The sequence below is a fragment of the Pseudoliparis swirei genome, chromosome 10 (genome assembly GCF_029220125.1).
Source record: "Pseudoliparis swirei isolate HS2019 ecotype Mariana Trench chromosome 10, NWPU_hadal_v1, whole genome shotgun sequence".
NCBI classification, from domain to species: domain Eukaryota; kingdom Metazoa; phylum Chordata; class Actinopteri; order Perciformes; family Liparidae; genus Pseudoliparis; species Pseudoliparis swirei.
Window position 1 is genome coordinate 15,899,395 of NC_079397.1, and position 71,727 is coordinate 15,971,121.

At 42.3% G+C, this 71,727-nt stretch overlaps 2 protein-coding genes and 1 long non-coding RNA gene across 4 annotated transcripts; all 3 read right to left on the reverse strand.

Annotated features, from left to right (window-relative positions):
* Nucleotides 1–3,130: 3,130 nt before the first annotated feature.
* LOC130200337 (zinc finger protein 287-like) lies at nt 3,131–33,696 on the reverse strand. Of its 2 annotated transcripts, none has more exons than XM_056424547.1 (2): nt 33,634–33,696; nt 3,131–5,798 (listed from the first exon to the last, which is right to left on the reverse strand). In XM_056424547.1, the coding sequence occupies exon 2, from the start codon at nt 4,968–4,970 to the stop codon at nt 3,429–3,431; it is 1,542 nt and encodes a 513-aa protein (XP_056280522.1). In that variant the 5' UTR covers nt 4,971–5,798; nt 33,634–33,696; the 3' UTR covers nt 3,131–3,428. The 2 variants fall into 2 exon arrangements, with proteins under 2 accessions (XP_056280522.1, XP_056280521.1); XM_056424546.1 differs by lacking the exon at nt 33,634–33,696 and adding an exon at nt 7,991–8,390 and having other exon boundaries at nt 3,131–4,939.
* LOC130200902 (zinc finger protein 354C-like) lies at nt 30,691–55,421 on the reverse strand. The gene is made up of 3 exons (XM_056425477.1): nt 55,116–55,421; nt 48,636–49,164; nt 30,691–32,408 (listed from the first exon to the last, which is right to left on the reverse strand). The coding sequence occupies exons 1-3, from the start codon at nt 55,303–55,305 to the stop codon at nt 31,196–31,198; spliced, it is 1,932 nt and encodes a 643-aa protein (XP_056281452.1). The 5' UTR covers nt 55,306–55,421; the 3' UTR covers nt 30,691–31,195.
* A 671-nt stretch (nt 55,422–56,092) lies between these two features.
* On the reverse strand, nt 56,093–58,740 carry LOC130200355 (uncharacterized). The gene is made up of 3 exons (XR_008832994.1): nt 57,618–58,740; nt 57,356–57,512; nt 56,093–57,215 (listed from the first exon to the last, which is right to left on the reverse strand). It is a non-coding gene; the product is annotated as an uncharacterized LOC130200355 (long non-coding RNA).
* Between the last annotated feature and the right edge of the window lie 12,987 nt (nt 58,741–71,727).

Here is a 71,727-nt window from a genome sequence, read left to right on the forward strand (position 1 = left end):
ATTGTGCTTTTATTTTGAAGGTCATTTTTTTTGCAGCGGACTGCGATCTGTTCACGCTCGAGAGGCGAACCCTTGCGTTGCTTTGCTAAATGTCCTCGCGTGAGTTCAGTCGCCGGACTATACGTCACGTTCTCTTCACTCGCGCGAGAAGCGCCGGAGAGGGGGCGTGGCTTATCGTGGCATATAACAGCTCCTTACCACCGTCCACCACGGAAGAAATACACACTCTTCGTTCTGTTGAGGAAGTCCCACACACGTCGGACCATCAAGCCCTCGAGTCTGGGTTAGGCTAATAATATTAATATTACATATTATATTATCCGTAGCCGCATGCAGCTTCTCCAGGAGCTGCTTGTGGATGACGGCCGCTTCCAGACGATCGATATCCTCCGTAGGTTCTGATTCAACGGTATGACGTCAGTGACGTCACGCGGAGCATTTCAACAGTCTCACCAACTTTTACCGTCCGAGTTTAAAAAATCAGCCCGAATGAGGCGCATTTTTCGCGTCCTGTCATTCACGCGCCCGGCGGACATCCAGACGCGCGTGCGTGTGTGACCACATTGACTTTGTATTAACAAACATCCCCAGTTCCCCTATTGTGAATTCCTCCATCAGGTCTATGTCAGTGGTCACTAAGGTTGAAGTGAGTGCTGCTTCATGTTCAGTATTTATAATATAGTCAGAAGTCAATGTTGAACATGTGAATCTTTTTTAATTACCCTTGTTTAATTTATTTCGAGTTTGTGTATAAAAGCTGCTCCTCAAGACTCTGACTTGTAGAGCAGCTTTATGTGTCATAGGTTCAGTGAGTGAGACATGAATTACATCTTTTGAGGCTTTTTAAAACCACCCGTCTCAACTGTGACAAAGCTTTTAACAAAGTTAATGGAATAATGTTTGTTTGATCTTTGATAAAGTAATGTGGGTTAAAATAAATATAATGAAATTAAATAGATTTATTTTATAATATTAAATACATTTGCATATATAGTTATACATTTATATAAGTACACCTAAATAAACAAAAAACAAATGCAAAGACAGTTATTTAACAATATGTTGTGGAGTAGTTCGAGTGATACCGTGTTCGTGACGGCCCTTTGAGGGCAGCCATGAGGCTGATGTGGCCCCCGGTGAAAATGAGTTTGACACCCCTGGTTTACATGATGGTATAATTCGAATCATGCTTTAGTCGGACTATGCTATCTTTTGGGGGATCTGCTGTTATCCCAATATACATGGCAGTGAGTAATTCGAATCATTGGCCGAAAGCATGTCATATCCGATACGATAGGCGGCGCTGTTTTCATTACAACTCGTGGTGATGCAGCCATTTCCGCTTGACCTCTTCACCACCACCAACAACAACATTTCGAGAAAGATGGCGAACAGAGAGCGAGGCGAAGCTACATCCCTCTACTATTCTTCCATGGTGTTAATAGGAGTACAGCGAATGCAAATGGCGCTATTGGCTGAGTTGATAACGGAGAGAAGACGCCATCGCCGAAGGTACACAGAGAATTTAATTTATCGTCTCTTTACACTTTCCGGGTCACGACATGGGAGGGAGGGCGGCGGGATCTCGAGCATGCGCAAAGACGCAAAGTCCAGTTCCGAATCGAATTCAGAGTTACATGCCGCGAGAGTCGAATTATCAACTGGATCGGACCGAGCTATCCAGGGGTGTTAATCGGACCGAAGTCGGACCGCACATAGTCCGACTAAGGTGTTTACATGAAACGGATAATTCGATTTCAGTCCGACTAAGCCAATAATTCGATTGCATGTAACCGCACTGATTGTGAACATTAAAAAAATTAAATAGCTGAATTTTATGAAAATATGAAGATACTGTAAGCTTTTTAAAGTTTTCTCCATAGGATCTGATGCACCAAAAATAACATTAAAGTATTTAAAGATATAACCATTTGAAACATTTGAAATATGAAAAGTCTTTCCCCTCTATAGGGTACGGAATAAATAGAATACAAAAGTTTAATAGAGAAGACAAGAACAATAGTTTGACTGCTGAAGCATTCCAACTAATTATGGAAATAGATAGGAAACCAACACAATATGTTAAAGATACAAATTGTTGTCTTTTGTCCTCTAGAAATCAACTATAAAAATGAATGAAGATTTTGACCTTTTCATGACCTTGACCTTGACCTTTGACACGATCGATCCGAAAATCTAATCAAATGGTCCCCGGATAATAACCAATCATCCCACCAAATTTCATGCGATTGGGTTTAATACTTTTTGAGTTATGCGAAGAACACGCATACAAATAAATACACAAGCGATCAAAACATAACCTTACGCATTTTAAATGCGAAGGTAAAGCGTACCACATGTGGACCGCCAGTGTAGAGATCTTGAAATACTATGAAATGAAAAATATACTCCAACACTATGGAAGAAGAAACTGGTTTGACACACGTGCCCAGAAAACATTAAATATTAATACATACAGTATGTATAATATTTAATGGCTTGATGTTTCAAAGTGTTATGTTTATGATCTGAATGCCGTCGTCATGCATGTATCCAGGGTTCTGGATCAGACAGCGGTGAAGGGAGTAAGAACAGGGTGTGTTGTTCTACACTGTGACACTTCAATTACAAGCTTGTTGTCATAGTAACCCTCTCTGGCACAGTCGTAAAATACAGCATCAGTATAGAGTCTACACAGTATACTGATGCTGTATTTTCCAAATGTTGAAACATTTATTTGTATGCGTGTTACCCGCATAACTCAGAAAGTATTAAACCGAATCGCATGACATTTGGTGGGATGATTGGTTATTATCCGGGGACCATTTGATTAGATTTTGGGATCGATCGGGTCAAAGGTCATGAAAAGGTCAAAATCTTCTTTTTACCATAGCGGTCAATTTTTATCCAATTGGCATGCAACCAATGCCAAAATGTACATAATTCAATGCCCAATATTGTGATATGCGAAGGTATGCGCTCTACCGAGTGCCCATTCTAGTTCCAAACTTGCTTTGTTGAACCGAAAAGCCTCACTTGTGATCTCATCCTGAAAATGATCCAGCTAACTACGTTAGCCAGGTACGAGAAACAGGGCCCAGTAGTGCTTCAGGTCAAATGATCACACATATTCAGTTCAGTAATTTTTTTAAATAATCGACAGACACACACACCTGCGTAACCCTCGACTGTGATGTCACAGACTTTGAACTCATAAAACACTCAGTGTTCACTCATATTGGGTCAAGACTGGCAGAGAAAACTTCTTCAACCTTATCATGAACAACAACAACGTAGCTGAATGAACTTATTTATTCAACCCTCCGGTTTTTAAGTATTTAACCATGTCTCATTTATTTCTGATGATCTTATCAATAGTGATTTTCTTAAATCACAGAGAAGAGAATTCTTTAAAGAAAAATGTACCACTAATTTGTTTTTCCAGTGTGGACAGTTGAGTGTAGTTTCAGATTGCTTGCTAGTCTGAATGTTTTACCACAAACTGAACAACTGAATAGTTTCTCTCCAGTGTGGACAGTTGAGTGTAGTTTCAGACTCTGCGCTTGTCTGAATGTTTTACCACAAACTGAACAACTGAATAGTTTCTCTCCAGTGTGGACAGTTGAGTGTTCTTTCAGATTGTGCGCTAGTCTGAATGTTTTACCACAAACTGAACAACTGAATAGTTTCTCTCCAGTGTGGACAGTTGAGTGTAGTTTCAGACTGTGCGCTTGTCTGAATGTTTTACCACAAATTGAACAACTGAATAGTTTCTCTCCAGTGTGGACAGTTGAGTGTAGTTTCAGACTGTTCGCTAGTCTGAATGTTTTACCACAAACTGAACAACTGAATAGTTTCTCTCCAGTGTGGACAGTTGAGTGTAGTTTCAGACTGTTCGCTAGTCTGAATGTTTTACCACAAACTGAACAACTGAATAGTTTCTCTCCAGTGTGGACAGTTGAGTGTCGTTTCAGATTGTGCGCTTGTCTGAATGTTTTACCACAAACTGAACAACTGAATAGTTTCTCTCCTGTTTTGACTCCAGAGTGTCTCTTGTGGCCAAAGCTTCCAGAGGAGCTAATTGATGTTTTTCCAGTATTACAGTCCACGTCACTTTCAAGGACTGCATTGTTTTGCAAAGGGTTTAAATGTGACAGAGGTTTCTGAGTCTCCTTCCAATCATCACTGTTATCAGTCTCACATTCAGAGGATTGGGAAGTCTGATCAGCAGTCGGTTGTAAAGGACTATCTGGATCTGATCTGGATCCGTCTTCCTCACCATCTCTTTCTGTTTTCAAATGTTTTTTTTTTTTAGTGGACTTTGAGAACTGAGCAAATGGGAACTTGATACCAGCCTCCTCCAGCGCTTGAAGCTGCACTCCTTCCTGACTGATCCCAAGTTCCTCCTGTTCCTCTTTAATATGTGGGGGCCCTGGGTCCTCCTGGTCCTCCAGTTCCTCTTTAATGTGTGGGGGCTCTGGGTCCTCCTGGTCTTCTTTAATGTGTGGGGGCCCTGGGTCCTCCTGGTCCTCCAGTTCCTCTTTAATGTGTGGGGGCTCTGGGTCCTCCAAGTCTTCTTTAATGTGTGGGGGCTCTGGGTCCTCCTGGTCTTCTTTAATGTGTGGGGGCCCTGGGTCCTCCTGGTCCTCCAGTTCCTCTTTAATGTGTGGGGGCTCTGGGTCCTCCTGGTCTTCTTTAATGTGTGGGGGCTCTGGGTCCTCCAAGTCTTCTTTAATGTGTGGGGGCTCTGGGTCTTCCTGGTCTTCTTTAATGTGTGGGGGCTCTGGGTCCTCCAAGTCTTCTTTAATGTGTGGGGGCTCTGGGTCCTCCTGGTCTTCTTTAATGTGTGGGGGCTCTGGGTCTTCCTGGTCCAGACTGGAGCTCCAGTCATGCTGCTCAGAGGGAACCTCTGGTTTAGTCACCAACAGCTGCTGGACGTCTGTGCAGAATAATACAATACATGTATACATCTTAAGAATCTCATATTGAACTGTAATATTCAAGAGGTTTATCAATGAGTGAGGACAGGTTTCTTTTGGGAGAACCTGAACAAAATAAAATCAGAAGTGAAATCAATAAGTCATGACACAGAAAAAGGAAGAAAAACGGTCATCTGAAAAGTACACCATGTACCTCTGAGGTGTAGTAGCCTACAGTAAAAAGTACAATATGTACCTTTGTGATGTATCATAATAAAAAGTATGAACGTGTTTACATACTGCAGTACAGTACCTGTAACTCTACCTCAGTACATGATGTGAATACTTCCTCCAGAATTGTTTCCGACAGTTTAAAGTTATAAAGAAACATCTTTCCTACCCGTTCTACTCACACCCAGCACCTTGTCACAGGAGGCCTCTGGAACTGTCAGTCAGCCAACCGCAAGGCCCATTTCATCTCTGGCTTCGTTATGGAGCAGTCACTTGACTTCTTGGCTCTCACTGAGACCTGGATCACACGTCTCCTCTGCCTTCTCCTTCAGCCACACACCCAGACCCTCTGGTCGGGGTGGAGCTACAGGTTTACTCATCTCACCCAAATGGTGTTTCTCTCTCTACCCGCTTCCACTTTTTATCCCACTGACTTTTGAGTTCCATGCTGTGATGGTTACTCATCCGGTTCAACTACACATTGTTGTTCTCTACCGTCCCCCTGGTTCTTTGCGAGATTTCTTGGAAGAGCTAGACGTCCTCGTGTCGAACTTCTCGGAACACGGCCCCCCGCTCATCCTTCTGGGTGACTTGAACATCCAGACAGAGAAGTCATGTGACCTGTTACTCTTACTGTCTTCCTTTAACCTCACTCAGTCCCTCCCCTCCTACTCACAAAGCCAGCAACCACCATGACTACATTTTCACTAGAAGCTGCTCTACCTCTAACCTCACTGTGACCCCTCTCCATGTCTCTGACCACTTCTTCATCTCTTACTCTCTCACTCTGGTACTGATAACCCACCCATATCTACAGACTCTGTCCCTCCTCTCTGGCCTCCTCTGTCCTATCTGCTCTCCCCTCAACTGACTCCGTCTCACTCATGCAGCCTAACTCTGCCACAGACACTCTCCTCTCTTCCCCGTCTTCATCTCTTGATTCTCTTTGTCCTTTTAAGACACGACCGGTTCGCAACAATCCTCTCCGGCTCCATGGTCGTCTGACTCGGTGCTCGCCGAGAGAGCCACCTTGCGAGCGACGGAAAGGAAATGGTGCAAATCGAATCAAGCGGAAGACCTTCTCTAACCCCAAAAAACTCTTCTCTATCTTTTCCAACCTCCCCCTTCCACCCTTTCACCGAGCCACTTTACAAACAAGATAGACGACATACGCTCCTCCTTTACTAATCCATCTATCACTTCACCAACACCAACTTCTTCTTCATCCCCCTCTCTTTCCTCTTTCACCCCCTTGTCTCCCAATCAAGTTCTTAGCTTGGAGACCAACGCTCGACCGACCACCGTCCCATCTCACATTCTCCAGGCTATTGCTCCTGACCTCTCACCCATCTTATTAACAGCTCCCTCTCAACTGGCTGTTTCCCCAACTCTCTGAAGGAGGCGAGAGTCAACCCTCTCCTGAAGAAACCCACGCTCGACCCATCTGAAGTCAGCAACTACAGACCGGTCTCTCTTCTTCCTTTTCTTTCCAAAACTCTGGAGCCAGCTATCTTTAACCAAGTGTCCTCCTAACTCCACAGCAACAACCTTCTCACCAGTCTGGATTCAAGGCCGGCCAATCGACAGACTGCCCTCCTTGCTGTCTGAGCAGCCTCACACTGCTAGAGCAGCCTCTCTCTCCTCTGTCCTTATCCTTCTAGACCTTTCTGCAGCATTTGATACCGTGAACCACCAGATCCTTATCTCTTCTCTTCAGGACCTGGGGATCTCAGGCACTGCACTCGCCCTTTTCTCTTCCTACCTCAACGACCGCACTTACCGGGTAACTTGGAGAGGATCTGTGTCTGATCCTTGTCCTCTCACTACTGGGGTTCCTCAAGGCTCCTCTTCTCTCGGCTGTCATTCGTTCGCTGAGGTCACCATTAACAAGACTCAAGTGTAAATTTAATCAAGAAAGTTTCAAATTTGCTTAAAATAAAATCCAAATATTGCCATAATATTAATAATATTTATTTTTCGCTAACTTTAAATTTAATTTCTTCAAAATCTACACAGTAATATCTCATGAAAATAATCAGGGGCCTAGCTGAGGTCACCATTAACAAGACTCAAGTGTAATTTTAATCAAGAAAGTTTCACATTTGCTTAAAATAAAATCCAAATATTGCCATAATATTAATAATATTTATTTTTCGCTAACTTTAAATTGAATTTCTTCAAAATCTACACAGTAATATCTCATGAAAATAATCAGGGGCCTAGCTGAGGTCACCAATAACAAGACTGCAGTGTAATTTTTATCAAGAAAGTTACAGATTTGCTTCAAAGAAATATCAAATATTGGAAATATATTACTATTATTTTCTTTATGAAGTGCTTTCATTTAGAAATCAAACGTCAGAATGTCTTGATTATCTCTGGATGACACCTTGAGGTACTCTACCATGAATCAGAAGTGAAAGTATTTTGTAACAACGCACCATTGTGTTCTAAATCTATTCTGAAATTAGACACACATTTGAGCATGAATGTGATTTTCTTTAGCTTTTATTTTGAAATTCTAAATCAGAATATCCCAATATTGGAATAATTACTTTATTTCATTAATGTCTTCATCACTAATACCATTCATGATTTTTCATCTCTTCATTTAGTTTAATCTATCACTATATCTGTATTTAAAGGCGTGTTTCATCATATCACGTTCACCGGAAGTTCGCTCTTATTTTGAAAACAGTTTTCACACACTCACACCGTAATGCCTGGTATATACGTGTACTGAAAAAAATCGTGCGGGCTGGCTTGACTGTGTTTTTCGAAGTGGCGGCTGGCTTGACCGCAGTGCGAAATGACACGTGATGTAATGTAACGTAACCAACCTGCTCGTTGTAACCGGACTTCCGGGTTGAACATGGCGTCCAGTCGTTTTCGTTGGCGCTCGTGCTCCTCTTTTAAACTAGTCAGTTCCTCCTCGTGCTCTGCTGTGTCTTCAAACAGCCCACATATCTCTCCAGCAGCCGCAGTCAGTCGCTGGTTCACTAAACATATCAGCTCTGGGACGTTACACATGTTCACGAACTCACGGACAGACGTTTCCTCCACACGCGCTCGGCTCCGTCTACTTCCTGCTAGCACGCTGACGTCATGACGTCATGACACCGTGAGACAATCCGGACGGAAACAACAACGCCGCGTCCACTCGGACAGGGTCACGTGGCGGGAGGAGGACACACGCGGTTTGGTCCCGAATACGAAGAGTCACTGCGACTCGCGCTGCGACGGCCGAGTTCCGTCTCCGTCTACTTCCGGTCGGCTCCGTTCTTCTTCTTCTTCTTAGATTTGTTGGCGGATGGCATCCAGTGAACGGTGCATTTCCGCCACCTACTGTAGTGGAGTGTGGACCAGAGTTCCCTATCCCCTTACAAAACCAAACCCAACAAAATAACCACAAAACAAAATCAATAAAACAAAACAAAAGGGAGATTCAAAATGTCAGTGCTTCAAATTCTATTGCTTAATCCTGTTTCTTTCAAATATTGTAATACCCGTCTATTACATGCGTTAATGAGGAACAGAGGTAGAGATATGGCTGTTTGTTTGATGTGACATGCGCGATGCTAAAGCAGTTTGCAGCAATGTGCTGTAGCTTTTATCTAAAGTTCATGAAAGCATTATCTCCAGAGCTCCTTCCAGCAGATGTTTTTTTAAATAATGGCAGCCATAAAAGTAAGGCAAAAAATAATAAGGCTGGATCGGCTCCCTGCAGCTTCACAACACATGCACGCAACATTTTCGGGAATTTCATTATTCTGCTTATCCTTCAGGATTCGTTTCCAGCTTATCTTGCATGAAAATGTTTTACTCGAAATATATCCACTGTCCCTGGAACATCTCAGGTACGACCACCTTTCAGGGCGCGGAGGAGAGCCGGCATGGCCCACTCCATTTTCATCCAGCTTCTTCAGCTGTGTGGCTTTTTTCCATTCTACGTTAAAACTGGAAAACAAAACCTTGTGAGCTGTGACGCTTTACGGGAGCCTGACCGGACCACTAATGTTCTACAATACATCGCCAGGAATATCATGTCGTCAGCTTACAAAAATGTAAACATAAAATCCTAAAATAAGTTAAAGGATAATTTCCTATACCTTTCAATTCAGTTTATTTTATACAGCCAAATATCAAAAATGTACAAATGTGCCTCAGAAGGCTTTAAAATCTGCACACATAAAACATCCCTGACCTTTGACCTCACATCAGAGTAAAGTGTGATGGAGAGATGTAAATTCATCCATAAGGAGAGAGAGAAGAGGAGATAGGTGCTCAGTGTTTCCTAAACGTCCCCCAGCAGCCTATCAGCCTATAGCAGCATCTCCAGGTCTGGACCAGGTGAACCTGATTCAGCTCTAACTATAAGACTATAAAGAGGATAGCTGTTATCATGTGTAATAGTCTGGACACTTTTATTTAAAATTTCTTCTGAAAACAAGGGGAATACAGTATAACTTATGTATCTACTGTTGTGTAAATGTCTTTGCATTCTGTTTTTGCCCACTGGGGTCAGAAACAAACTGAAAAACAACATCTGACATTATCACACCTTATGAAGTTGTACAATGTCCGTTATTGTTGTCTATACTTGTGCATGTTGTGCTATTTATCGTATGTATCGTGATTCACTTTGTTTTAATCAACTTGTTAAGCCGTAGGAAAAAAATTCCATATTCTTGGACACTAAAGATTATAGTTTGCCTTTTGACCAGGTGGCGACCACCGGGCCTGAAAGACAAGGTGGAAGTGCCTTGAACTTGCATTCTCCTTCCTGGCCACAAGGGGGCCAAGTCTGATTGTAAAGAACAGATATAGAAAATGACTCTTCTTCTTCCTTCTTGATTTATTCCCTCAGTAAACATTGTTACACAAGTTCATGTCTCAATCTCTAGTCTTCTTCAACACAGCATGATGTTCATTTCGTACATTACGGTCATTGAGAGTCTAACAGACCATAAAGCAGGGGATGCTTTAGGGCGGGCTTACTGTGATTGACAGTAACAGTCTGAGAGTTGTCCGTGTTTTCTTCTGTCTAAATGCATCCGAACATTGTTCAAAACCTGTTTACAATTCTGGAGGAGGATACCTGTTATGAAAGACACTCACTTCAGCTGCTGAAACCCCCCTCCCCCACCTCAGAAATCTATAAAGGCATTTGTTCTCAGACGACTTCATCAAGACACGTCTTTGCATTTTTAATGAACGTTCCATGTTTACTGTCCAAGGCTGTATTGATCTTCCAATGGCTTGTTTTCAGCGGCGGCCTCTGGTCGGTCTGGGCAGAGCTGAGGCGGGGGAAGCGTTGTGAATCTTAATCTAAGTAAATCACAAAGGACCTCCCACCTCACAGGTAAGGCTCATTTAGCAGCCTGTCAGTCAGAGAACCAGAGAACACGGCGCGAGGACAATGAGCCTCATTTCAGAGCTGAGATTGTTCTGGAATGTTTGATGTATAACACGTGGGGGTGTGTCACATGCAAAAGACTTTAAACGGTGAATTTAATTTATTTTTAAAAATGTATAAAATGCCCCCAGCCTAAAGAGGGTGACATATTTGAATGTCAGTCAGTTATCAAGGCCACTGGTTCTGCTGCTGTTCAATGTTAAAGATGACAGGACCAATGGGGTCTCAATATACTTTTTTTTTTTTACTAATCTGATGTTTCACTGAAGAAACAATTTATCATCCACGATATTAAATACCTCGCTGGCACTTTATAGGTAGGAGCCTCTTTGAAAACACAGCTCTGTGTGAAGTTTTGTCTTTAAAAAGAAGGAAACAACTTTTAAGCGCGATTAATCGCGATTAATTAATCGCAATTTCAAAATGTGCGATTAATTAGTTAATTTTTTTTAATCGATTGACAGCCCTAATAATAATGAAAAGAATAGAGAGATGTTCATAGTTATGTCTTGTATTTCGAATTCACTCAAAAGTTTCTAACTTCCCTTTCATTTGCTTCAAGTAAACCTAAATGTATGCAGGTAATAATCGTTAACAACTGACTACCAGATCCTGTAACGACCTGGACTTACCAGTTCACTCTGCGCATCATTGACTTTGAGCTAAACTCCTGGCTGTCGTCGACGAGAGACGTTACTTGGCAGAGTGAGAAAGCCAGCGCAGCAGCCTCCCCAAGGTCCTAGTGCCCCGGGGTTATATCGATAAGTATGATGATGTCAGGGTGTCGTAGGCTAGAGAGAGCTTGGACCCAAATGCCAAAACCGTTTACACAGAAGATTTATTCCTTTAGCTCCAAAACAGGTTACACACAAACCAAACAGCAGGACTCACACAACTAAACTGGGCAATGAGACAAACAGGGTTTAAATACACAGGGAGGTGGAGGTGATTGGACACTGGGGAACGAGACACAGGTGGACACAATGAGGGCGGGGCTAGCAATCACACAGAAGGAAACAATCAGGAACAGGTGAGACAATCACAGGGACAGGAAATGCAGGTAAACAGAGGACACGAGAGACAGGGACTTCAAAATAACACACCAAACAAGACACAGAAGACAGATGATAGGCTAAGGATTGTAATTTGAAGAGGGAGAAAATATATAAACCAGAAAGCGCACACATATGTAGCATGTTAGAGTTATGAATAACACGTCCATGTGAGAAACAATAGTTTTATTTAATGACATCACACAGGAGATTGTTGAAGCCCCCCTAGAATAGGCCTAACGACGCCCATGCCTCAACGTCACACACTCAGAAGAAACATAATCGGCTTTATTGTGTGTTGGCACAGATGAATAAAGATGGCTGTGGTGATTAATGTGCACACGGATGCTGACTGGCATGACGGGCATGACTGGCATGGCATATTGTTTGAGTTACAGTTGAGCAAAAGAAAAGGCCTGAAATAATAATTATAACAAGATAATTCCATCAAGGCCAATCAAATCCATTCCAAAATAGAACTCAGAGCCTTTTCTTTCCATTTACAGGGGAACATTTGATGCCTATAAATCTGTAGATTTTTCTATAATCGCACAATTGTAGCCAAGAAAAGAACAAAAATCCTCCTATTTTGTGTGTAATTGTTCTCCAACTGTCTTCATCACTCTGAAACCATACCACACATGTTGAGGATGATTCACTTGAACTTCTGCCACCTAACAAGAGGAACAATATGTTACCTATATGTTGTTATAACTTGAGTAGAGTTCACAAAATTATTTTTGAACCCATGCCGTAAAAATATGGGCTGCTCTGACCAAATCAGGCAAAACCAACAATTATTTAAAAAATGATGTCTTCAATACTCTGGATGTAAGGTAAGACCATGTCCTGGTGTAAGGTTAGACCATGTCCTGGTGTAAGGTTAGACCATGTCCTGGTGTAATGTTAGACCATGTCCTGGGTGTAAGGTTAGACCATGTCCTGGTGTAATGTTAGACCATGTCCTGGGTGTACGGTTAGATCATGTCCTGGTGTAAGGTTAGACCATGTCCTGGTGTACGGTTAGACCATGTCCTGGTGTAAGGTTAGACCATGTCCTGGTGTAAGGTTAGACCATGTCCTGGGTGTAAGGTTAGTCCATGTCCTTGGTGTAAGGTTAGACCATGTCCTGGTGTAAGGTTAGACCATGTCCTGGGTGTAAGGTTAAACCATGTCCTGGGTGTAAGGTTAGACCATGTCCTTGGTGTAAGGTTAGACCATGTCCTGGTGTAAGGTTAGACCATGTCCTGGGTGTAAGGTTAAACCATGTCCTGGGTGTAAGGTTAGTCCATGTCCTGGTGTAAGGTTAGACCATGTCCTGGTGTAAGGTTAGACCATGTCCTGGGTGTAGAGTTAGACCATGTCCTGGTGTAAGGTTAGACCATGTCCTGGTGTAAGGTTAAACCATGTCCTGGTGTAAGGTTAGACCATGTCCTGGTGTAAGGTTAGACCATATCCTGGTGTAAGGTTAGACCATGTCCTGGGTGTAAGGTTAGACCATGTCCTGGGTGTAAGGTTAAACCATGTCCTGGGGGTAAGGTTAGTCCATGTCCTGGTGTAAGGTTAGACCATGTCCTGGTGTAAGGTTAGACCATGTCCTGGGTGTAAGGTTAAACCATGTCCTGGGTGTAAGGTTAGTCCATGTCCTGGTGTAAGGTTAGACCATGTCCTGGTGTAAGGTTAGACCATGTCCTGGTGTAAGGTTAGACCATATCCTGGTGTAAGGTTAGACCATGTCCTGGTGTAAGGTTAGACCATGTCCTGTTGTAAGGTTAGACCATGTCCTGGGTGTAAGGTTAGACCATGTCCTGGGGGTAAGGTTAGTCCATGTCCTGGTGTAAGGTTAGACCATGTCCTGGTGTAAGGTTAGACCATGTCCTGTTGTAAGGTTAGACCATGTCCTGGGTGTAAGGTTAGACCATGTCCTGGTGTAAGGTTAGACCACGTCCTGGTGTAAGGTTAGACCATGTCCTGTTGTAAGGTTAGACCATGTCCTGGGTGTAAGGTTAGACCATGTCCTGGTGTAAGGTTAGACCATGTCCTGGTGTTAGGTTCATCTCACCTCCAAAACTCACTGAAACCACCAAAACAATAGTTTGGACTGATTGCATGTTAGCAATAGAAAGAAAACTGTAAATCGTATATTTCAATAAATAAGAATTACGAATGTCATAATTATCTAGTGATATTCAAAAATGACAATTGAAAAATAAAGATGCATTTGTTTTATTATTTTTCAATACCTTCAAGCTTCAGTGCTTCCTGTTCTTACTGTATTACTCTACCATCATCAGTTTCTTTTCTTTTCAATTAAATTTATTCCAGCCCAATATCACAATTTTCGAATTTGCCTCAGAGGGCTTTATGTACACATACGACATCCCTGACCTTTGACCTCACATCGGATCAGGAACAACTCCCAAGAAATAGAAAAAACCTTTCACAGGGAAAAAGTAAAGCAACAGGAGGATCCCTCTCCAGGATGGACAGAAGCAAAAGATGTCATGTGACCAGAAGGAGTCATTACAGAGTTACAACACATTCAACGGGGGCCTCATCACCAGGGCCATGGCAGGAGGCATCAGACACAGCCAGGTCCAATGGACCCTATGAGACGTGCTGTCACAAAAACTCCGGGGAGGAAGCAGAGTTAATAATGTGTGATGGAGAGATGTACATTCATCCATAAGGTGAGAGAAAAGAGGAGGTTAGTTAGTTAGTTAATCGTTTTATTTGAAGAGGGACAATGCACATTAATGAACACTTTAGACAGGTTATGTTTTCAGTGTAAATATGTCAGATTATAGCTTTGAGCTAATTTCCATCCGTAGTCCCTGACGTACAATATATAATAACATGACATTTGTAAAAATATTAATACATGATATGCAAAAGGAGCAAGAGCAGCATACATGAGTATTTACCACATGGCAGTACAATATAGCAGCAGTGACATGTAAAGTGCAATACAAGATAAGATAAAAGTGCTACATGAAGTGCAAGAGGAGAATACCCCTATGCTTAAGTGCATTTAGCGGTGATTACACGTCTGTGTGTTTCTCAACCATTCTTTTAGTTGACCTTTAAAGCTGTTGAGGGTGGCACAATCCCGTATCTGAGTTGGGAGGCTATTCCACAATGAGCTTCCTTTAACGGAGAGGACATTTTGGCCAAAAGTGGTCCGTCTATGGGGGACTTCACAGTCTCCTCTAGTTTCTGACCTGGTGGAGCGTCCAGTGTTTTTTCTGTGGATGAACTCCCCTAAGGGAGGGGGAGCCAGTCCATGTAAACATTTATAAATAAAACCCATACTTTTAAAAGACTTTAAATTGTCAAAACTCAGGAAATGGTGTTTCTCAAGGATAGTACAGTGGTGGTATGAATTAGGCTTTCTGTCAAACACCTTGATTGCCCTCTTGTACAGCTGGTGTATTGGTTTCAGGTTTGTGGCACAGGCAAATGACCAATTTGTAAAACAATATTCAATGTGGGAAAAGATCATACAGTGGAGGTATGACTTTGCAGCATTAATAGTTAAGAAGGGTATAATTTGTTTAAAATTTTGCAGATTGAATTTTATGGTGTTGGAGATTTTTTTAATATGTTTTTTAAAATTCAAGTTTGAGTCTAGTATGACCCCAAGATACTTGAAGTGGGGGACTAGTTGTAGTTCAGCTCCGTTTAAAAACACATTTGATCCTTCGATTACGACTGGTCGTTTACTGAACATCATGCATACAGTTTTTTTTGCATTTAACTGTAAGCAGATGTTGTTCAGCCAGTGTTGGACCTTGTCCAAAGCATTTGAGAGACACAATGAGATCATTTCAGTATTTTTTCCCTGTACAAAGATGACCGCATCATCGGCATACATTTGTACATTTAACTCAGGACATACATTAGGTAAGTCATTTATGTACAGTGAAAACAGTAATGGTCCAAGAATGGAACCCTGTGGAACCCCTACAGGGTTGACAAGGTATGGGGATTTGGCACCATTGACCAAAACACTCTGTTTTCTGTTTGACAAATATGACTCAAGCCACTTTATTGAGTCTGCTGAAAAGTTGAAATAAGTCAGCCTTGTCAGGAGCACTTGGTGGTCAACAGTGTCAAAAGCCTTCCTGAGGTCTAGGAATACCGCCCCCACATACGGGCTTGTGTCCAACATACATTTAACCTTTTCCACAAAGACACAGTTAGCTGTCTCAGTGGAGTGTTGAGCACGAAAACCAAACTGCATTGGGTGGAGAGGAACAAAACCTTTGTCTAAATGTTTGGTGATTAGTTTTGACACCCATTTCTCAGCTACCTTAGAGACACAGGGGAGGATGCAGATAGGTCTGTAGTTGGACATTATTTCCTTATCCCCAGATTTAAAAATCGGTATTACCGTGGCCATTTTCCAGGATGATGGGACTTCCCTCATGCTGATTGATTGATTTACAAGCATAGTAATTGGTTTTATTAGACCGTCAATATTTGTTTTAAAAAAGTTGATGTCTAGATCATCTGCATCCCTAGCCTTAGAACCTCTTAATCCTGAGATTATACTATTTACCTCCACCTCTGTGATTTCCTCCAGCTCAAAGACTGGATTTGTATACACAATCGGGCTGTGGGAGACCTCAGATGGTGGGAAGAACTTTGTGACATCCAGAGCACTATTTATAAAGTACTCATTTAGAGAGCTGGCTAACACAGCAGGGTCTTTTATGGAGGCATCATTGATTTTTAATTCTATAGTATTATTTTTCTGTTTATTATCTTTACCTAATAATTTATTTAGGATTTGCCAAACGTTTTTACTGTTACCTTTTGCACCTTCAATTATGTTGATAAAAAAGTTTGCTTTGGCCTGTCTTATTGTTTGAGTCACCTTGTTACGAGCATGAGTGAATTTAAGTCTGTCAGTAGATAGTCCAGATTTCAAACTCTGCTTTAATAGTTGGTCTCTAGTTTTCATTAAATTCCTACAGGCGATGTTAAGCCAGGGAATGTGGTGCTCCTTCCTCTCCCTACGACCCCATTTCTTTGAGAATGAAGACATTGTTTCATTGATTTTGGATATAAACAGATTACTGTTTACACCAATGTCTTCAGAGGACAGAGTGTCCCCCCAGTCAATAATTTGTATTGCCTCCATGAAACGTTGCTGCAGGTTTTTGGGGATGAAGCGTGAGCCCAAGGCAGGCGTTTTAGCTTTGGCAATGAGCCTTTTTTTTGTGAGTTTCCTGGCAAAAAGGACAAGATTGTGGTCAGAAAGACCTGTCAGGAAGTTGTAGGTTTTAACTATCCTGTCAGCCTTGTTTGTAAACAATAAATCTATCATAGTTTTTGAGGTTTTGGTTATTCTGGTTGGTTGATCCACCAGCTGTATTAAGTTGTGTTTATCCGTGATTCGTTTTAAGATTTTTCTATTTTTTTTGTCATTCCAGTTAATGTTAAAATCACCTATGATAATTATCTCTTTGTTGGAGTCACATGAATTCAGCAGGAGTTTTACCTGGTCATAGAAATCCACCTTAGCGGTGGGTTGGCGATACAGGCAAATCATAGTGAGGGACATTTCCTCAGATAGTGTGATTTCTACACCAACACAATCGAATGCAATGTCAGCTGGGAGTTTGATTTCCCTACAGGTGAAAGTATCCCTCACATAAAGTAGCACACCCCCTCCTTTTCCCCTCAGTTTATCTTTCCTAAACACCTGATATCCTGACATAGACACAAGAGCGGACGGTGATGACGGTTTTAGCCAAGATTCTGATATTCCTAAACAGTCAATATTGGACTCAAACAGCAGATGTTCTAATTGTTCATGTTTATTAGAAATGCTGCGAAAGTTTAAGTGTCCACTGAATAGTCCCTTCGGCTTGCACCGAGGATCCCACACTATTTTAGCATGATTCAATGTTTGAAACATTTTTTTGCAGCGGTGTTTTTTAAATACTGGATTTCTGGACTTTACCTCGGTCCCGCTGTTGATGGTGGAGCATTCAGAGCTTGCTAGTGGAGTCTCTGCTGCTATCAGAGCTAGCTGTTTAGCTAGCCTGTAGCTTGTGGCGCCGTGATGTTTGGTGATGTTCATGATGTCCCGTGATGTGATGATCTCCGCTGTTGTGCTGCTAGCCCTCCGTGATGGTACGTGGTTCTCCGGCGATGCAGGAGATGCAGAAGCCCTCTGTCCTCCGCCGAGACCGCCGAGACGCGGGCGGGCGATGACTCCGCTGTACCGCTGCTGTCCTGTGTGAAGACTACGCCTCTCCGGTGCAGAAGCCCCGTCCTCCGCCGAAACCCCCAGCGGTGCATGGATCCGCTACCAGTCCCCAGCATGGATCCGTCGCCTCCCGAAGCCAATGCTGCTGCTAGGCAGCTATTCCTCCGCGTGACCCGTGAGGCTAGCCCGAAGCTAGCTGCCTAGCTAGAGTCACCGGTGAGTCCAGCTGTGAAGCTAGCGGTAGCATTAGCTGCCCAGCCAGCATAGCTTCTGTTGTTGTATTGAGTGGCCCGGGACATGGGTGTACATCTCCCGAGAGTAGCAGAGACAGCAAAACCAGCAGCCCAATACTCTCCTCTTTTCGTTTCAGACCCTTTGTTTTCTTTGATGGAGTCTTCCAGGAGTGCCATATGAAAGAGCCGTAGACAATATGCCGACCATGGCCGAAATGTTTGTAGCCCAGAGACGCTGCCGGCGTGGTCATCGATGTATCCACACGATCAGTGGTGCCGCCACACAGCGGTCCGATGTGCAGTAGAAACACGCAGAGGCAGATCCCCGCTACTGCACCCGAACTACCTGCCGCCATTGTAGAAAGAACCAGTCTAGGTAGGTGCTCAGTGTATCCTAAGCGTCCCCCAGCAGCCTCTAAGCCTCTAGCAGCATCTCTAGGTCTGGACCAGGTGAACCTGATTCAGATCAAATTATAAGATATGATGGTGCATCACCAATCAAGACTTTTTAAGTTAGGACACTAACTTTATTTAACAGAGAGCCAGTACGGAGCAGCTCATACAGGAGTAATGTTATCTCTTTTCTTGGATGTGATTAAAACGACCTAAAGGTGTATCATAAAGATAAACTCACAGTATGTGTCACAGCTCTAGACTTCCCCACACACACCCATTGAAAACTCCAGGAGGAGCGGAAAAACACAAAACTAAAACGGGGACAGTTAAATAACTAAGAGCTATCAAAAAAAGCTGAATAATAAAGTTATAGCTAACAATTTCGTCAACATTTTAATGGTGGGATTGTTTCTTAAGCTGAATGTATGCCGATATTGTAAGCTTTTAAAGTTTAAAAAGTTTAAGCGGATTTGAAGATTTCCACCATTGGATCCCATTCATTTTTTATTCCATAAAAAAAATTAATCATTTAAAAATTTGAAAAAGATAAAAAATATTTGAAAATATACAATAGGGGAAAACTATGTGAACATTAAAAAAATTAAATAGCTGAATTTTCTGAAAATATGAAGATACTGTAAGATTTTTAAAGTTTTCTCCATAGGATCTGATGAACCAAAAATAGCATTAAAGTATTTAAAGATATAAAAATTTGAAACATTTGAAATATGAAGTCTTTCCCCTCTATAGGGTACGGAAGAAATAGAATAATAAAAAGTTTAATAAAGACAAGAACAATAGTTTGACTGCTGAAGCATTCCAACTAATTATGGAAATAGATAGGAAACCAACACTATATGTTAAAGATACAACTTGTTGTCTTTTCTCCTCTAGAAATCAACTATAAAAATGAAGCCAGGCATCTGTGAACATAATCAGTTATGCTTAAGAGTTTCACACATCCGGCTTCACCCAAAACATTTTCAGTTTCATCTCAATGTGAGCCAATAATTAATAATAATATGAATTAATTAATAACTAGAACGGGCACTCGGTAGAGCGCATACCTTCGCTGCAGCCACATGTTGGCATTAGTTGCATGCCAATTGGATAGAAATTGACCGCGCTATGGTAAAAAGAAGATTTTGACCTTTTCATGACCTTGACCTTGACCTTTGACCCGATCGATCCGAAAATCTAATCAAATGGTCCCCGGATAATACCCAATCATCCCACTAAATTTCATGCGATTTGGTTTAATACTTTTTGAGTTATGCGAATAACACACACACACACGCATACAAATAAATACACAGCGATCAAAACATAACCTTTCGCATTTTCAATGCGAAGGTAAAGCGTACCACATGTGGACCGCCAGTTTAGAGATCTTGAAATAATATGTAATGAAAAATATACTACAACACTATGGAAGAAGAAACTGGTTTGACACACGTGCCCAGAACACATTAAATATTAATACATACAGTATGTATAATATTTAATGGCTTGATGTTTCAAAGTGTTATGTTTATGATCTGAATGCCGTCGTCATGCATGTATCCAGAGTTCTGGATCAGACAGCGGTGAAGGGAGTAAGAACAGGGTGTGTTGTTCTACACTGTGGCACTTCAATTACAAGCTTGTTGTCATAGTAACCCTCTCTGGCACAGTCGGAAAACACAGCATCATAGAGTCTACACAGTATACTGATGCTGTATTTTCCAAATGTTGAATAATTTATTTGTATGCGTGTTACTCGCATAACTCAGAAAGTATTAAACCGAATCGCATGAAATTTGGTGGGATGATTGGTTATTATCCGGGGACCATTTGATTCGATTTTGGGATCGATCGGGTCAAAGGTCATGAAAAGGTCAAAATCTTCTTTTTACCATAGCGGTCAATTTTTATCTAATTGGCATGCAACTAATGCCAAAATGTCCATCATTCAATGCTCAATATTGTGATATGCGAAGGTATGCGCTCTAACGAGTGCCCATTCTAGTTCCAAACTTGCTTTGTTGAAGCGAAAAGCCTCACTTGTGATCTCATCCTGAAAATGATCCAGCTAACTACGTTAGCCAGGGATGAGAAACAGGGCCCAGTCGTGCTTCAGGTCAAATGATCACACATATTCTGTTCAGTTAATTTTTTTTATATCGACAGACACACACACACCTGCGTAACCCTCGACTGTGATGTCACAGACTGTGAACTCATAAAACACTCAGTGTTCACTCATATAGGGTCAAGACTAGGGCTGCAACAACGAATCGATAAAATCGATAAAAATCGATTATTAAAATAGTTGGCAACGAATTTCATTATCGATTCGTTGTGTCGCGCGATTATTACGGCGCTCAATAAGTCACGGAGTATAAACAAAGTTGAGTTGAGCGCAGAGCGGCGCAGGGGAAACAAGAGCGGAGCGAGAGACTGAACGCTGCGTTGTGAGAGCCAATCAGCGCTGAGCTGCTCCTCTGTTGATGAATCTAATTGGCTGCTGCTGCTCACGTGGCGCTGGATGCGGAAGTCATTCACGTAGTCGGAGACATTCACGGAGATAAGTGCGCCTCCGGGTGACGTTATGACCCCAGACACCAGGGCGCTACATGTCACGACGTGTGTGGCATTTCCACAAGAGTATAACGTAGAAAACGTGGTTATTTATTCCGTGGCGGATAGTGGAAAATATTTTTCCACGGAGAAAGGCAACGGAGATAAGCCACGACACCACTCGCTCTGTGCGCTGCGCGTGCGGACAGCATTTAACGGAGCGGAGCAGCGCGTGCGCTCTGATCGCTCTTTTAATGAAGTGTCGATCCTAAAAATATGCTAAATCACATCGTTTTTAACGTACGGGTACTTCGTTAGTATCGCTACACCGTGCAGCGTGACAGCAGCAGATGTAGCGGACTAACATTCAAGCTAACCTAACTTCCCAAACGCTGTTCACATCTGAACGCTGATTGGCCGTGTAACGTAATTCAGAATTGGCAGCCTGGAAGAGCTTCTACAATAATACGATCCACAGTCCGCTGTAGTTCTCTCCTTTAGGGAGACGTTTATTCACTGATCAAAAGCAAAGTACAAACGCTCACCAGCGATTGCAATCACACGGGGAGCTCTCCTCAACATGCAAGTCGAGGCCCAAAAACCACACCCTCTCCTCACATTAAGATTCAATCTTTTATACCCAGATCTCGTCACAGATATCCCACCCCCCCTGAGATCTTCTTGACTCTTGTCATCTCATGAGAATTCACTCGTACCCCCGGGTGGGGGCTGTCTGTTGGCCGTGCCTCTTGGTATGTGTAAATACTGATAACATATGTGAATGTTGAATACTGTCAGGCGTGTAGCTGCCCTTGAGCTGCAGACACAATATCTCTCTCTCCTCACAGGCAAAGTGCCGTCTCTTCTGATGTTTTGCCGGAACCTAGACATTACGGTCCCTTCAAATCAGATTATAATCCCCATTTTACATAATTCATTCTGTAACTCAATTTTAATACAAATCTAGAAGAACTGGCTCGATTTTGACAGGGTGGAATCTGAACATTATAAGTAGAAATAAGTTGTGATATCCAAAACTTGATAGATGTCATAAGTGACAAGCTGAACCCTCTTATATCCAGGATCTTTATATTCCTCATACTAGAGAACCGTTGTCTCCAGGTATTTGTAACCCTCTCCTTTCTACTGGACATTCCTCTGAGCACATAGTATGCTAATACAAAAACAGTCTGAAAAAAAAACTCCCTATCAGAACAGTCTCCCGCCTCTTTAAGTGTGTGCTTGTGTGCACTATATGGGATATGATCAAACCTTAGCAAGTTATGTGTACAGGAAGGGAGCGTCCAATTCGGTTTCTTCCTCGGATCCGTCGCTGTTGATACTTATCTGCTCACCATCGTCCCCATCCTCTCCATTAGTTCTCGTCACTCAGTGTGACCTCTGTCCCAGTCCACGCCGGTTACTTTAAGGAATGTGGAGGTTTCTTGCTGACGTCTCCCCTCGTCTCTCTTATCGTTCGTTGTGAGCCTAGCCCTGGTCAAACTCTCTGCATTCTCCGCTCTACCGGTCCAGACTGGAGCAGCACAAGGCCGCTGGGTCCGTCTGTGACTGGCGTTGTTGACCCTTGTCTGAGGGAGAGCTGTGTGCCCTCTCAATCATCTTTGTAGATGTAATTTAAGCCTAATATAACACAATGTAAAAGTTTAATACACCCTGTATATATGTTGTGGAAGCACACAATTTGAACCATTTTAACCAGCACATTCCCCCCTTGGGAGACAGAAGTCTCTCACCAGACAGAACATGTTGTTGCTCCTTTGACTCTTCTGGTTCATGTACTTTGCGACTGCAGGAACGCTCATCTCTCAGGTTACCAGCACCTGGTGGATGAATGCATGAGCTGCTGCAGGTCTTCTTTGGGGTCGGGTCCTTTGAGGGCTATGTGCTTATATCTTGTTATCCATTATTATCACATCACATAAGTAAACAGAAATGCCCTTTTATAAGGGTTACACTCTACTAATGTCACTGAAGGCAACCCGACATCATCGCAGGTCAATCTGACCTTTAGTCCGATAATGGCTGTTACCTCCTATTGCTAGGGACCACGTCTCCTTCTTGGGGTTCCATGAGACGGGCATTGTTCTTTCAGCTGGGCTCTCCATATTGTTGTTCTCCTTTCTGTGAGTGTGAAGGTCATCCCTCAGCTCCCTCAGCCGGCTGGTGGTGTGGATTAGCTGCTGCTTCTCCTCTCCTCTGTGGCGGTCGGGCTTTGCCATGATGGTCTCCTCTCCTCTCCTCTGGCCTTCCTTCAGGTGCTTCTGCCTTGGTGCAGTGTGTGATGTGGTTCCAGTGTGGTTTCTCTTCACTGCGGTGGGCAACCAGTACCACCAGGTGAGGTCCAGTCAGCCGTGGCTCGTCCCCTTCCTTGGATGGACCTCCTCCTGTGGGTCTGGTCCCACGTGCCTCTCCTCCATGACTCCTTCCACCTGTTGCAACAGTCGTTCCTGTCTACCTGCTGCTCCCTGGTCATAGCTTGTTTTCTTTTCTAACAGATCCCATGGGGACCTTTCTGAGGTCTCTTCTAGTAGCGGCTCGGGCTGAGGGTTCGGGAGGTTCGGGCTGTTATCTGGAATAAAGGGGCAACAACTTTGGCCAAAGCTGATGGTCTCCTCCATCTTTGCTACATATCAGGTGCCATCTTGTTCTAATAAGTCATTAGCTGCCCTTGCATTCCTGTCGGTCATGTCAAGTTGTTGAAATGCACATAGTTTAGACAGTCCATATTCTGATTCTAAACCTACTGCTATCTGATCTATTGGTCTGTATTCGTCTGGCCCTCCTCCTGTGGCGTCTAGATTGTCGAGCCAGCTTCTAGGTCAAAAACAATCTTTTCTTTCTCCTTTATCTTCCTCTCTCTCACTGTCTAAAACATGTTAAGTCGCTCCTTCCCCTTTGAAATAGATTAATATTAACAGCCGAGGCGAACAGATCCCATCAAAGATGTTTATTGCGAGGTCACTTCACATTTTAGCGTCTCACTGCAATCTCAACGGCAGCGGCCAGGTGAAAAAATAATAAATCTGGACGCTCTCATATTGTTCAGGGCAACAACATTGGGACCACTGCTCAGGAGAGGAAAGCTGTCAGTCTGTTTGTGACGGGTTCATCACCATGGTGACCAGTGAACAGGTTCATCACATGCTGACCAGTGGACAGGTTCATCACCATGGTGACCAGTGGATCTCCAGGACCTTTCCATGACTTTAAACCACATTTCCATGATTAAACATTTTGTGAAAACTCTGTCTATACAGGACTGTCTCAGAAAATTAGAATATTGTGATGAAGTTCTTTATTTTCTGTAATGCAATTAAAAAACATAGATTGTCAGCCATTCTGGGTCATTACAAATCAACTGAAATTTTGCAAGCCTTTCTGTCCTTTTATTGCTGATTATCTCTTACTGTCTAAAAAACATGTTAAATATCCCTTCCCTTCTAAATATTAGAATATCATGAAAAGTATACTAGTAGGGTATTAAACAAATCACTTGAATTGTCTAATTAACCGAAACACCCTGCAAGGGTTTCCTGAGCCTTGCAATCTCAAACAGCTCAGCTGTTATAAATCTTTTTTTATTGGTCTGGGGCCAAATATTACCACTGCTTATGAGAGGATTTTAGAGTTTTCAGTCTGTTTGTGACGGGTTAATCACCATGGTGACCAGAATGAACAGGTTCATCACATGCTGACCAGTGGACAGGTTCATCACCATGGTGACCAGTTTTTGACCTTTCCATGACTTTAAACCACATTTCCATGATTAAACATTTTGTGAGACAGTCTATACGTGACAAAGTGAGAAGATGTAGTATTTAAAATAACAATGAGAATTCCAAAGCATACCGTATATATACCTGTAAATTAACATTTGAATAAAACAAATTTGCATTACTTTATCAAATATTTTGGGATTTTATTTTTTTCAATTACTTTTCTAGGCCTGCTAATAGCCATTTAAAAATGCCATGACTTTTCCAGGTTTTCCATGACCGTACGGACCCTGTTTTGAATAAAGGGTTGAAAATGAAAGTTTTTGTTTTTTTATCCGATTAATTGATTAATCGATAAAATAATCAACAGATTAATCGATTATCAAAATAATCGTTAGTTGCAGCCCTAGTCAAGACTTGCAGAGAAAACTTCTTCAACCTTATCATGAACAACAACAACGTAGCTGAATGAACTTATTTATTCAACCCTCCGGTTTTTAAGTATTTAACCATGTCTCATTTATTTCTGATGATCTTATCTATGCAATAGTGATTTTCTTAAATCACAGAGAAGAGAGAATTTTTTAAAGAAAAATATACCACTAATTTGTTTTTCCAGTGTGGACAGTTGAGTGTCGTTTCAGACTCTGCGCTTGTCTGAATGTTTTACCACAAACTGAACAACTGAATAGTTTTTCTCCAGAGTGGACAGTTGAGTGTCGTTTCAGATTGTGTGCTAGTCTGAATGTTTTACCACAAACTGAACAACTGAATAGTTTTTCTCCAGTGTGGACAGTTGAGTGTCGTTTCAGATTGTGTGCTCGTCTGAATGTTAGACCACAAACTGAACAACTGATTGGTTTCTCTCCTGTTTTGACTCCAGAGTGTCTCTTCGGATGTCTCTTGTGGCCAAAGCTTCCAGAGGAGCTCATTGATGTTTTTCCAGTATTACAGTCCACGTCACTTTCAAGTACTTCATTGTTTTGCAAAGGGTTTAAATGAGACAGAGGTTCCTGAGTCTCCTTCCAATCATTACTGTTATCAGTCTCACATTCAGAGGATTGGGAAGTCTCATCAGCAGTCGGTTGTAAAGGACTATCTGGATCTGATCTGGATCCGTCTTCCTCTCCATCTCTTTCTGTTTTCAAATGTTTTTTTTTTTTAGTGGACTTTGAGAACTGAGCAAATGGGAACTTGATACCAGCCTCCTCCAGCGCTTGAAGCTGCACTCCTTCCTGACTGATCCCGAGTTCCTCCTGTTCCTCTTTAATGTGTGGGGGCCCTGGGTCCTCCTGGTCTTCTTTAATGTGTGGGGGATCTGGGTCCTCCTGGTCTTCTTTAATGTGTGGGGGCTCTGGGTCCTCCAGTTTCTCTTTAATGTGTGGGGGCTCTGGGTCCTCCTGTTCCTCTTTAAGGTCCTCCTGTTCCTCTTTAATGTGTGGGGGCTCTGGGTCCTCCTGGTCTTCTTTAATGTGTGGGGGCTCTGGGTTCTCCTGGTCCTCCTGTTCCTCTTTAATGTGTGGGGGCTCTGGGTCCTCCAGTTCCTCTTTAATGTGTGGGGGCTCTGGGTCCTCCTGTTCCTCTTTAATGTGTGGGGGCTCTGGGTCCTCCTGTTCCTCTTTAATGTGTGGGGGCCCTGGGTCCTCCTGGTCTTCTTTAATGTGTGGGGGCTCTGGGTCCTCCAGTTCCTCTTTAATGTGTGGGGGCTCTGGGTCCTCCTGGTCTTCTTTAATGTGTGGGGGCTCTGGGTCCTCCTGTTCCTCTTTAATGTGTGGGGGCCCTGGGTCCTCCTGGTCTTCTTTAATGTGTCGGGGCTCTGGGTCCTCCAGTTCCTCTTTAATGTGTGGGGGCTCTGGGTCCTCCTGGTCTTCTTTAATGTGTGGGGGCTCTGGGTCTTCCTGGTCTTCTTTATTGTGTGGGGGCTCTGGGTCCTCCAGTTCCTCTTTAATGTGTGGGGGCTCTGGGTCTTCCTGGTCTTTATTGTGTGGGGGCTCTGGGTCTTCCTGGTCCAGACTGGAGCTCCAGTCATGCTGCTCAGAGGGAACCTCTGGTTTAGTCACCAACAGCTGCTGGACGTCTGTGCAGAATAATACAATACATGTATACATCTTAAGAATCTCATATTGAACTGTAATATTCAAGAGGTTTATCAATGAGTGAGGACAGGTTTTTTTAGGGAGAACCTGAATAAAATAAACTCAGAAGTGAAATCAATAAGTCATGACACAGAAAGAGGAAGAAAAACTGTCATCTGAAAAGTACACCATGTACCTCTGAGGTGTAGTAGCCTACAGTAAAAAGTACAATATGTACCTTTGTGATGTATCATAATAAAAAGTATGAACGTGTTTACATACTGCAGTACAGTACCTGTAACTCTACCTCAGTACATGATGTGAATACTTCCTCCAGAATTGTTTCCGACAGTTTAAAGTTATAAAGAAACATCTTTCCTACCCGTTCTACTCACACCCAGCACCTTGTCACAGGAGGCCTCTGGAACTGTCATTCAGCCAACCGCAAGGCCCATTTCATCTCTGGCTTCGCTATGGCTTTTTTCCATTCTACGTTAAAACTGGAAAACAAAACGTTGTGAGCTGTGACGCTTTACGGGAGCCTGACCGGACCACTAATGTTCTACAATACATCGCCAGGAATATCATGTCGTCATCTTACAAAAATGTAAACATAAATTCCTAAAATAAGTTAAAGGATAATTTCCTATACCTTTCAGTTCAGTTTGTTTTATACAGCCCAATATCAAAAATTACGAATGTGCCTCAGAAGGCTTTAAAATCTCCACACAAAACATCCCTGACCTTTGACCTCACATCAGAGTAAAGTGTGATGGAGAGATGTAAATTCATCCATAAGGAGAGAGAAAAGAGGAGGTAGGTGCTCAGTGTATCCTAAGCGTCCCCCAGCAGCCTATCAGCCTTTAGCATCATCTCTAGGGGCGGGACTAGGTGAACCTGATTCAGATCTAATTATAAGATATGATGGTGCATCACCAATCAAGACTTTGTAAGTTAGGACACTAACTTTATTTAACAGAGAGCCAGTGCAGAGCAGCTCATGAAGGAGTAATGTTATCTCTTTTCTTGGATGTGATTAAAATGACCTAAAGGTGTATCATAAAGATAAACTCACAGTATGTCACAGCTCTAGACTTCCCCACACACACCCATTGAAAACTCCAGGAGGAGCGGAAAAACACATAAAACTAAAACGGGGACAGTTAAATAACTATAAGAGCTATCAAAAAAAGCTGAAAAATAAAGTTATAGCTAACAATTTGGTCAACATTTTAACGGTGGAATTGTTTCTTTAGCTGAATGTATGCCGATATTGTAAGCTCTTTTGGGTACGGAATAAATAGAATAATACAAAAGTTTAATAAAGAAGACAAGAACAATAGTTTGACTGCTGAAGCATTCCAACTAATTATGGAAATAGATAGGAAACCAACACTATATGTTAAAGATACAACTTGTTGTCTTTTGTCCTCTAGAAATCAACTATAAAAATGAAGCCAGGCATCTGTGAATATTTAATCAGTTATGCTTAAGAGTTTCACACATTCGGCTTCACCCAAAACATTTTCAGTTTCATCTCAATGTGAGCCAATAATTAATAATAATATGAATTAATTAATAACTAGAACGGGCACTCGGTAGAGCGCATACCTTCGCCGCAGCCACATTTTGGTATTGGTTGCATGACAATTGGATAGAAATTGGCATGCAAAATCTTCTTTTTACCATAACGCGAAAATATGTTGACCTTTTCATGACCTTGACCTTGACCTTTGACCCGATCGATCCGAAAATCTGATCAAATGGTCCCCGGATAATACCCAATTATCCCACCAAATTTCATGCGATTTGGTTTAATACTTTTTGAGTTATGCGAATAACACACACACATGCATACAAATAAATACACAGCGATCAAAACATAACCTTTCGCATTTTCAATGCGAAGGTAAAGCGTACCACATGTGGACCGCCAGTTTAGAGATCTTGAAATAATATGTAATGAAAAATATACTACAACACTATGGAAGAAGAAACTGGTTTGACACACGTGCCCAGAACACATTAAATATTAATTAGGGCTGTGAAACGATTAACATTTTTAATCAGGTTAATCACAGGTTTCTGTGGATTAATCATGATTAATCACATATTACCGATATTCTCGGTATATTTTGTGAGAACATAGAGATTTATGACAAAAGACGGATATATACATTTATACATTCTTCTATACAATCGTGCTGCAACTCAGCAGTTATTTAGCAGTTTTCTTCCATATGGAACATTAATACATCTTCATCCTAAACAGAATGTTTAACCCTCCTGTTACCTTTCGGGTCAATTTGACCCCATTCAATGTTTAATGTCGGTGTTCTTTGGGGTCAATTTGACCCCAGGCTGTTTTTCACTGTGTCAAACATATAAGAAATATCAACTTTTTTATATATTTAATGGGCTATTTAGGTAGTCAACAAACAAACATAAAGTACCTCACACTTAAACTTGGGAAGCAATATTCATTCTAATAATTTTCTGTAGGTTTTAATTGCTGGGGTCAAATTGACCCCGAGGGTAAAATATGTAAATGTAACAGGAGGGTTAAACAGAAAATGTTTCTCTTTTGTCAACCATTAACTCCACCATGATACAATCTAAAGGCCTCTAGTCTTCCTTTAGCAGCTGCTGAGGCAAACTGACTGTGTGGGTTTCCTTCATGAACTGGGCCGTGATGAAAGGGACGGCGGGACACCGCTGCAAAGCTGAAACTTAAAGGAATTGACCGAAGGGCACCAGCAGGAGTGGAGCCTGCGGCTTCATGTGACTCAACACGGGAAACCTCACCGCCCGGACACGGACAGGTGGACAAATTGACAAGTGACTTTTTTGCTCGGTCCCGATGCGCGCACGGACCTCTGTGCCCAGCGAGACAGAGATCGATAAGTGTTAACGCAACGCGAAGAGACAGAAATGACATGCTGCTGTGGAGATACGATCAACAACAGACATTTAGTTTTATAAAAGAACAAAGACGTGCTATAGAGAACATGTCAGGGGGCGGGCCAATCTTTTTAATGTCATGCGATCTACCAACACTACGCCGCGATCGACTGGCAGGTCGCGATCGACGTGTTGAGACCCTGATCTACAGGAAGTAAAAGTCGTCACAAGGTTTCCGGAGGTGAACCTGCGGAAGGATCATTACCGATGAACAGACCGTCTGCATGAGAGCGGACAGAGTTCAGATTGAAGTGGTGTATTGGAAGCTCATTTTGCGCATGCGTTAAAAATTAACTAATTAATCCTGTAATTTAATCATAATGCGTTATTTTTCACAGCACTAATATGAATACATACAGTATGTATCATATTTAATGGCTTGATGTTTCAAAGTGTTACGTTTATGATCTGAATGCCGTAGTCATGCATGTATCCAGGGTTCTGGATCAGACAGCGGTAAAGGGAGTAAGAACAGGGTGTGTTGTTCTACACTATGACACTTCAATTACAAGCTTGTTGTCATAGTAACCCTCTCTGGCACAGTCGGAAAATACAGCATCAGTATAGAGTCTACACAGTATACTGATGCTGTATTTTCCAAATGTTGAATAATTTGTTGTACGGAGTTCAAAGGTGATTTTTACCTTCGCATTGAAAATGCAGAAGGTTATGTTTTGATCGCCGTGTATTTATTTATTTGTATGCGTGTTACTCGCATAACTCAAAAAGTATTAAACCGAATTGCATGAAATTTGGTGGGATGATTGGTTATTATCCGGGGACCATTTGATTAGATTTTGGGATCAATCGGGTCAAAGGTCAAGGTCATGTCAAGGTCAACATCTTCTTTTTACCATATCGGTCAATTTGTATCAAATTGGCACGCAACTAATGCCAAAATGTACATAATTCAATGCCCAATATTGTGATATGCGAAGGTATGCGCTCTACCGAGTGCCCGTTCTAGTTCCAAACTTGCTTTGTTGAAGCGAAAAGCCTCACTTGTGATCTCATCCTGAAAATGATCCAGCTAACTACGTTAGCCAGGTACGAGAAACAGGGCCCAGTAGTGCTTCAGGTCAAATGATCACACATATTCAGTTCAGTTAAAAAAAATTATATCGACAGACACACACACACACCTGCGTAACCCTCGACTGTGATGTCACAGACTGTGACCTCATTAAACACTCAGTGTTCACTCATATAGGGTCAAGACTTGCAGAGAAAACTTCTTCAACCTTATCATGAACAACAACGTAGCTGAATGAACTTATTTATTCAACCATCCGGTTTTTAAGTATTTAACCATGTCTCATTTATTTCTGATGATCTTATCAATAGTGATTTTCTTAAATCACAGAGAAGAGAGAATTTTTTAAAGAAAAATGTACCACTAATTTGTTTTTCCACTGTGGACAGTTGAGTGTAGTTTCAGATTGTGCGCTTGTCTGAATGTTTTACCACAAACTGAACAACTGAATAGTTTCTCTCCAGTGTGGACAGTTGAGTGTAGTTTCAGAGTCTGTGCTCGTCTGAATGTTTTACCACAAACTGAACAACTGAATAGTTTCTCTCCAGTGTGGACAGTTGCGTGTTCTTTCAGATTGCGTGCTTGTGTGAATGTTTTACCACAAACTGAACAACTGAATAGTTTCTCTCCAGTGTGGACAGTTGAGTGTCGTTTCAGATTGTGCGCTCGTCTGAATGTTTTACCACAAACTGAACAACTGAATAGTTTCTCTCCAGTGTGGACAGTTGAGTGGTCTTTCAGATTGCGTGCTTGTGTGAATGTTTTACCACAAACTGAACAACTGAATAGTTTCTCTCCAGTGTGGACAGTTGAGTGGTCTTTCAGATTGCGTGCTTGTCTGAATGTTTTACCACAAACTGAACAGCTGAATAGTTTTTCTCCAGAGTGGACAGTTGAGTGTAGTTTCAGAGTGTTCACTAGTCTGAATGTTTTACCACAAACTGAACAACTGAACAGTTTCTCTCCAGTGTGGACAGTTGAGTGTAGTTTCAGAGTGTGTGCTCGTCTGAATGTTCTACCACAAACTGAACAACTGAATAGTTTCTCTGCAGTGTGGACAGTTGAGTGTATTTTCAGATTGTGCGCTAGCCTGAATGTTTTACCACAAACTGAACAACTGAATAGTTTCTCTCCAGTGTGGACAGTCGAGTGTCGTTTCAGATTGTGCGCTTGTCTATATGTTTTACCACAAACTGAACAACTGATTGGTTTCTCTCCTGTTTTGACTCCAGAGTGTCTCTTTTGGCCAAAGCTTCCAGAGGAGTTAATTGATGTGTTTCCAGTATTACAGTCCACGTCACTTTCAAGGACTTCATTGTTTTCCAAAGGGTTTAAATGAGACAGAGGTTCCTGAGTCTCCTTCCAATCATCACTGTTATCAGTCTCACATTCAGAGGATTGGGAAATCTCATCAGCAGTCGGTTGTAAAGGACTATCTGGATCTGATCTGGATCCGTCTTCCTCTCCATCTCTTTCTGTTTTCAAATGTTTCTTATTTTTAGTGGACTTTGAGAACTGAGCAAATGGGAACTTGATACCAGCCTCCTCCAGCGCTTGAAGCTGCACTCCTTCCTGACTGATCCCAGGTTCCTCTTTAATGTGTGGGGGCCCTGGGTCCTCCAGTTCCTCTTTAATGTGTGGGGGCCCTGGGTCCTCCTGGTCCTCCAGTTCCTCTTTAATGTGTGGGGGCTCTGGGTCCTCCAGTTCCTCTTTAATGTGTGGGTGCTCTGGGTCCTCCTGGTCCTCCAGTTCCTCTTTAATGTGTGTGGGCTCTGGGTCCTCCAGTTCCTCTTTAATGTGTGGGGGCTCTGGGTCTTCCTGGCATTCATTATTGTGTGGGGGCTCTGCATCTTCCTGGTCCAGATTGGAGCTCCAGTCATGCTGCTCAGAGGGAACCTCTGGTTTAGTCACCAACAGCTGCTGGACGTCTGTGCAGAATAATACAATACATGTATACATCTTAAGAATCTCAAATTGAACTGTAATATTCAAGAGGTTTATCAATGAGTAAGGACAGGTTTCTTTAGGGAGAACCTGAACAAAATAAAATCAGAAGTGAAATCAATAAGTCATGACACAGAAAGAGGAAGAAAAACTGTAATCTGAAAAGTACACCATGTACCTCTGAGGTGTAGTAGCCTACAGTAAAAAGTACAATATGTACCTTTGTGATGTATCATAATAAAAAGTATGAATGTGTTTACATACTGCAGTACAGTACCTGTAACTCTACCTCAGTACATGATGTGAATACTTCCTCCAGAATTGTTTCCGACAGTTTAAAGTTATAAAGAAACATCTCTCCTACCCGTTCTACTCACACCCAGCACCTTGTCACAGGAGGCCTCTGGAACTGTCAGTCAGCCAACCGCAAGGCCCATTTCATCTCTGGCTTCGCTATGGAGCAGTCGCTTGACTTCTTGGCTCTCACTGAGACCTGGATCACACGTCTACCCCGGCTGCTCTCTCCTCTGCCTTCTCCTTCAGCCACACACCCAGACCCTCTGGTCGGGGTGGAGCTACAGGTTTACTCATCTCACCCAAATGGTGTTTCTCTCTACCCGCTTCCACTTTTTACCCCACTGACTTTTGAGTTCCATGCTGTGATGGTTACTCATCCGGTTCAACTACACATTGTTGTTCTCTACCGTCCCCCTGGTTCTTTGGGAGATTTCTTGGAAGAGCTAGACGTCCTCCTGTCGAACTTCTCGGAACACGGCCCCCCGCTCATCCTTCTGGGTGACTTGAACATCCAGACAGAGAAGTCATGTGACCTGTTACTCTTACTGGCTTCCTTTAACCTCACTCAGTCCCTCCCCTCCTACTCACAAAGCCGGCAACCACCTTGACTACATTTTCACTAGAAGCTGCTCTACCTCTAACCTCACTGTAACCCCTCTCCATGTCTCTGACCACTTCTTCATCTCTTACTCTCACTCTCTGTTACTGATAACCCACCCATATCTACAGACTGTCCCTCCTCTCTGGCCTCCTCTGTCCTATCTGCTCTCCCCTCAACTGACTCCTTCTCACTCATGCAGCCTAACTCTGCCACAGACACTCTCCTCTCTTCCCCGTCTTCATCTCTTGATTCTCTTTGTCCTTTTAAGACACGACCGGTTCGCAAATCCTCTCCGGCTCCGTGGTCGTCTGACTCGGTGCTCGCCGAGAGAGCCACCTTGCGAGCGACGGAAAGGAAATGGCGCAAATCCCAGTCACAACCTGACTACCACCTTCAACAGCTCTGTGTTGGCCCCTACCCTGACTGCCAGGAACCTCGGGGTGACACGAGACAGTCAACTCTCCCTGACGACCAACATCACTGCGACAGCGCGTTCCTGTAGGTACATGCTGCACAACATCAGGAGAATACGTCCTCTTCTTACTCAGAAGGCGGCACAGGTTCTGGTCCAGGCTCTGGTCATCTCACACCTAGACTACTGCAACTCCCTCCTGGCAGGTCTACCTGCTAAGGCCATCCGACCTCTGCAGCTCATCCAGAACTCAGCAGCTTGACTGGTCTTCAGCCTCCAGAAATTCACCCACACCACTCCGCTCCTCCGCTCTCTTCACTGGTTACCGGTGGCGGCTCGCATCCGCTTTAAAACATTGGTTCTAGCGTACCGTGCTACGAACGGATCGGGCCCCGTCTACATCCGGGATGTGGTCACACCGTACACCCCGGCACGTTCGCTCCGCTCGGCAACAGCCAACCGACTTGTGGCTCCTGCACTTCGAGCTAATCACTGGAAATCCAGACTGTTTGCTGTCCTGGCTCCTCATTGGTGGAACGAGCTCCCCGCTGACATCAGGACAGCAGAAAGTCTCTACACCTTCCGCCGGAAACTAAAAACAAATCTTTTCCGAGTGTCTGAATTAAAACACAGATTAGCACTTCAGTGGCACTTAAATTAGGGCGACCAGACGTTCCTCTTTTCCCTGGACATGTCCTCTTTTTGAGACCTAAAAAATGCGTCCGGCAGGGATTCCAAAAACGTCCGGGATTTTGCTTCGTCGGATATTTGTGTTTCTCTAGGTCTTTCACAAACTATTATTTACCCCTTACAAGTTTTGGAAATGGTATCTCCCTTACGTTCCACCTTCTTGCGCGAGCTCTGACTGTAGAGAGAACAGTCATTGGTCGACCGATCTGAGGGTTGCCAGATACACGATAATTATCCTCCAAATACGACCATTTTGAGCCTTTGGTACGATACTTCACCATTTCCAATCTGGCAACACTGAGCACCTTGCCGCCTCCACTAGTTGCATGGATTCCCAAAGTGTGGTGCGCGAGCTGCCTCTAGGGGGTGCGCGAGAGGAAAAATGTAATGGTGGTCTACGTTGAGCCACCTGCGCTGCATGTGAAAATCCTCATATGGACTCCTCCTTTTTTATTTATATCTGTTTCTGAGCTTATGCATGTGCCACTCTTTGTTCTTTACGTGGCTTACTGTGTTTAAGTAAATAAATGTGAAATGCAATCTGCCTCTGAGCCCGTGCGTGTTGTGCACCGACAGATATGCTAGAGAGGTTCATGTCATTTATGTTCGCTTTCTCTCATTCCAGGCTTCCTGATTGTTTTCACCTGTCATCACACCTGTCTCCTATGCTCATCAGTGTCAGCCCCGCCCCTGATTGGTCCCACCTGTGTCTTGTTACCATGTGCTTAAATTCCCCTGTCTCCCAGTGTTCCTTGTCAGTTCGTCTGGTCTTTTGCCATGATCAGGTCGGGTTATGTTATGCTCTTGAAAAGTTTTTGATCCCTCACTACGTGAGCACTTTCATTTTGTTCACTGCAGAACCGAAAAATAAAGTACTTACAAATACTTTATCTCTGTCTCCCGGGTCGTGCAATTGGGTCATACTTCCTAAGTGTCTGAGGTCGTAACAGAACGAACTGACCACATTATGGACCCAGCCGACCCAAGAACGCTTCACGCCGCTCTGTCGGTACAGGGCGTGACGATTTTTCATCACGAGGAAAAACTGGACAAAGTCAGCCGGGAAATACAAGAGCTGAGAGGATGCCAGGCCGGGGTTCAGGAAGAATTTTCTACACAGATGCAACAACTGGTTGCCCAAATGAATAATTTTTTCATGGATCAACAGACTGCTCCTCCGGTGACGTCATCCACAGCTGAGAATTTGCCTGTCAATACTCCAGCTGACGACCCAGGTCAGGCTGTTTCCTCCCCGTTACGGCTGGCTCTTCCGGAGAGATTTTCCGGAGACTCTTCGAATTGCAGAGCCTTTCTGGTACAGTGTGATCTGCATTTTCAACACAACCCAGCAGCTTTTTTATCTGAGCATGGTAAAGTGGCGTTTATTGTGTCTCATTTAACGGGAAGAGCTGCAGCCTGGGCTACTGCAGAATGGTCTAGAGACACCGAACTATGTTACTCATTGGCCGATTTCATAGAGACTATGAGGCGCATTTTTGACCACTCATCGCCTGCTACGGAGGCCAGCAGAAGACTGTTTCAAATCGTCAGCTCAACCGTCAGGTGGTTGATTATGCCATCGAGTTTCGTACAGCAGCAGCGGACAGCGGATGGAATGTTCCGGCTCTTCGTGACGCCTTCATGACAGGACTTTCGAAACCGATAAAGGACCAGCTGGCTCCACTGGAGACACCCGGGATCTGGAATCCTCATCGCTGTGGCCATCCGGATCGATAACCGTCTTCGAAAGAGAGGGGGCGTCGACGCAACCGAGATGTTATTCCCAGCTTCCAGAATTCGCCTCGGAGGGTCGCGCCGCCAGCAGAGGATTTCCAGCTCATGTTACCGGACCATCAGAGGACTACACTTCCGAATGGCTCCGGTGAACCCATGCAGCTTGGAAGAACCAGGCTTTCTCTGGAGGAGAGGCAGCGCCGTCTACGGAGGGTTGCTGTTTCTACTGCGGCCAGCCGGGTCATCAACTCGCTTTCGTGCCGGAAAAGATCGTGCTCACCAGTCAAAAGGAGGGCGCTGGTGAGCAAGTTTCCCGCAGACTTCCCTCCTCGACCTGTTACTCAGGTAGACATTTGTATTAACAATCAGACCATTGACCAGGGTGTGTTAATAGACTCAGGGGCTGACGAAAGCCTTATAGACTGGGGCCTAGTCAAACAGCTAAAGATCAAACTGTCCCGCTATCTCATCCTGTTAGTGCCAGTGCCTTAGACGGCCGCTTGTTGTTCACAGTTACCCATTGCACTGAGCCCATACGGATTACTATAAATAAGGACCATACCGAGCATGCAATTTCATATTTTTGAGTCGAATCAGTACCCGATTATTTTGGGGTTTCCTTGGCTGAAGATCCACAATCCTCACATAGACTGGCCTTCAGGGAAAGTTAAGGAATGGGGAGAGGATTGTAAGGGCAGGTGTAAACTTTCGCAACCTGTTAATGCACCAACAGACTCTAGTAGGATCATTATAGATCACCCTGACTATCCTGATCTACAGAAGGTACCTTCCTGTTACCATGATTTAAAAGAAGCTTTTAACAAGTCTAAAGCCTTGTCGCTACCTCCTCACCGAGATTTTGACTGTCCCATTGATCTCGTACCGGGAGCCCCCATTCCCAAGGGGAGACTTTACTCGATTTCGAGACCTGAGAGAACAGCAATGGATGAATACATCTCCTCTTCACTCAAATCAGGGATTATCCGTCCTTCATCGTCTCCAGCCGGAGCGGGATTCTTTTTTGTGGAAAAGAAAGACGGGTCTCTGAGATCTTGCATAGATACAGTCCACTAAATGACATTACGGTGAAGAACCGCTATCCTCTGCCACTCATGTCATCTGTGTGTATATTCTATATTCTTTTGAACTGCTTCAAACGGCCAAGATATTCACCAAGTTGGATTTAAGAAATGCATATCACTTGGTTAGAATAAAACAAGGGGATGAGTGGAAGACTGGATTCAACACTCAGAATGGTCACTATGAGTACTTGGTAATGCCTTTTGGACTGTGCAATGCACCGGCTGTTTTTCAAGCTTTTGTGAATGAGGTTTTGCGGGAATTCTTGAATATTTCAGTGTTTGTGTATCTGGATGACATACTGATTTTCTCCCCAGACGCTAAATCTCATGTTAACCATGTCCGCCAAGTTTTGCAGAAACTACTGGATAATCAGCTATATGTCAAGGCAGAGAAGTGCGAGTTCCACACAGAAGAGGTGTCTTTCTTAGGATACATAGTCTCACCTAATCATATCCAAATGGATCCTCGAAAGTCAGTGCAGTATCCCAGTGGCCCACACCAGACTCCAGGAAAAAGGTTCAGCAGTTCCTAGGATTTGCTAACTTCTATAGGAAGTTTATTAGAATTTCAGTTCTGTTGCTGCTCCTCTGCATGTTCTGACTTCTCCTAAGGTTCCTTCAAGTGGACCCCCAGGCGGATCTTGCTTTCAAACTTTTTTCCCAATTAAACCCCCCCCCGGGGCCCCCACCCCCCCTTTTTTAAATTTTGGGGTTTAATTTTTTTTTTTTTAAAAAAAACCCCCAAAATTTTTTTAAAAGGGGGGGGGGGAAAAAAAAAAAAAAAAAACCCCCCGGTTTTTCCCCCCCCCCTTTTTTTTTAAAAAGGGGGGGTTTTTTTTAAAAACCCCCCCCCCCCAAAAAAAAAAAAATTTTTTCCCCCCCAAAAATTTTCCCCCCCCGGGTTTTTCCCGGGGTTTTTTTTTTTTAAATTTTTTTTCCCCTTTTTTTGTTTTTTTAAAGGGGGTTTTTTTTTTCCCCCCCCCCCCCCAAAAATTTTAAAAAATTTTTTTTTTTGGGGGGGTTTTTTTTTTTGGGGGCCCGGGGCCCCCCTTTTTTTCCCGGGGGGCCCTTTTTTCCCTTTTTTGGGGGGGCCCCTGGTTTTTTGGGGGGGTTTGGGCCTTTTTTTTTTTTTTTCCCCTTTTTTTTTTTGGGGGGGGTTTTTTTTTTTTTTTTTTTTTTTTTTAAAAAAATTTTTTTTTTTTTTTTTTTTTTTCCCCTTTTCCGTTTTTTTTTTTTAAAAAAAATTTTTTAAAAAAAAAATTTTTTTTTAAAAAATTTTAAAAAAAATTTTTTTTTTTTTTTAAAAAAAACCCAAAAAAAATTAAAAAAAAAAAGGGCCCTTGGGGGGAAAAATTTTAAAAGTAAAAATTTTTTTTAAAAAAAAAAAAAAAGGGGGGGAAAAAAAAAAAAAAAATTTTTTTTTCCCGTTTTTTTTTTTGGGGGAAAAAAAAAGGGCTTTTTTAAAATTTTTAAAAAGGGGGTTTTTTTTCCCCCCCCCAAAAAAAAGGGGGGGTTTTTGGGGGCCCCAAAAAAAAAAAATTTTTTTCCCAAAAAGGGGGGGGGGGGGAAAACCAAAAATTTAAAAAAAACCCCCTTTTTCCCCCTTTTTTTTAAAAAATTTTTTTTTTGGGGGGGTTTTTGGGTTTTTTTTTTTCCCCCCCCCCTTTTTTAAAACCCCCCCCCTTTTGGAATTTTTCCCCCCTTTTCCCCAAAAAAACCCCCCCCAGGGGTTAAACCCCCCCCCCTTTTTTTGGGAATTTTTTTCGTCCCCCCCCCCCCCCCCCCCCCAAAAAAAGGGGGGGGGAAAAAAAATTTTTTCCAAATTTTGGGTTTTTTCTCCCCCCCCCCCCCGGGCCCCAAACCCCCCCTTTTTTTTTTGGGGGGGGGGGGGGGGCCCCCCCCCCCAAAAACCCCCCCCCCCGGGGGCCCCCCCAAAAAGGTCAGGCCCCCCAAACCCCCAAAAACCCCCCCCCCCTTAAAAAGGGGCCCCTTTTTTTTGGGGTTTTCCCCCCCCCCCCCCCAAAAAACCCCCTTTTTTAAACCCCCCCCCCCCAAAAAAATTTGGGGGTTTTTTTTTAAATTTGTTCCCCCCCCCCGGGGGAAAAAACCCCCCCCCCCCAAAACCCCCCCCAAAAACCCCCCCCCCCCGGGGCCCCCCCCCTTTTGGGGGGGTTTTGGGGGGGGGAAAAAAAAAAAAAAACCCCCCCCCCCCCTTTAATTTTTTTTTTAAAAAAAAAATTTTTTTTTTTTCCCCCAAAATTTTTTTTTCCCCCCCCCCTTTAAGGCCCCAAAACCCAAAAAAACCCCCCCCCTTTTTTCCCCCCCCCTTCCCCCCCCCCCCCCCCCCCCCTTTTTTTTTAAAACCCCCCCCCTTTTTTTTCCCCCCCCCCCCCCCCCCCTTTTTTTTCCCCCCCCCCCCCAAAGGGGGGGAAGCCCCCCCCAAAACCCCCCCCCCCCCCCCCCCCTTTTTTTTTTCCAAAAGGGGGAAGTTTCCCCGGGGCCCCCCCCCCCCCGGGCCCCCCCCAAGGAAAACCCCCCCTTTTTTTGGGGGGCCCCCCCTTGGCCCCCCCCCAAAAAAATTTAAAATTTTTAAAAAAGGGGGGGAAAAAAAAAAAGGGGGAAAAACCCCCGGGGGTTTTTTTTTTTTTTTTGGGGGGAAAAACCCCCCCCCCCCCCCCCCGGGGGGGGGGAAAAAAAGGGGGGGGAAAAAAAAAACCCCCCTTTTTTCCCCCCTTTTTAAAAAATTTTTTTAAAAAAAAAAAAATTTTTTAAAAATTTTTTTTTTTCCACAAAAAAAAACCCCTTTTTAATTTTTAAAAAATTTTTTTTAAAAAAATTTTAATTTTTTAAAAAAATTTTTCCAAAAAAAAAAATTTTTAAAAAAATTTTTTAAAAAAAAAAAAAAAAGAATATATTTTTTTTTTTTTTAAAAAATTTTTTTTTTTTTTTTTTTAAAAAAAAAAAAAATTTTTTTTTGGGTTTCCCTTTTTTTTTTTAAAAAGGGGTTTAAAAAAAAGGGGGGAAAAAAAACCCCCCCAAAAATTTTTTTTTTTTAAATTTTTTTAAAAAAAAAGAAAAAAATTTTTTTGGGGCCCCAAAAGGGGTTTAACCCCCCCCCAAAAAAAGGGGGTTTTTTTTTTTTTTTCCCTTTTCCGGGGGGGCCCCCCCCTTTAAATTGTTTTTTTAAAACCCCCTTTTTTTTTCCCCCCCCCCCCCGGGGGGGGGCCCCCTTTTTTGGGGGTTTTTAATTTTTTTAAAAAGGGGGGGGCCCCCTTTTTCCCTTTTTTTTTTGGGGGGGGGAAAAAAAAATTTTAAAAAACCCCGTTTTTTTGGGTTTTTGGGAACCCCCCCCCCCCCCCGGGGGGGGGGGGGGGTTGGGGGGCCCCCCCTTTTTTTTTTTTGGGGGGGGGCCCCCCCCCCCCCCCCCCCAAAAAAACCCCCCCGGGCCCCCCCCCCCCCGGGGGTTTTCCCCCGGCCCCCCCTTTTTTTTTTTAAAAAATTCATTTGCCAGGGAAATGGCCCCCAAAAAAAAAAAGGGGGAAATTTTTTTTCCCCCCCCCCAAAAGGGTTAAAATTTTTTAAAAAAGGGAAAAAATTTTTCCCCCAACCCCCCCAAAAGGGGCCCCCTTTGGGGTTTTTTTGGGGCCGAAATTTTTGGGGGGAAAAAAGGGTTTTCCCGGGGGCCCCCCCCAAAACCGTGTTCCCCCCCCCCCCCCCCCCCCAAAAAAAAAAAATTTTTTGGGGGGGCCCCCTTTTTTTCCCCGGGGGAAAAAAAAAGGGGGGGGGAAAAAAAAGGGGGGTTCCCTGGGGGAAAAAAGGGGGGAAAAACCGGGGGGGTTTTTTTCCCGGGTTTAAAAAAGGGGGCCCCGGCCCCCGGGGCCCCCCCCCCCGGGGGGAAAAAAACCCCCCTTAGGGGAAAAAAAAAAAAAAATTTTTTTTTTGGGAAAAAGGGTTTTCCCCCCCCCCTTTTTTTCCCCCCAAAAATTTAAAAAAAAAAAAAATTTTTGGAAAAACCCCGGGGTTTAAAAAAAAAAGGGGGGGGGGTTTTTTCCCCCCCTTTTGGGGGGTTTGGGGGGGAAAAAAAAAAAAAAGGCCCCCCCCCAAAGGGGAAAAAAAAAAAAAAAAGGGGGGAATTTTTCCCCCCCGGTTAAAAAACCCCAAAAACCCCCCGGGGGGTTTTGGGGGCCCCTTTTTTGGGGGGGGTTTTTTTTTTTTTTTTTTTTTAAAAATTTTTTAAAAGGGGTTTTTTTTTTTTTTTTTTAAAAATTTTTTTTTTTTAAATTTTTTTTAAAAAATTTTTTTTTTTTTTTTTTTTAAGTTTTTTTTTTTTTAAACGGGAAAAGGGGGTTTTTTTAAAAAAAAAGGGAAAAAAAAAAAAAATTTAAATTTAAACCCCCCCTTTTTTTTTCCCCTTTAAAAAAAATTTGGGCCCCTTTTTTTAAAAGGGTTTTCCCCGGGGGCCCCCCCAAAACCGGGAAAACCCCCAAAATTTTCCCCCCCCCCAAAAAAATTGGGGTTTTTAAAAAAAAAAAATTTTTTTTTTTTCCCTTTTGAGGAATTTTTTTCCTTTTTTTTTTCCCCCCTTTTTTTTTAAAAAAAAAAACAAAAAAAACCCCCCCCCGGGGTTTTTTTTTTCCCCGGCCCCCCTTTTCCCCCCCCCCAAAAAAACCCCCCCCCCCCGGGGGGGGGAAAACCCCCCCCAAATTTTTCCCTTTCGGGGGGTTTTTTCCCCCCCCAAAAAAAAATTTTTTTGGGGGGGCCCCAAAAAAAAAAAACCCCGGGAAAAAAAGGGGGGTTTTTTTTTTTTTTTTAAAAAAAAAGGGTTTTTTCCCCCCCCCAAAAAACCCCTTTACCTTTATTTTTTTTTTTTGGGGGGGGGGGGGTTTTTTTTTTTTTAAAAAGGAATTTTTTTTTTTTTTTTTTAAAAAAAAAAAAAAACAAAAAAAAGGGAAAAGGGGTTTTTTAAAAAATTTTTTCCCCCCTTTTTTTTTTTTGGGGGGGGGCCCCGGGTTTTTTTAAAAAATTTTTTTCCCCCCCCTTTTAAAAACTTTTTTTTTTAAAAAAAAAAAAAAAACCCTTTTCCCCCCCCCCCCAAAAAAACCCAATGAAAAAGGCCCCTTTTTTTTTTTTTAAAAAAAACCCCAAAAAAAAAAATTTTTTGCCCCCCGGGGGGGCCCATTTTTTTTTTTTAAAAAAAAAAATAAAGGGGGGGAAAAAAAAAAACCCCCCCCTTTTTAAAAAGGGGGGGGAAAAAAAAAAGGGCCCTTTTTAAAAAAAAAAAAATTTTTTTTTTTTTTTTTTTTTTTTTTTTTTTTCCCCCCCCCCTTTAAAAAAAAATTTTTGGAAGGCCGTTTTAAAAAAATTTTTTTTTTTCCCCAAAAATTTTAAAAAAAAAAGGGAAAACCCCAAAAAAAATTTTTTTTTTTTTGGGAAAACCCCCCCCAAAAGTTTTTTTTTTAAAAAGGTTGGGGCCCCTTTAAAAAAAGGGGCCCCCCCAAAAACCCCCCCCTTTTTAAAAAAAAAAAAAAAAAAAAAAATTTTTAAAAAACAAAAGGGAAAAAAAAAGGGCCCGGGTTTTTTAAAAAACCCTTTTCCCTTTTTTTTTTTTTTTTTAAAAATGGGGAAAAAAAATTTTAAAATTTTTTTAAAATTTTTAAAACCCCAAAATTTTAAATTTTAAAAAACCGGGAAAAACCCCAAAAAAAAAATTTTTTTTTTAAAAAAAAAATTTTTTTTTGAATTTAAACCCGGCAAAAATTTTCGGTTTTTTTTTTCCCCCCCGGGTTTTAAAAAAATTTTTTTGGGGGAAAAAAAAAAACCCCCCCCCCCCCCCCCCGGGTTTCCCAACCCCAAAAAAAAGGGGGGTTTTTTTAAAAAATTTTTTTTTTTTTTTTTTTTTTTAAAAAAAAACCCCCCTTTTTTTTTTTTTTGGGGGGGCCCCCTTTTTTTAAAAAAAGGGGGAAAATTTTCCCCCAAAAAAAAAAATTTTTTTTTTAAAAAAGTTAAGGGGGGGTTTTTTTTTTTTTTTTTTCCCCCCACCAAAAAAAAAATTTGGGGGCCCGAACCAAAAAAAACCCCAAAAAAAATTTTTTTGCCCCCCCCAAAGGGGGGGTTTTTTTTTTTTAAAAAGGGGGGGAAAAAATTTTTTCCTAAAAAAAAAAAAATTTTTTAATTTTTAAGGGTTTTTTCCCTTTTTGTTTTTTATTTTTAAAAAACCCTTTTTTTAAAAAAAAAACCCCCCCCCTTTTTTAAAAAAAAAAAAAAAATTTTTTTTCCCAAACCCAAAAAAAAATTTTTCCTTTTTAAAAATTTTTTTTTGGGGGTTTAAAGGGTTTTTTTGGCTTTTTTTTTTTTAAAAATTTAAAAAAAAAAAAAAAAAAAAAAAAAGGGGGAAAAAAAAATTTTTTTTTCCTTTTTTTTATTTTCCTTTTTTCCCGGGGGGGGGAAAAAGAAAAGGGGCCTTTTTTTTTTTGGGGGAAAAGGGGCCCCGGGGAAAAAAAAAAAAAATTTTTTAAAAATTTTTTTTCCCTTTTAAAAAAAAAAAAAGGGCCCTTTTTTGGGCCCCCCGTTTTTAAAAATTTTTTTTTTTAATTTTTTTTTTTTAAAAAAAAAATTTTTGGGCCTTTTTGGGGGGGGGGGGGTTTTTTTTTTTGGTTTTTTTTTTAAAAAAAAAATTTTTTTGGGGGGGGAAAAACCCCCCTTTTTTAAAACAAAACCCCCCTTTTTTTTTTCCCAAAAAAAAAAAAATTTTTTTTGTTTAAATTTTTTTTTTTTTTTTTTTTTTTGGGGGAAAAAAACCCGAAAAAATTTTAAAAAAAAACAAAAAAGGGGGGAAGGGTGTTTTTTTTAAAAAAAAAAAATTTTATTTTTTTCCCAAAAAAAATTTTTAAAAAAAATTTTTTTTTTCCCCCCCAAAAAAAAAGGGTTTTTTCCCTTGGAATTCGGTTTTAAAAATTTTTTAAAAAAAATAAAAACCAAAGGCCCCGGTTTTTTTTTTTTTTTAAAAAAAACCCTTTTTTTTAAAAAAAAAACCCCCCCCTTTTTTTTTTTTAAAAAAACCCCCAAAAAAAAAAAAATTTTTTGGGAAAAAATTTAAAACCCCGGGGGGGGGGCCGGGGGGAAAAATTTAAACCCCCCGGGAAAAAAAAAAAAAAAAAAATTTTTTTTAAAAAAAAAAAAAACCCAAAAAAAAACCCAAAAAAAAAAGGAAAACCAAAAACCAAAAAAAATTTTTTTTTTTTAAAAATTTTTTTTTTTAAAAAAAAGGGAAAAAATTTTTTAAAAAAGGAAAATTTTTTAAAAAAAAGGGAAAAACCCCCCAAAAAAAATTTTTTTTTAAATTTTAAAAAATTTTTTTTTTTTTTAAAAAAAATTTTTTTTTTGGGGGGGGTTTTTGGGGGGAAAAAAAAAAAAAAAAAACCCCGGGGGGTTTTTAACCTTAATCCAAAAAAGGAAATTCCCCCCCAAAAAAAATTTTGGGGTTTTTTTGGGGGTTTTAAAAATTTTTAAAAATTTTTTAAAAAAAAAAGGGGCCAAAACCCTTTTTGGGGAAATTTTAAAAAAAGGGGGGGGAAAAAAAAACCCCAAAAAAAAAACCCCCCCTTTTTAAAACAAATTTTTTTTTAAAGGGGGGGAAAAAAAAAATTTTTTTTTTCCCCCAAAAAAGGGCCCCAAAAATTTTAACCCCCAAAAAAAGGGGTTTTAAAAATTTTAAACCCCAAAAAAAGGGGGGGGAAAAAAAAAAATTTTAAACCCAAAAAATTAAAAAAAGGGAAAAAAAAAAAAAAAAAAAAACCCCTTCCAAAAAAAAAAAATTTTTTTTAAAAAAAAACCAAAAAAAAAAATTTTTTAAAAAATTTAAAAAAATTTAAAAATTTAAAAAAAAAAAAAAGGAAATAAAAAAACCCAAAATTTTAAAATTGTTTTAATTTTTTTTTTGAAAAAAAAAAAATTTAAAAAAAAAATAAAAAAAAAAAAAAAAAATTTTAAAAAAAAAAATTTATTTTCACAAAAAAAAGGGGGGGGGGGGGAAAAAAAAAAATTTTTTTTAAAATTTTTTAAAAACAGGAAAAAAAAAAAAAAAATTTTAAAATTTTAAAAAAAAATTTTTTTTCCCCGGGGTTTTTTTTAAAAAATTTTTTTTTTTTTTAAAAAAAAAAAAAAAAATTTTTTTTTTCCCCCCTTTTTTTCCCCCCTTTAAAAAATTTTTTAAAAAGGAAGGAAAAAATTTTTTAACAAAACAAAAATTTTAAAATTTGGAAAAAATTTGGTTTTTTTTGGAAAAATTTTTTTGTTTTTTTAAAAAAAATTTTTTTTAAATTTTTTTTTAAAATTTTTTTTCCCCCCGGGGGTTTTTTTTCCCCCCGGGGAAAAAAACCCAAAAATTTTTTTTTTTTTGGGGGTTTAAAATTTTTTTTGGGGGCCCCCCCCTTTTTTTTTTAAAAAAATTTTTCCCGGGGGTTTAAAAAAACCCTTTTTTAAAAAACCCCACCGGGAAAAATTTTTTTAAAAAAAAAAATTTTTAAAAAAACCCCCCAAAAAAAAAAAAGGGGTTTTTTCTCCCTTTTTCCCCCTTTTTTTAAAATTTAAAAATTTTTTTTTCCCCCCCCCCCCAAAAAACCCCCAAAAAAATTTTTTTAAAAAAAAAAAATTTTAAATTTAAAAACCCCCCCCTTTTGGGCCCCCCCCTTTTTTAAAAAAATTTTTGGGTTTAAAAAAAAAAAAGGGGGGTTTTTTTTTTTTTTTTTTTTAAAAAAACCCCCCCTTTTTTTTTTTTTTTTTAAAACCCCCCCCCGGGGGGGGGTTTTTAAAAAGAAAAATTTTAAAAAATTTTTTTTTTCCCCCCTTTTTTTAAAATTTTTTTAAATTTTTTTTAAAAAAAAAAAGGGGGGGGCCCCCCTTTTTTTCCCCCCCAAAAAAAAAGGGGGGAAAAAAAAAGGGATTTAAAAAAAAATTGTTTAAAGGGGGTTTTTTTTTTTTTTAAAAAAAAAAAAATTTTTTTTTAAAAACCCCAAAAAAAAGGGGGCCCCAAAAAAATTTCCCCCGGGGGGGGGAAAAAGGGGGGCCCCAAACCCCCAAAGGGGGGGGCCCCCCCCCAAAAAGGGGGTTTTTTTTGGGGGGGCCCCCCCCCCCTTTTTTTTAAAAAAGCCGGAAATTAAAAAATTTTTCCCCCCAAAAATTTTTTAAAAAAAATTTTTTTAAAAATTTTTTTTATTTTTTTTTTTTTTTTTTGTTTTTTTTTAAAATTTTTTTTTTTTTCCCTTTTTTAAAAAAATTTGGGGAAAAAAAACTTTTAAAAATTTTTTTGGGCCCTATTTATTCCAAACCCCAAAGAGGGTTTAAAAACCAAATTTTTCAACCAAAACCCCAACTTGTACCTTTTAAATTATCCATTTAATTGTTACCCTAAAAAAGGGCCCGTAGTTCTTGGTCAAATGTAAAAACAAAACCCGTTCATTAAATCCAGCAAAAAAAAGGGCCCCAGTATTTTCCAAAATTAATTTAAAAAAACCTTTCAGTTTATTTTCTTATATCCCCCCTTGCAAAAAACCCCAACCCATATGAAGACCCCCTTCTAAAAAAATTTGAACAAAAAATTACAATAGTTAAATTTATTCAACCCTCCGGTTTTTAAGTATTTAAACATGTCTCATTTATTTCTGATGATCTTATCAATGCAATAGTGATTTTCTTAAATCACAGAGAAGAGAGAATTTTTTAAAGAAAAATGTACCACTAATTTGTTTTTCCAGTGTGAACAGTTGAGTGTACTTTCAGAGTGTGCGCTAGTCTGAATGTTTTACCACAAACTGAACAACTGAATAGTTTCTCTCCAGTGTGGACAGTTGAGTGTCGTTTCAGATTGTTCGCTTGTCTGAATGTTTTACCACAAACTGAACAGCTGAATAGTTTTTCTCCAGTGTGGACAGTTGAGTGTCGTTTCAGATGGTGCGCTTGTCTATATGTTTTACCACAAACTGAACAACTGAATAGTTTTTCTCCAGTGTGGACAGTTGAGTGTCGTTTCAGATTGTTCGCTTGGCTGAATGTTTTACCACAAACTGAACAACTGAATAGTTTCTCTCCAGTGTGGACAGTTGAGTGTAGTTCCAGATTGCTTGCTAGTCTGAATGTTTTACCACAAACTGAACAGCTGAATAGTTTTTCTCCAGTGTGGACAGTTGAGTGTCGTTTCAGACTGTTCGCTTGTCTATATGTTTTACCACAAACTGAACAACTGAATAGTTTCTCCAGTGTGGATAGTCGAGTGTAGTTTCAGACTCTGCGCTTGTCTGAATGTTTTACCACAAACTGAACAACTGAATAGTTTCTTCCAGTGTGGACAGTTGTGTGTAGTTTCAGATTCTGCGCTTGTCTGAATGTTTTACCACAAACTGAACAACTGAATAGTTCATCTCCAGTGTGGACAGTTGAGTGTAGTTTCAGAGTGTTCGCTAGTCTGAATGTTTTACCACAAACTGAACAACTGAATAGTTTCTCTCCAGTGTGGACAGTTGAGTGTCGTTTCAGATTGCGTGCTCGTCTGAATGTTTTACCACAAACTGAACAACTGAATAGTTTCTCCAGTGTGAACAGTTGAGTGTCGTTTCAGACTCTGCGCTAGTCTGAATGTTTTACCACAAACTGAACAGCTGAATAGTTTCTCTCCAGTGTGGACAGTTGAGTGTAGTTTCAGAGTGTTCGCGAGTCTGAATGTTTTACCACAAACTGAACAACTGATTGGTTTCTCTGCTGTTTTGACTCCAGAGTGTCCCTTCGGATGTTTCTTGTGGCCAAAGCTTCCAGAGGAGCTAATTGATGTTTTTCCAGTATTACAGTCCACGTCACTTTCAAGTACTTCATTGTTTTGCAAAGGGTTTAAATGTGACAGAGGTTCCTTCCAATCATAACTGTTATCAGTCTCACATTCAGAGGATTGGGAAGTCTCATCAGCAGTCGGTTGTAAAGGACTATCTGGATCTGATCTGGATCCGTCTTCATCTCCATCTCTTTCTGTTTTCAAATGTTTTTTTTTTAGTGGACTTTGAGAACTGAGCAAATGGGAACTTGATACCAGCCTCCTCCAGTGCTTGAAGCTGCACTCCTTCCTGACTGATCCAGAGTTCCTCCTGTTCCTCTTTAATGTGTGGGGGCTCTGGGTCCTCCTGTTCCTCTTTAATGTGTGGGGGCCCTGGGTCCTCCTGGTCCTCCAGTTCCTCTTTAATGTGTGGGGGCTCTGGGTCCTCCTGTTCCTCTTTAATGTGTGGGGGCTCTGGGTCCTCCTGGTCTTCTTTAATGTGTGGGGGCTCTGGGTCCTCCTGTTCCTCTTTAATGTGTGGGGGCTCTGGGTCCTCCTGTTCCTCTTTAATGTGTGGGGGCTCTGGGTCCTCCTGGTCTTCTTTAATGTGTGGGGGCTCTGGGTCCTCCTGGTCTTCTTTAATGTGTGGGGGCTCTGGGTCCTCCTGGTCTTCATTAATGTGTGGGGGCTCTGGGTCTTCCTGGTCCAGACTGGAGCTCCAGTCATGCTGCTCAGAGGGAACCTCTGGTTTAGTCACCAACAGCTGCTGGACATCTGTGCAGAATAATACAATACATGTATACATCTTAAGAATCTCATATTGAACTGTAATATTCAAGAGGTTTATCAATGAATGAGGACAGGTTTCTTTAGGGAGAACCTGAAAAAAGAAAAACTGTCATCTGAAAAGTACACCATGTACCTCTGAGGTGTAGTAGCCTACAGTAAAAAGTACAATATGTACCTTTGTGATGTATCATAATAAAAAGTATGAACGTGTTTACATACTGCAGTACAGTACCTGTAACTCTACCTCAGTACATGATGTGAATACTTCCTCCAGAATTGTTTCCGACAGTTTAAAGTTATTTCAATCAGGAGAGACGGGTATTTAGAGTTGAACAATCATTTATTACAATAGAATATTGCAATAGTGCAAAGTCTTTTTTGGCGATTGGACTCCATCCTGAAGTAGGATAAACCAGGGGTAGAGATGCTGATATCTGCGCAGGCAGAATCCCCCCATGGAGTCCAGACACTGGTGGTGGTGTCGGTTGCATAACGCCAATTGGAGGAGCCTGGGGTGGCGGAGGGACGAACTGACGCGAGCTGAAACGACAACTGACAGCAGCAGAGAACAGAACTTTAAAGTGTTACCAACGACTCTGTGATAGGCTTATCCAACTGGGCTGGCTCTAAATGGTTGGTTCATTCATCGGGCCCGCCCCCAATCAGCTAATGGAGTAATCGCTGCAAGACTTGTGAATGAACCAGCTGTACCCAATGTCTTCCTGTCTGAATTTTCGCTAAGCTACATAAAGAAACATCTTTCCTACCCGTTCTACTCACACCCAGCACCTTGTCACAGGAGGCCTCTGGAACTGTCAGTCAGCCAACCGCAAGGCCCATTTCATCTCTGGCTTCGCTATGGAGCAGTCGCTTGACTTCCTGGCTCTCACTGAGACCTGGATCACACGTCTACCCCGGCTGCTCTCCTCTGCCTTCTCCTTCAGCCACACACCCAGACCCTCTGGTCGGGGTGGAGCTACAGGTTTACTCATCTCACCCAAATGGTGTTTCTCTCTCTACCCGCTTCCACTTTCTACCCCACTGACTTTTGAGTTCCATGCTGTGACGGTTACTCATCCGGTTCAACTACACATTGTTGTTCTCTACCGTCCCCCTGGTTCTTTGGGAGATTTCTTGGAAGAGCTAGACGTCCTCCTGTCGAACTTCTCGGAACACGGCCCCCCGCTCATCCTTCTGGGTGACTTGAACATCCAGACAGAGAAGTCATGTGACCTGTTACTCTTACTCTCATCCTTTAACCTCTCACTCGGTCCCCTCCTACTCACAAAGCCGGCAACCACCTTGACTACATTTTCACTAGAAGCTGCTCTACCTCTAACCTCACTGTGACTCCTCTCCATGTCTCTGACCACTTCTTCATCTCTTACTCTCTCACTGGTACTGATAACCCACCCATATCTACAGACTCTCTCCCTCCTCTCTGGCCTCCTCTGTCCTATCTGCTCTCCCCTCAACTGACTCCTTCTTACTCATGCAGCCTAACTCTGCCACAGACGCTCTCCTCTCTTCCCCGTCTTCATCTCTCGATTCTCTTTGTCCTTTTAAGACACGACCGGTTCGCAAATCCTCTCCGGCTCCGTGGTCGTCTGACTCGGTGCTCGCCGAGAGAGCCACCTTGCGAGCGACGATAAGGAAATGGTGCAAATCGAACCAAGCGGAAGACCTGCTCCTCTATCAATCTCCTCTCTCCTCATTCTCTGCAGCCAAAAGCTCGTTCTACCTAACCAAAATTCAGTCTTCCTTCTCTCACCCCAAAAAACTATTCTCTATCTTTTCCAACCTCCCCCTTCCACCCTTTTACCGAGCCACTTTACAAACAAGATAGACATACGCTCCTCCTTTACTAATCCATCTATCACTTCACCAACACCAACTTCTTCTTCATCCCCCTCTCTTTCCTCTTTCACCCCCTTGTCTCCCAATCAAGTTCTTAGCTTGGAGACCAACGCTCGACCGACCACCGTCCCATCTCACATTCTCCAGGCTATTGCTCCTGACCTCTCACCCATCTTATTAACAGCTCCCTCTCAACTGGCTGTTTCCCTAACTCTCTGAAGGAGGCGAGAGTCAACCCTCTCCTGAAGAAACCCACGCCGACCTGAAGTCAGCAACTACAGACCGGTCTCTCTTCTTCCTTTTCTTTCCAAAACTCTGGAGCGAGCTATCTTTAACCAAGTGTCCTCCTATCTCCACAGCAACAACCTTCTCACCAGTCTGGATTCAAGGCCGGCCAATCGACAGACTGCCCTCCTTGCTGTCTGAGCAGCTTCACACTGCTAGAGCAGCCTCTCTCTCCTCTGTCCTTATCCTTCTAGACCAGGGGTGTCCAAACTTTTTGCAACTAGGGCCAATTGTGATAAAGTACAGATGCCCGGGGGCCAATAGTTCCTTTAGACAATTTTTAAACCACAAAATGTGCATGAAAATACACTGTTTAATTTATTGTTTGTTGGTTTCTTCTACTGCGTTTGTGACTGCTCAAAAGTCTTGTGTACTGGAGGTAATGCACCCGCAATTTGTAATGTAGCACTGGCTTCTGCACCTTGCTGCTATGCTTAACATGATGATATTGATGATGTTGTACTGTTTTTACTGTTTTTATTGTAAAGCACTCTGTGTATTCGTACTGCGAAGGGCGCTATATAAATAAACTTTTACTTACTTACTTACTTACTGTTATAAACAATTTATTTTTAGTCACAATTACTTTTATTTTTTAAATGACAATGTAACCACATATAATATAACCAAGTCTGCCTTTCATTCAGTCAGATAACAATGAAAAAGCTGTATATAGAATACCTTACATTTCTATGAGTTACATAATGTTGCAATTAACCTGTTTTGCACTGAATACCTTTTCAAGATAATATCAATAAAGTGCAACCTGTGAAAAATTAAACAAAATAAGATCAAATGTTTGGGCATAAAGAGTTTACTGAGTGTTAGTGACACTGCATATCTTTTCAAAATAACAATAACGCCAACCTTTGAAAAACAAAACAAGTGCAGATATGTCTGTCATTACGTTTTTTCTATGTGTGATAAAATGGGCTTTCCACTACACCTTTTTAAACGGGGTTGCGCTTGATACGGCCACTCCATAAAGCTCAATGTTGAGCTCTTGTTTTGAAGGGCAACAGCTGGAACGCTGAGAGGTAACACCTGACAACAAGTCTCCAAGAATTCGTCTGTCGCATGCGCAGCGTAACGTTAACGTCGTAACGTACACATTTACACGAAAGTCGGCGACAGGCATTTCGCTCTTTATTTATTAATGACTTCGTTTTATGTCCGTGTAGTTTGTAAGATGTGAAGTTCTCAAACAAGGTCTTGAAATAAAAGAATCTGCATTTCCCCTCGCGCCCCACCTCGTCTCTGCTCTTGAACCCGGAGCAGAGAGCTACTCTGAGACGACTTGTCTTCACCACCGTGGGAACGCAGAGGTGTCGGTTTGCTGTTCACGCGACATATTGGACGCTCTCTGCCGGCTGGTTGGAGCATGCTCACCTGTATGTGCGCACCTGTCTGTGCGCATGGGGGCGGAGCTCCGCCGGGATACCGAGAGCCAGGAGAAGTGTGAACGCCACCACGTAGAGACAGAAATGACAAGCCGCTGTGTCGATACGATCAATAATATATTATTTACCCCTTACAAGTTTTGGAAATTGTATCTCGGTTCGACGTGAACGGCAGCCCGCCGAAGGCAGCGCTGCCCGAGGAGACCAGCCTGCTGATCATCTCAGAGGCTGACGTGCGCAGAGCCTTCAAGCGGGTGGACATCCGGAAGGCGGCAGGTCCCGACCACATCCCGGGGCGCGCCCTCAGAGCATGTGCAGACCAGTTGGCAGGAGTCTTCGCAGACATCTTCAACCTCTCCCTGTCCCAGGCTGTTGTTCCTGAGAGCTTCAAGATGTCCACCATTGTGCCTGTCCCCAAACACCCCAAGGTAACCTGCCTGAATGACTGGAGACCCGTAGCCCTCACCTCGATTGTCAGTAAATGCTTCGAGAGGTTGGTCAAGGACTTCATTTGTTCCATGTTGCCTGCCACGCTGGACCCATGGCAATTTGCATATCGTCAAAACAGATCCACCGACGCAATTGCCATGGCACTTCACTCCGCCCTTTCCCACCTGGAGGAGGCACTGTTGTGTGCGAATGCTGGTTGTGGACTACAGCTCAGCGTTCAACACTATTGTTCCCGCCAAGCTCGACACCAAGCTCAGAGGTTTAGGCCTGCACTCTACCATGTGCAGCTGGATACTGGACTTCCTGTCGGGCCGCCGCCAGGTGGTGAGGATGGGCAGTACCACCTCAGAGCCACTGACCCTCAACACGGGAGCCCCTCAGGGATGCGTGTTGAGCCCTCTCCTCTACTCCCTGTACACCCACGACTGCACGGCCATGCACAGCTCCAACGTCATCATCAAGTTTGCTGACGACACAACAGTGTTGGGGCTGATCACCGACGACGACGACGAGACAGCCTACAGGGAGGAGGTTGGATCACTGGTACAGTGGTGCCAGGAGAACAGCCTCGTCCTCAACGTCAAGAAGACCAAGGAGCTGATCGTGGACTACAGGAAGCGGAGAGGAGAGCACACCCCCATCTCCATAGACGGAGTTGCAGTAGAGAGGGTCAGCAGCTTCAAGTTCCTCGGCGTGCACATCTCCGAGGACCTCACATGGACCACGCACACCACTCACATGTTGAAAAGGGCCCAACAACGCCTGTATTTCCTTAGGCGACTGAGGAAATTCAACATGGCCCCCCGCATCCTCAGAACATTCTACACCAGTACCATCGAGAGTGTTCTGACAGGTTGCATCACCGTCTGGTACGGGAACTTCACCGCCCTGGAGCGTAGGGCACTACAGAGGGTGGTGCGGTCGGCACAGTACATCGTTGGAGGTGAGCTTCCCTCCATCCTGGACATATACACCAGGCGGTGCGTGGCCAGGGCCAAACGGATGATGAAAGACAATAACCACCCCGGCCACAAACTGTTCACCCTTCTACCGTCAGGCAGGCGATACCGCAGTATCAAGTGCCGCACAAACAGACTGAGGGACAGCTTCTTCAGTCAGGCCATCAGGCTGCTGAACAAGGACTGAGACCCTCATTAACACTACACACCAGAACATATTCTGTGAAGATCTATGGCCATGGTGTATATTTTATTACATTGTTTTATATATAGATATATTGTATATATATACATATATATATATATATTGTCTCAAAAAAGTGTATATTTTATTACATTGTTTTATATATATATATTGTCATGATGTATATTCTATTACATTGTTTTATATATATATATTGTTAATACTTTCTTCTTTTTTTGTGTGGATATTGTATAGTTTATTCTCATTCTTATTCTTTTTTTAGTCTGCTACTGCTGTCGGGTGTTTTTGCACATAAGAATTTCACAAACCGATTATACTTGTATAAAAGGGGATGTGACAATAAAAAACTTGAAACTTGAAACTTGACTTACGTTCCACCTTCTTGCGCGAGCTCTGACTGTAGAGAGAACAGTCATTGACCGATTTCAGTGTTGCCAGATACACGATAATTATCCTCCAAATACGACCATTTTGAGCCTTTGGTACGATACTTCACCATTTCCAATCTGGCAACACTGAGCACCTTGCCGCCTCCACTAGTTGCATGCTATACACTACTACTACCCCCCCCCCCCCTCTCTTTTTCACAAACTCAAATCTGGTCACCGTACTTAAATAGCTCTTATTATGGTACTTTTGTAATTCGACTATGTTGAGGAAATGTTACTTTCTGTATTCTTGTTGTTCTTAGTTTGTACTCTAGGTTGATGCACTTATTGTAAGTCGCTTTGGATAAAAGCGTCCGCTAAATGACACGTGATGTAATGTAACGTAACCAACCTGCTCGTTGTAACCGGACTTTCGGGTTGAACATGGCGTCCAGTCGTTTCCGTTGGCGCTCGTGCTCCTCTTTTAAACTAGTCAGTTCCTCCTCGTGCTCTGCTGTGTCTTCAAACAGCCCACATATCTCTCCAGCAGCCGCAGTCAGTCGCTGGTTCACTAAACATATCAGCTCTGGGACGTTACACATGTTCACGAACTCACGGACAGACGTTTCCTCCACACGCGCTCGGCTCCGTCTACTTTCTGCTCGCACGCTGACGTCATGACGTCATGACACCGGGAGACAATCCGGACGGAAACAACAACTAGGCCGTAAGGTGAACACTGTTTTCGTTTCAACCCGCTCCACAGTCGCGCATCTACACAATCCTTAGCTCATAAAAAAGAAGCAGTTGTGGTAACCTACCAAAAAAAATTCCGCCGCTGAATTTGCCGTCGATTCTCGATGCGACTATGTTTTATGCCGAACTAGTTTCTTCAGAGCGTAATAGGATCTTGGTCACGAGGGGTGGCACGGTTCGACACGTGATCGGTCTACACCAATGAGGTAGCTGCTTTTTGTCAACAGAATGGCAAGATGGCGGCTCCCGTGGTTGTATTCAACGTTACCGATAAAGAGGAAAACACCCTTAAAAGTGGGCTAAATGGATTCTAAATAGTGCTGTATACATAGCCGCGTCCAATAAGAACAATGAGGCAAATATACGATCATGTTATGCTTATGTTAAGTCATTTAGATCAAGTTTGACATACCTGGGAATACACCTTACTGACGATCTAACATGGACTGTGAACACCCAGCACACACTGAAGAAATCAAGGCAAAGACTGTACTTCCTACCTCAGTAGGAAGTAGTAATTGGCAGTAAAAGTAGGACTTACAGTCTTTTGGCAGTAAAAGGCAGTAATTGTACTTATACCAATGACCATTTGTTCGTTCATTCATTCTTCCACAAATGAAAACAACACTGATGAACAATAGAAACAATCTTTATGAAAAATATGACTGAAACATAAAACTGTACAAAACTACAAAAGAAATAACATATTAAGGACGCTCAGTCCTCACTGTCAGTGTCAGGACAGTTGTCTTCCAGTTGCTCGGTGTCTTTGGTGTTGGCACAATTACAGCAACGACATAAGTCTGTGCAACACAATCCTGCAGAAAAACAGGAACATCTTCCTGTCTCACAGGCACCTTTACAGCCGCAGTGTATGACATGCAAAACACTGTCAGGGGCCGGATTTCTGGTCATCCAGGTGATGTGCAAGGTCCCATCCTCTATTTGCCAACCATATCCAGCAGGTGATGGAGCACTTATTTTTTGTTTGCGACATTATTGCAGCCTGGTAGTTTGCCCTTTTGCAGTGCTGTTGGAGGGCATCAGTAGTTGGGGGAATGCATATTTCTGGCAAGGCTGATGATGCCATACAGAAAGCCTTGTACCTAGCTTCATTGACATTATCGGCAGCTGGCTGATCATATAAGTGGCACACATACTGGCAAAGAAGTGCAAATGTTGACTGCTCCATGTTAAAGTGAGCACCTAAACTTTTAAAAGCCTTTAGGTACTCACCTTTCTCACATGCAACAGAAAGTCTTTTTTTCCCTTTGCCATAAAAGGCACTTGTGGAGTCACACCCAGAGAATGTGTGAATTCCGATCAAGGCTGAACACACACTGGTTCCGAGAGCTGATGACACCTTGGTAATGTCAATGATACGTGTCCTGTTGCCAGTCCCTGTGAAAACATATAAACTGCATGGGAAATCTGTCTGCACACTTACAGCAATGACTGCCACATCAGTGTCAGAGCTCTTGATGATGACAGCTTTATGCTCCCGTGCAGCATGTTGTGCATGTAAAAACACCCTTGTGTCACATTCTTCATGATCACACTGCAGGTCTTCAACAACACGAACAGACTGTACACCCTCCTTAACAGTCACACATCAAGACCTTCATTTGCTTTCACCAGTTCAATGAAGGCCTTCCTCAGCTGGCCCATTCTCAGCACCTCTTGGTTGACAAGCAGCCTTTGGCGAATGATCCTTTCACAGAATATCTTATCGCTGACATCAAACGTGGGCTCATTCCTAGAACACATATGAATGAGAAGGAAATAAATGAATATGTGTTGTGATTGTGTGCACATACAACAGAATGCGGATTGAATGTTTACTTTTGCAATGTTAAGTTAGTAGCTCCTTGAAATGCAATATAATAAATAACTTACTGTTCTTTCTCTGGGTTTTCAGGCCTCATCAAAAACCTGGTGTACTGATTATAACAGCCTTTGTGGTCCTGCACCTCCAGAGCCACACAGTCTTTGTCTTGTATATGCAAAAGAATACTTTGGTCCTCCTTCAACTCGGCAGCTTTCTGCAATTGGCCTTAACAAAACAAAAAGGATAGCTCAATGAGTTTGTTGACATATCTCACACATAATTGTACCTTTCAGTCACTCAACCACAGTGTGTGTGTGTGTGTGTGTTTACCTGCTGTTAATGTTTCAGCCTTTGACAGAGTATCCCTTTGTCGTTTGCCTGCTCGGTTGATGAACTTCTCCTTTTTTTGGCAAATTATGCACAGGGCAGGAAGAACGGGCCAGAGCCTGCGATTGGCAGCCCTGACCTGGATCGCAGTTTCTTTGTTGGACTCGTGCCGCTAGAAGTCGATGGAATGGCCTCGTGGTCTTCCGTCGCTTCTTGTCTCTCACGTGCGAGACGTCTTTCCACCTTTGCCATGGATTTTTTGTCCGTAAATCTACGGTAGCACGTGTGATGGAAGCCAGCATCCTCGGGAATATTGTCAAACTCCACATCAACACAGTGTTTGAAGTTCTCAGCCACGTCTCGAGACTCACCGTCCAACCCGAGCCACGTTTGTAGGCTTGTCCTGTATGTATTCCATCGTGTAGTGGTGAAATAATGTACCTCCTCGTGCTTGACTGAAGTAATATGCATAAAACAAAGTTTGTTTTTTGATTTATTAATATATTCCGGTGTATTTTCTTCGTCTTCCGTACTGCTCGAGGACGCCATCTTGCCATTCTGTTGACAAAAAGCAGCTACCTCATTGGTGTAGACCGATCACGTGTCGAACCGTGCCACCCCTCGTGACCAAGATCATATTACGCTCTGAAGAAACTAGTTCAGCATAAAACATAGTCGCATCGAGAATCAACGGCAAATTCAGCGAAATACTTTTTTTTGCTAGCTAAGCACGACTCTTTCTTTTTTATGAACTAAATATTGTGTAGATGCGCGACTGTGGAGCGGGATTCATTTTCTAAAGGACTTTTCGATGTTCACCTTGCGGCCTAAGAGTAACCGATCCCCTTACAAAACCAAACCCAACAAAATAACCACAAAACAAAATCGATAAAACAAAACAAAAGGGAGATTCAAAATGTCAGTGCTTTAAATTCTATTGCTTAATCCTGTTTCTTTCAAATATTGTAATACCTGTCTATTACATGCGTTAATGAGGAACAGAGGTAGAGATATGGCTGTTTGTTTGATGTGACATGCGCGATGCTAAAGCAGTTTGCAGCAATGTGCTGTAGCTTTTATCTAAAGTTCATGAAAGCATTATCTCCAGAGCTCCTTCCAGCAGATGTTTTTTAATAATGGCAGCCATAAAAGTAAGGCAAAAAATAATAAGGCTGGATCGGCTCCCTGCAGCTTCACAACACATGCACGCAACATTTTCGGGAATTTCATAATTCTGCTTATCCTTCCGGATTCGTTTCCAGCTTATCTTGCATGAAAATGTTTTACTCGAAATATATCCACTGTCCCTGGAACATCTCAGGTACGACCACCTTTCAGGGCGCGGAGGAGAGCCGGCATGGCCCACTCCATTTTCATCCAGCTTCTTCAGCTGTGTGGCTTTTTTCCATTCTATGTTAAAACTGGAAAACAAAACCTTGTGAGCTGTGACGCTTTACGGGAGCCTGACCGGACCACTAATGTTCTACAATACATCGCCAGGAATATCGTGTCATCATCTTACAAAAATGTAAACATAAATTCCAAAAATAAGTTAAAGGATAATTTCCTATATCTTTCAATTCAGTTTGTTTTATACAGCCCAATATCAAAAATGTACGAATGTGCCTCAGAAGGATTTAAAATCTGCACACATAAAACATCCCTGACCTTGACCTCACATCAGAGTAAAGTGTGATGGAGAGATGTAAATTCATCCATAAGGAGAGAGAGAAGAGGAGAGGTGCTCAGTGTTTCCTAAACGTCCCCAGCAGCCTATCAGCCTATAGCAGCATCTCCAGGTCTGGACCAGGTGAACCTGATTCAGCTCTAACTATAAGACTATAAAGAGGATAGCGTTATCATGTGTAATAGTCTGGACACTTTTATTTAAAATTCCTTGTGAAAACAAGGGGAATACAGTATAACTTATGTATCTACTGTTGTGTAAATGTCTTTGCATTCTGTTTTTGCCCACTGGGGGCAGAAACAAACTGAAAAACAACATCTGACATTATCATACCTTATGAAGTTGTACAATGTCCGTTATTGTTGTCTATACTTGTGCATGTTGTGCTATTTATCGTATGTATCGTGATTCACTTTGTTTTAATCAACTTGTTAAGCCGTAGGGGAAAAAAATCCATATTCTTGGACACTAAAGATTATAGTTTGCCTTTTGACCAGGTGGCGACCACCGGGCCTGAAAGCCAAGGTGGAAGTGCCTTAAACTTACATTCTCTTTCCTGGCCACCAGGGGGCCAAGTCTGATTGTAAAGAACAGATATAGAAAATGACTCTTCTTCTTCCTTCTTGATTTATTCCCTCAGTAAACATTGTGACACAAGTTTATGTCTCAATCTCTAGTCTTCTTCAACACAGCATGATGTTCATTTAGTACATTACGGTCATTGAGTCGAACAGACCATAAAGCAGGGGATGCTTTAGGGCGGGCTTACTGTGATTGACAGTAACAGTCTGAGAGTTGTCCGTGTTTTCTTCTGTCTAAATGCATCAGAACATTGTTCAAAGCCACACCACCTGTTTACAAATCTGGAGGAGGATACCTGTTATGAAAGACACTCACTTCAGCTGCTGAACCCCCCCCTCCTCAGAAATCTATAAAGGCATTTGTTCTCAGACGACTTCATCAGGACACGTCTTTGCATTTTTAATGAACGTTCCATGTTTACTGTCCAAGGCTGTATTGATCTTCCAATGGCTTGTTTTCAGCGGCCTCTGGTCGGTCTGGGCAGAGCTGAGGCGGGGGAAGCGTTGTGAATCTTAATCTAATTAAATGCAGAGAGCCGACGGTAAAGAGTTTCCATCAGCTGCAGAAGTTAGCTGCAGATCTCTCGGCTGATAGCGGTGAAACATTCGTTCCAAGGTCAGCAGTCACAGTCACCGTTTCCTCCACGCAGGGGCGTTTGTAGGATTCAAAGAAAAGGGGGGTTAAGCCCCAAGGCTGGTGATATTCCAAGTAAACCTAAATGTATGCAGGTAATAATCATTAACAACTGACTGCCAGATCCTGTAACGACCTGGACTTACCAGTTCACTCTGCGCATCATTGACTTTGAGCTAAACTCCTGGCTGTCGCTTCGAGAGACGTTACTTGCAAAGTGAGAAAGCCAGCGCAGCCTCCCAAGGTCCTAGTGCCCGGAGTTATATCGATAAGTATGATGATGTCAGGGTGTCGTTGGCTAGAGAGAGATTGGACCCAAATGCCAAAACCGGTTCCACAGAAGATTTATTCCTTTAGCTCCAAAACAGGTTACACACAAACCAAACAGTAGGACTCACACAACTAAACTGGGCAATGCGACAAACAGGGTTTAAATACACAGGGAGGTGGAGGTGATTGGACACTGGGGAACGAGACACAGGTGGACACAATGAGGGCGGGGCTAGCAATCACACAGAAGGAAACAATCAGGAACAGGTGAGACAATCACAGGGACAGGAAATGCAGGTAAACAGAGGACACGAGAGACAGGGACTTCAAAATAAGACACAAAACAAGACACAGAAACTCCGGAGCCGACAGATGATAGGCTAAGGATTGTAATTTGAAGAGGGAGAAAATATACAAACCAGAAAGCGCACACATATGTAGCATGTTAGAGTTATAAATAACACGTCCATGTGAGAAACAATAGTTTTATTTAACCCTTGTGTTGCCTTCGGGTCAATTTGACCCGATTCAATGTTTAACCCTCCTGTTACCTTTATATTTACTGACATATTTTACCCTTGAGGTCAATATGACCCCAGCTATTAAAATCTCCAGAAAATTATTAGAATTAATATTGTTTTCCAAGTTTAAGTGTGAGGTACTTTATGTTTGTTTGTTGACTCCCGAAAGAACACCGACATTAAACATTGAATCGGGTCAAAATGACCCGAAGGCGACAGGAGGGTTAAATATTGAATCGGGTCAAAATGACCCGAAGGCAACACAAGGGTTAATGACATCACACAGGAGATTGTTGAAGCCCCCCTAGAATAGGCCTAACGACGCCCATGCCTCAACGTCCCACACTCAGAAGAAACATAATCGGCTTTATTGTGTGTTGGCACAGATGAATAAAGATGGCTGTGGTGATTAACGTGCACACGGATGCTGACTGACATGACGGGCATGACTGGCATGGCATATTGTTTGAGTTACAGTTGAGCAAAAGAAAAGGCCTGTAATAATAATTATAACTAGATAACTCCATCAAGGCCAAACAAATCCATTCCAAAATATAACTCAGAGCCTTTTCTTTCCATTTACAGGGGAACATTTGATGCCTATAAATCTGTAGATTTTTCTATAATCGCACAATTGTAGCCAAGAAAAGAACAAAAATCCTCCTATTTTGTGTGTAATTGTTCTCCAACTGTCTTCATCACTCTGAAACCATACCACACATGTTGAGGATGATTCATTTGAACTTCTGCCACCTAACAAGAGGAACAATATGTAACCTATATGTTGTTATAACTTGAGCAGAGTTCACAAAATTATTTTTGAACCCATGCCGTAATAATATGGGCTGCTCTAACCAAATCAGGCAAAACCAACAATTATTTAAAAAATGATGAATTGGGCCAAAATAGAATATTTACTCCATTATGTGATGTTTATTTAGCTAATAGTTCAAGCCCGCCACCCCCATGACAATATTAGGGCTGACATAGATGGCAAATATCCAAAGTAATAGAACTTTATCACCATTAATGTGCCTATTATGCTGTGTGTGTTGACTCTGTTCTGAATTGTCTTTGCGGTTAATGACGGACCCCCAGGACAAAGGTTTAGGGAGACCAGCATTTTTTCCAGAGATGATTTGTAACACTCATTACTTTGATCGGCTCACGAGATGAAAGAGCATTTCCAAAACAAAACCTTTTATTTCTAAAACAATGGCGGACAGCACAAGCGGTAGACCACGAAGCTACAGACCGTAAATGTAAGTATCAGCGGTAATTACACATTGTACTGGTATTACAATGTACTACTAACATGCCATTCTCAGATTAGTGAGCATACCTAGGTAGCATTAGATGCCATTGGATCTGCATGGCAGTTATGATAAGCTAGCTGGGTAATCCACCACCCGGTCCTCTTGCCAGTCCGACGAAGGTGCACTTTCATCGGACACTTTTCGCTTGACGAGCGGGGGCAGGTGGCGGGCTCCAGGCGCTTGCTCCAGCGGCAAGTCCGACGACAGATAGCTATGTCAGTCATCGGACAGTGTTAAACAACGGCTGTTCTGTTAAACAATCGAAATAGCAATTTTAATAATGGATTAACAATGGATATGCTCAGTTTAATAACGGGTTAACATGACACCGCGAACGTTTGCCCACACGCCGCCCGATAATTAATACCGTTACGATAGCTATCTAAGCTTGTCCTTCTAGAAATAATTGTAGCTTTCAATCATCGTTGTGTGTTGTTTTTTTAATGTCGTGTATGTATGTATTAATTTAAATGTAATCGTGGTCTGGGACATAGCACTGAATGGCTATCCTATTTCTGTTTCCTGGAGGTGCTGGTGCTGGTCCTCTGCTGTCCTCCCGACATCTGCATCTGGCTCCAATGACCTCTGGCACAAACCTCACATCCACCTCCAGGGCCTTTAAGAAGATGGACCGCCATCGCCTCTTCAGTATCCCGAAGGACCTCTCCACAACACACCTGGCCTTTGACAGGCAGCAGTTGTAGCGTGCTTGGAGGTGGACAGGCTGCCTGAAGGGGGTCATGAGGCAGATGGGTTGGGACAGGCAGGGGGAGCCACCATCGCCAAGGATACAGTATCCTGGTGGAGGGTATGACTGCTCATAGAAGATGGGGCTGTTATTCAGGACCCTGGCATCATGCTCTGAGTCTGGGTAGCCCACACACACATCTATGAATTTGCACTTATCATCACAGATGGCCTGCAGCTGGATGGAATGAAAAAGCTTCCTGTTAAAATAGCAGGCAGCATCCTCCGCTGGGGGCTTCACTCTGACGTGGCAGCCATCAATAGCCCCCACCACTCTGCTGAAGGCTGCCGACCCAGCTAGAGCTAGACGGGCGAAGCGGGCACCTAGGCGTGGGAGTTCCTCTCCTGTAGGGTGGCGGACAACGGTGTACAGGAGCGCAGCGATCTGCCCACTCATCCTGTGCACCAGCCGGTGAACGGTGGCCCGGGGCGTGTCGAAGGCCCTGGCCACCACCCGATAAGAGGTGGTGCTGGCAAGCCAAAAAATAAAAACTAGACAGGAGATCTCGGGGCCCCAACCGCCCCAACCGTGGTCACAGTCAGTGCCCAGCACAGCCATGAGGGCGTTGAATGACTCTCGGGTGAGCCTGAAGTCCACCCTCATGTCACTGTGGCCATCAAAATACAACGCCAGCAGTGGCATTGCAACATTGATACGGCAGCGCTGCCTGGGACTGGGTGGCTGCTGTAGAGTGTGTGGGGAGGGGAGGGGAAGGGAAGATTATATTAATATGTAAGTCATTTTATCAATAAAATGTTGTCATTGAGGTTTTGGAGTCTTTTATTGCATTTTCTGATTTATATTAGAATTGATGCATGTTTGTAACAATAATTAATATGCCTGTGTGTTCAATTGCTAATTGATTCCTGTATCAGGGTAAACTTAACTACAACAGAGATGTGTATAAAAGTACAGTCAGTCAAAGTAGGCCTATTACTGTGTGAATTCAAGCAGATGATGCCTGTCATTTCAGTGGATAATTCTTAAAACGAATTGGAATCTAGGGACATGTTTTATTTCCATATGGTGTGTATGTGGATTGCAAAGAAGAAGGCTACTTCTGACAAAGATAATTGAGAATTTAGCATACCTAGCTAGGATAATTTAATTGCAACTACTACATGAAGCTATGCTGTGAAGGTAAGGCAAAATCACACAATTAAATTTACATATACCATCTCGACTTCAGCCAGAAGGCGGAGGCTCCTGCCGCGATTGTGGAGGTATCGCAGTTTCCACATGGGGTGGAGAAAGGTAAACAAGGGACAACAAGAGGGCAAGAAGTGCATTCATTTTGTCAGTTTAAGGGTTAGGGTATTGTAACGTAATTCAGAATTGAACCGCCTGGAAGAGCTTATACAATAATACGAGTCTGCTATAGTTCTCTCCTTTAGGGAGACGTTTATTCACTGATCAAAAGCAAAGTACAAACCACGGGGAGCTCTCCTCAACATGCAAGTCGAGGCCCGAAAACCACACCTTCCTCTAGCACATCAAGATTCCATCTTTTATACCCAGATCTCGTCACAGGTGCATATCCCATCCCTCGTACCCCCGGGTGGGGGCTGTCTGTTGGCCGTGCGCCCCTCTTGGTATGTGTAAATACTGATAACAAGTGTGAATGTTGAATACTGTCAGGCGTGTAGCTGCCCTTGAGCTGCAGACACAATATCTCTGTCTCCTCACAGGCAAAGTGCCGTCTCTTCTGATGCTTTGCCGGAACCTAGACATTACGGTCCCTTCAATAAATCAGATTAATATTAACAGTATCGCAAGCAGATTTGCATACGTCACTCCCAGCTTAATTTCGCGGGTGCCGTGAACAGATTTGCGTCCGTCACTTCCGCCAAGTGGTTAACGTAAGTGTTCCATTTGAGACAGCACTACCTATGGTAAAAAGAAGATTTTGACCTTTTCATGACCTTGACCTTTGACACGATCGATCCGAAAATCTAATCAAATGGTCCCCGGATAATAACCAATCATCCCACCAAATTTCATGCGATTTGGTTTAATACTTTTTGAGTTATGCGAATAACACGCATACAAATAAAAACACAGCGATCAAAACATAACCGTACGCATTTTAAATGCGAAGGTAAAGCGTACCACATGTGGACCGCCAGTTTAGAGATCTTGAAATACGATGTAATGAAAAATAAACTACAACACTATGGAAGAAGAAACTGGTTTGACACACGTGCCCAGAACACATTAAATATTAATACATACAGTATGTATTATATTTAATGGCTTGATGTTTCAAAGTGTTATGTTTATGATCTGAATGCCGTAGTCATGCATGTATCCAGAGTTCTGGATCAGACAGCGGTGAAGGGAGTAAGAACAGGGTGTGTTGTTCTACACTGACACTTCAATTACAAGCTTGTTGTCATAGTAACCCTCTCTGGCAGTCGGAAAATACAGCATCAGTATAGAGTCTACACAGTATACTGATGCTGTATTTTCCAAATGTTGAATAATTTATTTGTATGCGTGTTACTCGCATAACTCAGAAAGTATTAAACCGAATCGCATGAAATTTGGTGGGATGATTGGTTATTATCCGGGGACCATTTGATTAGATTTTGGGATCGATCGGGTCAAAGGTCAAGATCTTCTTTTTACCATAGCGGTCAATTTTTATCCAATTGGCATGCAACTAATGCCAAAATGTACATAATTCAATGCCCAATATTGTGCTATGCGAAGGTATGCGCTCTACCGAGTGCCCGTTCTAGTTCCAAACTTGCTTTGTTGAAGCGAAAAGCCTCACTTGTGATCTCATCCTGAAAATGATCCAGCTAACTACGTTAGCCAGGTACGAGAAACAGGGCCCAGTAGTGCTTCAGGTCAAATGATCACACATATTCAGCTCAGTTAATTTGTAATATATCGACACACACACACACACACACCTGCGTAACCCTCGACTGTGATGTCACAGACTGTGAACTCATAATACACTCAGTGTTCACTCATATAGGGTCAAGACTGGCAGAGAAAACTTCTTCAACCTTATCATGAACAACATGAACAACAACAACGTAACTGAATGAACTTATTTATTAAACCCTCCGGTTTTTAAGTATTTAACCATGTCTCATTTATTTCTGATGATCTTATCAATCGTGATTTTCTTAAATCACAGAGAAGAGAGAATTTTTTAAAGAAAAATGTACCACAGATGTTTTTTTTAATAATGGCAGCCATAAAAGTAAGGCAAACAATAATAAGGCTGGATCGGCTCCCTGCAGCTTCACAACACATGCACGCAACATTTTCGGGAATTTCATTATTCTGCTTATCATTCCGGATTAGTTTCCAGCTTATCTTGCATGAAAATGATTTACTCTAAATATATCCACTGTCCCTGGAACATCTCAGGTACGACCACCTTTCAGGGCGCGGAGGAGAGCCGGCATGGCCCACTCCATTTTCATCCAGCTTCTTCAGCTGTGTGGCTTTTTTCCATTCTACGTTAAAACTGGAAAACAAAACCTTGTGAGCTGTGACGCTTTACGGGAGCCTGACCGGCCCACTAATGTTCTACAATACATCGCCAGGAATATCATGTCGTCAGCTTACAAAAATGTAAACATAAAATCCTAAAATAAGTTAAAGGATAATTTCCTATACCTTTCAATTCAGTTTATTTTATACCGCCAAATATCAAAAATGTACAAATGTGCCTCAGAAGGCTTTTAAATCTCCACACATAAAACATCCCTGACCTTTGACCTCACATCAGAGTAAAGTGTGATGGAGAGATGTAAATTCATCCGTAAGGAGAGAGAGAAGAGGAGAGAGGAGCTCAGTGTTTCCTAAACGTCCCCCAGCAGCCTCTCAGCCTATAGCAGCATCTCCAGGTCTGGACCAGGTGAACCTGATTCAGCTCTAACTATAAGACTATAAAGAGGATAGCTGTTATCATGTGTAATAGTCTGGACACTTATTTAAAATTCCTTCTGAAAACAAGGGGAATACAGTATAACTTATGTATCTACTGTTGTGTAAATGTCTTTGCATTCTGTTTTTGCCCACTGGGGGCAGAAACAAACTGAAAAACAACATCTGACATTATCATACCTTATGAAGTTGTACAATGTCCGTTATTGTTGTCTATACTTGTGCATGTTGTGCTATTTATCGTATGCATCGTGATTCACTTTGTTTTAATCAACTTGTTAAGCTGTAGGAAAACATTTCCATATTCTTGGACACTAAAGATTATAGTTTGCCTTTTGACCAGGTGGCGACCACCGGGCCTGAAAGACAAGGTGGAAGTGCCTTGAACTTGCATTCTCCTTCCTGGCCACAAGGGGGCCAAGTCTGATTGTAAAGAACAGATATAGAAAATGACTCTTCTTCTTCCTTCTTGATTTATTCCCTCAGTAAACATTGTTACACAAGTTTATGTCTCAATCTCTAGTCTTCTTCAACACAGCATGATGTTCATTTTGTACATTACGGCCATTGAGAGTCGAACAGACCATAAAGCAGGGGATGCTTTAGGGCGGGCTTACTGTGATTGACAGTAACAGTCTGAGAGTTGTCCTTGTTTTCTTCTGTCTAAATGCATCCGAACATTGTTCAAAGCCACACCACCTGTTTACAATTCTGGAGGAGGATACCTGTTATGAAAGACACTTCAGCTGCTGAAACCACCCCCCCCCCCTCCCCCACCTCAGAAATCTATAAAGGCATTTGTTCTCAGACGACTTCATCAAGACACGTTTTTGCATTTTTAATGAACGTTCCATGTTTACCGTCCAAGGCTGTATTGATCTTCCAATGGCTTGTTTTCAGCGGCGGCCTCTGGTCGGTCTGGGCAGAGCTGAGGCGGGGGAAGCGTTGTGAATCTTAATCTAATTAAATGCAGAGAGCCGACGGTAAAGAGTTTCCATCAGCTGCAGAAGTTAGCTGCAGATCTCTCGGCTGATAGCGGTGAAACATTCGTCCCAAGGTCAGCAGTCACAGAGTCACCGTTTCCTCCACGCAGGGGCGTTTGTAGGATTCAAAGAAAAGGGGGGCTAAGCTCCAAGGCTGGTGATATTCCAAGATGCACATTTTTTTTTTTGCCCCAGATATCCCTTGTTAGACAGAATTCCAGGGTCATGGTAATTTTTTAATGCTCATTTGGACTCCATCACAGATAAAGATGAACTAGTTCAGTGTCAAATATACCATTCGATAGAGAAAAATCTAATATATAATAATGTTCATAGTTATTTCTTGGATTTCGAATTCACTCGACAGTTTCTAACTTCCCTTTCATTTGCTTCAAGTAAACCTAAATGTATGCAGGTAATAATCATTAACTACTGACTGCCAGATCCTGTAACGACCTGGACTTACCAGTTCACTCTGCGCATCATTGACTTTGAGCTAAACTCCTGGCTGTCGTCGACGAGAGACGTTACTTGGCAGAGTGAGACAGCCAGCGCAGCAGCCTCCCCAAGGTCCTAGTGCCCCGGCGTTATATCGATAAGTATGATGATGTCAGGGTGTCGTAGGCTAGAGAGAGATTGGACCCAAATGCCAAAACCGGTTCCACAGAAGATTTATTCCTTTAGCTCCAAAACAGGTTACACACAAACCAAACAGTAGGACTCACACGACTAAACTGGGCATGAGACAAACAGGGTTTAAATACACAGGGAGGTGGAGGTGATTGGACACTGGGGAACGAGACACAGGTGGACACAATGAGGGCGGGGCTAGCAATCACACAGAAGGAAACAATCAGGAACAGGTGAGACAATCACAGGGACAGGAAATGCAGGTAAACAGAGGACACGAGAGACAGGGACTTCAAAATAAGACACAAAACAAGACACAGAAACTCCGGATCCGACAGATGATAGGCTAAGGATTGTAATTTGAAGAGGGAGAAAATATACAAACCAGAAAGCACACACATATGTAGCATGTTAGAGTTATAAATAACACGTCCATGTGAGAAACAATAGTTTTATTTAATGACATCACACAGGAGATTGTTGAAGCCCCCCTAGAATAGGCCTAACGACGCCCATGCCTCAACGTCACACACTCAGAAGAAACATAATCGGCTTTATTGTGTGTTGGCACAGATGAATAAAGATGGCTGTGGTGATTAATGTGCACACGGATGCTGACTGGCATGACGGGCATGACTGGCATGGCATATTGTTTGAGTTACAGTTGAGCAAAAGAAAAGGCCTGTCATAATAATTATAACTAGATAACTCCATCAAGGCCAATCAAATCCATTCCAAAATAGAACTCAGAGCCTTTTCTTTCCATTTACAGGGGAACATTTGATGCCTATAAATCTGTAGATTTTTCGGCTGATATTTTGTATAGCCCAAAATCACAAATGTGCCTCTTGGCTTTGCAATCTGTAATACTTTTTTTCTGTTTCTTGGGAGTTTTTCCTGATCCGATGTGAGGTCAAAGGTCAGGGATGTCGTATGTGTACAGATTGTAACTGGATAACCTCTAAAGGGAGGCGTCCGAATCAGATGCCCGAACCACCTCAGCTGACTCCTTTCGACGCTAAGGAGTAGCGGCTCGACTCCAAGCTCCCTCCTGATGTCCGAGCTGCATTCTCTCTCTAAGGCTGAGCCCGCCGCCCTATGGAGGAAACTCATTTTGGCCGCTTGTATTCGTGACCTCGTTCTTTCGGTCACTACCCAAAGTTCGTGGCTTAATTCAATTCAGTTTATTTGTATAGCCCATTTTCACAAATTACAAATTTGTCTCAGAGTGCTTTACGATCTGTACACATAGACATCCCTGACCTTTGACCTCACATCGGATCAGGAAAAACTCCCATACAACCCTTCACTGGGAAAAAAACGAAGAAACCTTCAGGAGAGAACAGAGGAGGATCCCTCTCCAGGATGGACAGAATAGATGTCATGTGACCAGAAGGACAGATTTGAGTTAAAACACATTCAATGAGTATGACAGTGTCTGAATAGTTGGCAGTCGGCATGGACCACGATCCAGACCTCCATGATCCATCAGGCAGATGGAGGTAGAGAGGAGTGGGCGGAGTCTCAACAGGGCCATGGCGTAGTTGGTAGTCGGCATATTCCACGATCCAGACCTCCGTGATCCATCAGGCTTCACCTCAAATGTCTCCCATATCTGTGACTACGTTGTGTGAATGTTAGTCCTGATGGACAGGTGGCGCCTTAGCTCCTCCCATCAGTGTAGGTGTGTGTGGATGGGTGGATGATGTCATGGAGTGTTAAAGTGCTTTGAGTGGTCGGAAGACCAGAAAAGATCCGTACAAGTCCATTTCCATTTCAACGCAGAGCTCAGGCTGGATGAGAAGACAGACGCACCGTGTTGACCCTCTCTGCCAGGAGATGGCAGTGTGAGTCTGTTCAGTTGTTTGGCGAACAAGTTGCTGAATACTGAAGTCACTTTTCAAAACACTTCCCAGTCTGCATTGCATAACATGCAACTTAACCAAACCGTTCATCGCACCTCCAAAACTCACTGAAACCACCAAAACAATAGTTTGGACTGATTGCATGTTAGCAAGAGAAGGAAAACTGTAAATCATATATTTAAATAAATAAGAATAACGAATGTCAGAATACATATTTATCATGTAGTATTAAAAAATGACAATTAAAAAATAAAGATGCATTTGTTTTATTATTTTTCAATACCTTCAAGCTTCAGTGCTTCCTGTTCTTACTGTATTACTCTACCATCATCAGTTTCTTTTCTGACATGTTCTTTAATCTATTCAATTCAATTTATTCTGTATAGCCCAATATCACAATTTTCGAATTTGCCTCAGAGGGCTTTATGTACACATACGACATCCCTGACCTTTGACCTCACATCGGATCAGGAACAACTCCCAAGAAATAGAAACAACCCTTTCACAGAAAAAAAGTAAAGCAACAGAGGAGGATCCCTCTCCAGGATGGACAGAAGCAAAAGATGTCATGTGACCAGAAGGAGTCATTACAGAGTTACAACACATTCAATGGGGGCCTCATCACCAGGGCCATGGCAGGAGGCATCAGACACAGCCAGGTCCAATGGACCCTATGAGACGTGAAGTCACAAAGACTCTGGGGAGGAAGCAGAGTTAATAATGTGTGATGGAGAGATGAACATTCATCCATAAGGTGAGAGAAAAGAGGAGAGAGGTGCTCAGTGTATCCTAAGCGTCCCCCAGCAGCCTCTCAGCCTATAGCAGCATCTCTAGGTCTGGACCAGGTGAACCTGATTCAGCTCTAACTATAAGATTTAATAAGACTTTGTAAGTTAGGACACTAACTTTATTTAACAGAGAGCCAGTGCGGAGCAGCTCATACAGGAGTAATGTTATCTCTTTTCTGGG

Bases quoted from the DNA above. Each gene is read 5' to 3' on its own strand.
- LOC130200337 (XM_056424546.1), bottom strand. From the start codon at position 8,180: ATGTGTAACGTCCCAGAGCTGATATGTTTAGTGAACCAGCGACTGACT. The intron at 4,940-7,990 runs GTTGGTTACGTT...TATTCTGCACAG, and splicing joins AGTCCGGTTACAACGAGCAG to ACGTCCAGCAGCTGTTGGTG.
- LOC130200902 (XM_056425477.1), bottom strand. From the start codon at position 55,305: ATGTGTAACGTCCCAGAGCTGATATGTTTAGTGAACCAGCGACTGACT. The intron at 49,165-55,115 runs GTTGGTTACGTT...TATTCTGCACAG, and splicing joins AGTCCGGTTACAACGAGCAG to ATGTCCAGCAGCTGTTGGTG. The intron at 32,409-48,635 runs GTCCACTAAAAA...ACCTGGGATCAG, and splicing joins CCATTTGCTCAGTTCTCAAA to TCAGGAAGGAGTGCAGCTTC.